Source organism: Podarcis cretensis (assembly GCF_951804945.1).
Source record: "Podarcis cretensis genome assembly, chromosome: 5".
NCBI classification, from domain to species: Eukaryota; Metazoa; Chordata; class Lepidosauria; order Squamata; family Lacertidae; genus Podarcis; species Podarcis cretensis.
Window position 1 is genome coordinate 71,952,204 of NC_137174.1, and position 72,089 is coordinate 72,024,292.

Genomic DNA, 72,089 nt, shown 5'->3' on the forward strand with positions numbered 1-72,089 from the left:
AGTGATCTGACCACAAGATGGTGCTATAACCTTTTAAATAAAAAAAAAACCCAAACCTCTGCAATTCAGTCTCTGAAAACAAGTTATTCAAAATATTCTGACAACAGACTGTGCCTTGCTAAAAAAAAAAGAAAACTTTCTTTTTTTTAATAAATTTTTATTAAAGTTTCAACAAATTTTATAGTAACACAAAAAGCAAAACATCACAACAACAATACAAACAAACAATACACAACAAAAATCAAACAAAATTAAAAGGTTCAATTCTTGGTTTCATGTAGCTTTCTTTCCGGACTTCCTCACATCTCCCTTTTCTGTTTTCAAATTTCCAATTTAGTTTCAGCAGATTTTTCCCCTATTTTAACCAGATTAATATGTCTTAATTTCTTTTAAAGTTAACCATTCCTGCTGCTAACCCATCTTTTTATCTTCCATCCTTAGGTTAACTAAACTGTGATTCTCTTATTTGTTACTAATGAAACATCTTTGCACATTCCTTCAGCTTTGTCACTAATGCCACATTGTCTCAATATCCTGCATCATATTAACATTCATACAGTTTACAATGTTTTTGCAGATAATCTTTGAATTTCTTCCATTCTTCTTCTATTTGTTCTTCTCCTGTGTCTCGGATTCTGCCAGTCATTTCTGCTAGGTCCATATAGTCCATCAATTGCATCTGCCATTCTTCCAGAGTGGGCAAATCTTGTGTCTTCCAATACTTTGAGATGAGTATTCTTGCTGCTGTTGTTGCGTACATAAAAAAAAGTTCTATCCTTCTTTAACACCTTCTGATCGACAATGCCCAGAAGGAAGGCCTCTGGTTTCTTCAAGAAGGTATACCTAAATACCTTTTTCAACTCATTATATATCATTTCCCAGAATGCCTTTACCCTTGGGCACGTCCACCAGAGGTGAAAGAATGTTCCCTCAGTTTCCTTACATTTCCAACATTTATTATCGGGTAAATGGTATATCTTTGCAAGCTTGACTGGTGTCATGTACCACCTATAAATCATTTTCATAATATTTTCTTTCAAGGCATTACATGCCGTAAATTTCATACCAGTGATCCATAACCGTTCCCAGTCCGCAAACATAATATTATAACCAATGTCTTGTGCCCACTTAATCATAGCTGATTTAACCATTTCATCCTGAGTATTCCATTTTAACAGCAAGTTATACATTCTTGACAATGTCTTAGTTTTAGGTTCTAACAATTCCGTTTCTAGTTTCGATTTTTCCACCTGGAAACCTAGTTTCTTGTCCATGTTAAAAGCCTCTCTAATTTGGTAATAATGTAGCCAATCTCGCATTCTATCTTTTAGCTTCTCGAAGCTCTGCAATTTCCATGTGTTTCCTTCCTGTTTTAATATCTCCCAATATTTCGGCCATTTGGCCTCCATATTGAGCTTTTTCAGAGCCTTAGCCTCCATAGGTGACAACCACCTTGGGGTCTTATTTTCTAGCAAGTCTTTATATCTTATCCAGACATTAAAAACTGCTTTCCTGACAATATGGTTCTTAAATACTTTATGAACTCTTACCTTGTCGTACCACAAGTATGCATGCCATCCAAACGCATTATTAAACCCTTCCAGGTCTAGAATGTCAGTGTTTTCAAGAAGTAGCCAGTCCTTAATCCAGCAGAAAGCTGCTGATTCATAGTAAAGCTTCATGTCTGGCAGGGCAAACCCCCCTCTTTCTTTAGCATCGTTTAATATTTTAAATTTTATTCTGGGATTTTTGCCCTGCCAGACAAATTTAGAAATATCTCGCTGCCACCTCTTGAAACAATCCATTCTGTCCACAATCTGCAAAGTCTGAAACAAAAACAGACTTCCGGAGGCGGCGCGAACGGCAATGGCTGCCCTTTCCTAGTCAGGGAAGGGAAGCTCCGCCGAAAAAGGGTCTCCCGCTGCGGCGAAGCGGGGACCCCCTTTGGAAAACCACAGGCAGCAGAAGCCTGTGGTCTTGGGGTCCGGCGGGCGCCAGGAGCAGCCCCCAAAACGTTGAAGGAACCCCGTAAGGGGCTCCGGATCGCGGAGGGGGTTGCGGCGCTGAGGATCGTTCCGCAATCGGCGGAGTGAAGCCGCGTTGCTGCTGCCGGTGAGCGCTGTCCTTTCTTCCTAAACTACAGATTCGGAAAACAACAACCCGTGAGTAAACGGACTTTAAAAAAGTTACGGGACTTTAAGTACTTAATTTGGCTGAAAGCGGAGTGACGAAAAATAGGAAGTCCGTCTTCCGCTGTCATTGAATCATTAAGCAAAGAGCCGGAGGAGTGGAGGCAAAGAGTGAACTTTTAATCTAACTGATCTGGACATCCGTGGAAATTATTTTTTAAGCTGAATAAGGACTTTAAGTAATTGATTATATGACTTTTATGTGGACTTTGATACCTTTCTTCTGTTTTGGATTATAATTAAAGCAAGAATCCCAGGTGCTGGAACTGCCTGAGTAATTGAGTAGCCAGTTTGCAGGGCTGGATACTTTTGAACTTAAACTTTGAAACAATCTGAGGGAGTTTGAACTGGTTACTTTGAAGCATCTTTTGGAACACCAGCAAGCACTGTCTGAAACACTGTGACTTTTTAAACACTAACTCTGCTAAAAATTATCTTATTGAAGGCTCTCGGACATTAAATGGGATTACAATATTTTTATTGAAATTGTCTTCTTTCCTAAAGACATTTTAAGTTCCCCCTAGAGGATTTGGGATTAATAGCAGTGACATTGTTTTACTTTCCCTTTCCCGGCCTCCTGTTTGACTATTACCATCTGGGCCGTTGCTTTTCTCATGGGAACAACTCAGCTTGACCTTGAATTTTAGATAACTCTGGAATGAGTGGCGCAAGAAGAAAGGGACTGAGAACCAGACAAACAACTTTAACCGCAGTCTCCCAGGCACGCAGATCATCTGTGCCTACTGTGCTTACTTTGCCTACTCTGACTTCTGAGAAAGAAGCTGCTTCTCTGCCACGGGCAGAAACTGAGGAATTTCAATTGGAAGAGATGGCCTCAGGAGAAATCAGTTCTACTTTAGAGAAAATTCTTGAAAAACTGGAATCTTTGGATAAAAAAGTGGAATCTTTGGATAAAAAAGCTGATCAGCAAACAGCTAAAATTGAACAAAATACTGAATGTTTAAATAGACTAACTGGACAAGTTGCACAAAATGTGCAAGCAATTGGAGAACTGAAGGAGACTGCAGGTGAAAATCGGAAATTGGCTGGAGATACTAGCCAAAGATTGGGAAATTTAGAGAAAGAGGTAAGACCACTCAGCAAACAAGTAGGTGAACATCAGACCTATCTTTCTATGATAGAACTACAGAATAGACAGACTAATTTAAGGATAAGGTCGATACCAGAGGTGGAAGAAGGCAACTTAGCTGAGTTCTTGACTAAAGAATTTTCCAAGTTTTGGAACCTAGAGGAAAAAGACTTTAAAATTACATCAGCCTTCAGACTTGGAAGACTTATAAAGAGAGAGAAGCCCAGAGATTGTTTAATAATACTGAGATCAAAGGAGGAAAGGGACAAGATTTTGGGTTTACATTACGGAAAGTCACTGGACATTCTGGACAGAAGAATCGAAATTTTTAAGGATATTCCTAAACAACTGTTGGACCTTAGATCTGATTATTTGGAACTAACAAGATTGTTAAGGAGCAACACGATTATCTTCAGGTGGGATTTTCCTCAAGGATTATCCTTTACTTTTAGAGGGAAGAAGATTAAAATCAGATCACTGGAAGATAGAGACAAATTTCTGACTGCACACGGAGAGGACCTTCAAAAAGGACTGGAACTACCCTCGGGGCCTGTAGTACCAGAGGTGCCCGCACCCTCGGATTCTGAAGACCCAGCGAACAAGGTACTACCCCTAGAAAAATAACCAGACTTATCCAGGATGTCTCTGCAACTTTTGAGCTGGAATATAAATGGCTGTAACATTCCGGAAAAAAGAAGGAAAATTTTTCATATATTGAAAAAGGAACAATTGGACATTATTTGCTTACAAGAAACACATGTGACTAGGCTCCACCGGAAAGTACTAATAAATAAAAGACTTGGTCAGGAATTTATATCTTCAGACAAAGTAAAGAAGAGAGGCGTGGTGATATATGCAAAAGAGAGCCTGTCACCTAAATTCTTATTTAAAGATGAATATGGAAGAATTTTGGCAATTGAAATACAACATCAAGGAGAAAAGATTCTGATATTAGGAATTTATGCACCAAATGAAGGGAAGTCGGAATTTTTCAAGAAGTTGCATGAGACCATGCTGGAATATCTGGATTATGACAACATCATCATGATGGGAGACATGAACGGGGTCGTATCAACTAACATGGATAAGTCACAAAGCCAGAATGTCACTAAAGATGGCAGACTACCAAAGACTTTTTTTGAACTGACTGACAATATGGACTGGATTGACATTTGGAGAATGAAGAACCCCTTGGGAAAAGAAGGAACATTCTTCTCTGAAGCTCAGCTGACTTGGACAAGAATCGACCAAATATGGATAACTAGAGGTCTGGCACCGAAGGTCAGAAAGGTGGAAATCTGCCCAAAAACCTGCTCCGACCATAATGCACTGAAAATGGATATGATACTATTACCAACTGGTTCCTTTAGATGGAAGATGAATGACAATCTGTTTAGAGATCAGGAGATTACTAAGAAGGCCCAGAAAGCATTGAAGGATTACTTTGAGATAAATATGAACACTGCGGTGGAAAAAAGAATTATTTGGGATGCAAGTAAAGCTGTGATGAGGGGGTTCTTGATACAACAGAATGCGGCAAGGAAGAGGATACAAAATGACAGAAAAAATAAGATTTTGGAGAAAATAAAAGAATTGGAGAAGAAGTTAAGATCAAACCCGAAGTCTCTGCCGATCTTGAGAGAAATCAAACTCTATCAAGCACAGTATTCTAAACTGATAAATCAGGAAATAGAGTGGAAGATTAAATTAATGAAACAAAAAACTTTTGAATCGGCAAACAAATGTGGGAAACTGCTAGCTTGGCAGTTGAAGAAGAGACAAAAATTGAATACAGTTACAAATTTGGAAATTGAAGGAAGAAACATTCAGAACCCCACGGAGATTAGAAAGTGCTTCCAGAAATACTTCAAAAAATTATATACTCAAGGGCCGCAGAATGAGGACGAGATAAAACAATTTTTGGAGAAAAATGGACTTAAAAGGCTGTCACAAGAAAATAGATCTCTCCTGAACAGTAAAATAACATGTCAAGAAATTGAACAAGCCATTCAAAACATGAAACCGGGCAAATCTCCAGGGCCAGACGGGCTAACCTCCAAGTATTATAAGATATTAAAAGACCATTTGATTCAACCACTGATGGAGGTCAGCAATGAAATTATGGAGGGGAGGAGGGCGCCGGAATCGTGGAAGGAAGCTTTCATCACATTGATACCAAAATCGGAAGCTGAAAAGACGCAACTTAAGAACTACCGTCCCATCTCCCTTTTAAATGTGGATTACAAAATTTTTGCAGATGTTTTGGCAAGTAGATTTAAAAAAGTTTTAAATGAAGTAATTCATAAAGACCAGGCAGGCTTTCTCCCAGGTAGACACATGTTCGCTAATACAAGGAACATTATTGACATTTTGGAACTGTTGCAAACTGATATAAATACAAAAGCAGTGTTAATCTTTATAGATGCGGAGAAGGCCTTTGATAATATCTCTTGGAAATTTATGAAGGGAAATTTAAAAGAAATGGGAGTGGGTAGGGGTTTTGAGAATGGGATTGATGCAATATATTCAGAACAAAAGGCTAAATTGATAGTAAATAATGTGGTTACTGAAGAGTTTAAAATTGAAAAAGGAACACGACAAGGCTGCCCGATTTCCCCTTTGTTATTTATATCAGTTCTGGAGGTGCTCTTGAATATGATTAGAGGGGACCGGTTGGTGGAAGGGATTCAGGTCGGAGCGAAACAATATAAACTTAAAGCTTTTGCAGATGACCTAGTTTTGACCCTGCAGGAGCCAGAATCTAGTACAAAAAGAGTATTACAACTGATCCAAGATTTTGGTCGGGTGGCAGGATTTAAACTAAATAAACAGAAAACTAAGGTGTTGGGGAAAAATCTGACAGATGTAGAGTCGGAACAGTTTCAGAGAGAAACGGAACTAACTGTGGTTAAAAAAGTAAAGTACCTAGGGGTAAACATAACAGCAAAAAATCTGAGTCTATTTAAGGATAATTACGAAAAATGTTGGTCTGAAATTAAGAGAGATTTGGATAGTTGGACAAAATTGAAGCTTTCTCTGTTAGGCCGAATTGCTGCTGTTAAGATGAATGTATTGCCAAAGATGTTGTTTTTGTTTCAAACATTGCAGATTGTGGACAAGACAGAGTGTTTCCGGAAGTGGCAGAGAGATATATCTAGATTTGTCTGGCAGGGCAAAAAGCCCAGAATTAAGTTTAAGATACTAACTGACGCGAAAGAAAGAGGGGGCTTTGCCCTGCCGGACTTAAAGTTGTATTATGAAGCCGCAGCCTTTTGCTGGCTAAAAGACTGGCTACTTCTCGAAGACACTGACGTATTGGATTTGGAAGGGTTTAACAATGCTTTTGGTTGGCATGCATATCTATGGTACGATAAGGTTAAGATCAATAAGGTCTTCAAGAACCATATTGTCAGGAAAGCAGTTTTTAATGTCTGGACAAAATACAAAGACTTACTGGAAAACAAAACTCCGAGGTGGCTTTCACCTCTGGAAGCTAAGGCCCGAAAAAGACCCAATATGGAGGCCAAATGGCCAAAATATTGGGAAATATTAGAAAAAGATGGAGACAATTGGAAATTGCAGAGTTTGGAGAAAATGAAGGATAAAGTGCGAGACTGGTTACACTACGCTCAGATTAAAGAAGTTTTTAAAAATGACAAAAAGCTAGGGTTCCAGGTGGAGAAATCGAAGTTGGAAACAGAACTGTTAGAGCCTAAGACTAAGGTATTATCAAGAATGTATAACTTGCTGCTGAAATGGAATACACAAGACGAAATGGTTAAATCGGTTATGATAAAGTGGGCTCAGGATATTGGGCATAATATCATGTTTGAGGACTGGGAAAGGTTGTGGACCACTGGGCTGAACTTCACTGCATGTAATGCTCTGAAGGAAAATGTAATGAAAATGATATATAGATGGTACATGACCCCAGTTAAACTTGCCAAAATATACCATTTGTCTGATAATAAATGTTGGAAATGTAAAGAACATGAAGGAACATTCTTTCACCTCTGGTGGACTTGCCCTAGAGTGAAGGCCTTTTGGGAAATGATATATAATGAGTTGAAAAAGGTATTTAAGTATACCTTTACTAAGAAACCAGAGGCCTTCCTTCTGGGCATTGTCGGCCAGAAGGTGTTAAAGAAGGACCGAACATTTTTTATGTATGCAACAACGGCAGCAAGGATACTCATCGCCAAGAGCTGGAAAACTCAAGATCTACCCACACTGGAAGAGTGGCAGATGCAACTGATGGACTATATGCAACTGGCCGAGATGACTGGCAGAATCCGAGACCTGGGAGAAGAGAGGGTTGAAGAAGACTGGAAGAAATTCAAGATTTATCTACAAAAGTATTGTAATTTGGTTGAAGGCTAAGAAGGATGCTAGATCATAAATAATTGCCTACCATTTAATTAGATTTGAAATTGATGATAAGTGAGATTGAGGGAAATACAAAATTTGTGGAGAATAGATCAAATTAATTGAACAAAATCTAAGATTATAATCAAGATGATAAATTGCTGGGAAAAATTTATAACGATGTAAGTGGGAGTGGGAGACGTGAGGGAGTCCAAAGAAGTTCTGGAAAATGTGTTATGATTCATGTTATATTGTTTATTATTTTTGCATTTTGTATTTTAAAAAAATCTTAATAAATATTTATATAAAAAAAAAACAACAACATTTTCGGCAAAACATTCATCTTTATAGCGGCAATTCGGCCCAACAAGGAGAGTTTCAAGTTTGACCATGTTTCTAAATCTTTCTTTACCTCTGACCAACATTTTTCATAATTGTCCTTAAATAAATTCAGGTTTTTAGCTGTCATATTTATCCCTAGGTATTTCACTTTCTTCACCACATTTAAATCTGTCTCTTTCTGAAGCTTTTCTATTTCCATTGAAGTCATATTTTTCTCCAATACTTTAGTTTTTTGTTTATTTAATTTGAATCCTGCTCCCTGACCAAACTCCTGAATCAGTTCTAAGACTCTTTTCGTACTAGATTCTGGCTCCTGTAACGTTAAGACCAAGTCATCTGCAAAGTTTATATTGTTTAGCTCCGACCTGAACCCCTTTAATCAACTGGTCCCTCCTAATCAGATTCAGGAGCACTTCCAGGACCGAAATAAATAGCAATGGAGAGATAGGGCACCCCTGTCGCGTTCCTTTTTCAATTTTAATCTCTTCTGACACCACATTGTTAACTATCAATTTTGCTTTTTGTTCCGAATATATTGCTTCTATGCTATTTTCGAACCCTCGTCCCACACCCATTCCCTCAAGATTTTTTTTCATAAAACTCCAAGAAATGTTGTCAAAGGCCTTCTCCGCATCAATAAAAATTAACACTGCTTTTGTATTTATATTCGTCTGCAATAACTCTAATATGTCAATGATGTTTCTTGTATTGTCAAACAGATGCCTGCCAGGGAGAAAGCCTGCTTGGTCCTTATGTATTACTTCATTTAACACTCTTTTCAGTCTATTTGCCAAAATGTCTGCAAAGATTTTATAATCCACATTTAACAGGGATATGGGACGGTAGTTTTTAAGTTGTGTCTTTTCAGCTTCGGATTTTGGTATAAGCGTGATGAAAGCTTCTTTCCACGAATCTGGTGCCTTCTTCCCCTCCATTATCTCATTACACACCTCCTTTAGTGGTTGAATTAAATAGTCTTTCAACATCTTGTAGTATTTGGAGGTTAACCCGTCTGGCCCTGGAGATTTGCCCAATTGCATATTCCGAATAGCACCTTCAATCTCCTGTTCTGTTATTTCATAATTCAATATCATCTTATTTTCTTGAGATAGCTCTTGTAATCCGTTAGTCTTTAAAAATTGGTCTATGTAAAACTCTTTTCGCGGCCCCTGCATGTAAAGTTGTTTAAAATATCTCTGGAAACACTTTCTAATCTCTTCAGGTTTCTGTATATTTCTCCCCTCTATCTCAAGGTTGGTTACCGTATTCAACTTCTGTCTTTTTTTCAGCTGCCATGCTAGCAACTTTCCACATTTATTTGCCGATTCAAAAGTTTTCTGCTTCATTTGTTTAATTTTCCATTCAACTTCTTTATTTACTAATTTCATGTATTGTACTTGGTAGAGTTTAATTTCTCTCGAAATCTCCTGCGACTTGGGTTTCGATCTTAACCTTTTTTCCCCTTCTTTTATTTTTTCCAAAATTTTGTCTTTTTTCTCATTTTGGGTTCTCCTCTTTATTGCATTCTGCTGTATCAGAAACCCCCTCATAACTGCTTTACTTGCGTCCCAGATTATTCTTTTTTCCACTGTAGTGTTCAAATTAACTTCAAAGTAATCCTTCAAGTTTTTTTGGGCCTTCTTAACAATCTCTTGATCTCTTAATAAGGTGTCATTCATCCTCCATCTAAAGGAACCAGTTGTAGTTAATCTCATTTCCATCTTGACGGCGTTGTGGTCGGAGAAAACTTTCAAAGTAGAGCACAATTTTGTAGGTTTAAATATTACATAGTAGAGATAAGCTTGCATACTAACAATACGTACACCAAACGAGACTAGAACTGAATGGGCCCTGATGCTCATAAACTACATTACCCCTCATGCAGACTCCTGCTGAACCAAATACTAAGGTGGGGAATAGCAGGATCAGGCAGGTGCTTCATTTGGGGTGAACGCTGTACAAAACCTCTTGCAGATTGGTTTTCCACTTCCACATTTCTTACTTGAGCGGAATGCTTAATAATTGAGTTTACAGGAATAAGGAGCAGCTATATTAATCTTCCTGACCAAAGCTAGAACATTTTTCTTTTTAAAACTAGACCACTTAGTTGTCCAAAAGCTGAGCAAGCTCTCAAACACACATGGCCTAGTAGTTTCAGAGACAAAGGCATGAATGTCTTAAGCAAAACCAGACATTACAAAATGATGTGATTAAAACAACAGCGTTCGGCTGAGAAATATGGGTTCTAATATTCACTTGACTATAGGCCATGCAGATATTGTCTGAACGCGTCAGATGATTTTTGACGAGTCATTTTCAGTCTCAGTTTCCTATCTACAAAGTGGAACCTTCGCTCCTATGGTGTCACGGAGGTTCAAACTGAAGATTGTTAAGCAATTCTTGAAAATTTAGATGGCATCTTTATGTTCCCCTCTGCAATTCCTTCTGAAAAAAGCAGGGGAACAATGTATTTGCTCTTAGAACCAAGCATATGTTGGCTGTGTGGAGACATCTCTTCACTTCAACTGCTAGAGTTTCCATCTGTGGTCCTTCAGGAAACAACCATTTCTCAAAGGCTCTTCCATTTTGGTTAGTATTTGGGAGCAGAGGCTTAAAGCAGGCACTATTTTATGACCTTCTCCTCAGGGTGGGGTTGTATATTAAAAAAAAACTTTAGCTAAGCCCTAGTATAAAACAGAAGTTTACACATAAGCCTAGTTCAGCTGAAATAATGGTTTCTTGCTACGTGAATGAGCATCAGGCTTCTGAACTCCTGCCTTCCTCCTCTTTAGCCCCCAATGAGATTGGAAACTTTTGGTATTTTTATTTTAGATAAAAATCATAGCTCCATGGTGTCTGACCTCTGGGAACTGTGCCTTGTTTAAAAGTATGGTTGGCAAGAACAAGCCAGGATCAAACTGCAGTTTCAGGCTTGTTCTTGCTAGCCACAGGGACTGTTTCTTTAAGCATCTGCTTGTCATTTCTCCTCTGGCAGGCAGAATAATCTGGGATGACTCCTATCTAACAAATGGGACAGTGGTAAATCCAACACCAGCTTTTTAGGCACATTAGAGCATGTTAAAACACAATCCAGTTTATCCCTACCTTTTCCGGAATGGAGGAAGAAAAGCATATATAGTATAGCAAACTATAGTAATCAAGTGGTATCTTTTGTAAAATTACAGATTCTGTTCTGTTCTGCAAGTACTTTATTGCCCCCCCCCCCCCCCCGCTGGAATGGATAATCCATTCTTCAGCTTCCCAGGTTAATATTCCTTTTTTAAGAAATAAGAATTTTTATTAAAGCTTTTTCATAGTGCAGTAAGATAAAATAAACTAAATAAAAACAAAAACACATGAGAGAAAGAAAACAGAAAATGCAGAATCCTCTCTCAAAGGTAGCTCTTAATCCTTAAAGTGTTGAACCCTCTCAAGCTCTCTTTTGGGTACTTTCTTTTCTTTTTCTGGTCTCTCACCCTTCCCTGCTTCTCACTCAGGGTCCTTCCGCAACCATCCACCACTAGGTTAATATCCCAAATGTGCAGCTGAGAGAGGGGTATAACTTACAAGTTCTCGTTACCACATGGCAAATTTGCTAATTAAAGCTGTATACCTACTGGCCCAATGTTTTGGGGAAAGTGGGAAGCAGTCCTAAGAAGTATAAATGAATAATAACAGCAAAAGTGGTAACTGGGCTAATTCCAAAACAAGCATGAAAATGGTAACATGTAGTTGTAAGTTTTCAACTTGTGTTGAAAGTCAACATGCGTCAAATATAGCACAGGTTATTTTTTCCAAAACAAGAAGGAACATTTATTGCTGATCGTATGGAGAATGTACGTAGAGTTTCTCTTTCCCCTTTACATACAAGATAAAAACCACTGGCCTTCTCAGATACATTCTCACCACAGTAACTGATATGGGAAACAACTTCCATTTAACTGAACAGAGATTAACCTTCATGAGAATAACATCACTGAGAAGTAAAGAGAAAATGCCTGATCTCAACCGGGGCAGCTAAAATTCACCAAGCTGGTGGAAAAATATGCGGACTTCTCTGCAGAGTATTCAAAACCCAACAGACTCAAGGGATGGCATAGCTCATCTCGTTCTTATTTGTACACACAACCAAAACACATATGGAAAAAGGTTTACCCAAAGGAGGTGGCTGTGTTCAGTTAACAATTTCTTCTGTATTTAATTATGGTGCCACACCAGTCGTAGACACTTTTTAATGAACTTCTCTTAACGTACAATTATCTTGTCCCTGCATTACCTCCGGGAATGATATTTTAGGATACCTGCATACATAGTACAGTCTGGAACATTTCAGAATATTGAGTAAACGAAGGTCAGTCTTTGCTGGAGCTGTTTACCGCATACCAGAGCACAGCAAAATCCCATCGGTCCATTGAATTCAAACTTGTGTTTCCTTCCACTTGGCAGCCGACCTTTTACATGCAACTCACGAATCATCTCTGCCAACATCACTCTGATACTACACTGCTTTCATCTGTTCTTAATGACTTTTATTTTTTTTCCTTTGTACAAAAAAATATAAAATTTAAATCCATAGAAAGTGTATACTAGCAATGACAAGTTTAACATTACACCAATGCAAAGGCGTTAACTGGGACATTAGTTGTTTTAAGTCTCAGCAGTGCATGCACAATATAAAATAAAAATGGCTAAAGCTTTGAAATTCTTACGGCAATGCCTCATCAAACCACTCGGTGGATGGCAATAGTAGCAGGAGGGCATTTATGTACAAAGCAAACAGAAATCAAAGTTGCTCCTTTAGTTCCAACTCTGGTTAAGACTTAAAATCACAATACAAAATACTCAATACCTCACCCCCACCCCCACCCCAAATTTCAAAAGTTATTAGCACAGGGAACTAATCAGTAGTTTTAAGAATCTTGTTTTGAAAAGGCATTTTGTTTTTCCACAACACTCCCCAGCTACTTAAAACTCCTTTTCAAAACCTAGTTGGACCAACCACACTTAAATGCTAGTTCATAGCCAAATAATAATGTACAAAAATATTCAACGGAAGAAGGGCATTCATTTTAAAATTTGCTTCAGAAGGAGAATCTCCCACATTCAAGGTTTGTTGACTTGTCCCATGAACAAAACTGCACCTGTGGAACAAGAAAAGGTTATTGCAGATATTGGATTGATTCACAATTCACCTGTTTTGTAACAAAACAAAATCCTCCAGATGGTTCAGCATTCAATACAATCTGGGCAAGAATGCTTACCATTAAGCAGCAAGCTTGAATGTATTAATGACTATTAGGTGGAACCCAATTTTAGTCTGTGATCCTAAAAGATAAAGGCTCAGTTTTAAGGTCATTTTGATTCTGATGCATAGTTTTAATAGGAAATGTCATCAAATATTGCACTTCCTTCTAAAAGGAAACAGTACTTCTGCTTTTAAACTGTGATTCTCACAAGTCCATGGATTCAACTTCTCAGAGGCGAGAGTTGGTATATGAAAATGTAAATTTAATACTTTAATTAATTGGTACCGTTAAATGCCAGACAATATGTAAGAATTCTTTAAAAATCAGACATTCATACATGTGATACAGAGTTTTGAAAATGATAAAACTTGTGGTAGAAACCACTATTCTGCTTTTATTGTGCAAAGATACTTTGCTGCCTGTTTCTAAAACCTGACAAGGACTCCCTTTTAATTTAGTAATTTACACTAAGGAACAGGATCTGGTAAAACTGAAGAGCTTTAAATCCCCTAATTTCACTCAAGTATCAGAAAATCAATGGGAGTTAAAAAAAATGTTCAACATTTTGCAGTACAGTGCAATTTTACTTCAGCAGACACTGTCAATGATTCCCAAGAACAGAGAGGAAGAGAGCAAGGCATGCACTCTGGACTTGAGCTCCTAGTTAGCCAGTTCACAAAAGCCACTTTATATACTTGTGTATGTGGGTTATCAGAGAGTGGCTCTGTTCATCAGTTTGCATCTGCTGCTGGGGGGGTGGGGTGGGGAGAGCAAGAAAAGCACATAAAGATCCTTCTAGTGTGAATGTGTGCAGCTCTGGGGTCTGCGGCTGGTGTTGCTCAATGCCAGGTTGGCACTGAGTAAGACCTCCCAAACCCATGATCTGGACGAGGAGGCCGATCTGGTCTGTATCACAGAGACCTGGGTGGGTGGAGTGGGTGTATTTTTGGCCTTGGGCAAGAGGTGGTTTTGCAAAGGCACTGGGCACCATGCTGCAGGGGGCACCTTACAACACGGCTGTACAACAAAGTGCTAGGGACCAGAGGACACACTGAATTTTAGCGATGCACAGGGCACCGCTGAAATTTGAGAGCCTGAGGTCTGCCACTGTTGGGACAGACTGGGGATTAGGCCCTTCTTCATGTGCCTCCTCGACAAAGAGGTTCAGAGGGTTGGCAACATTAGAACAGGCTTTTTCTGCAGTGGCTCCCTGCTTGAGGAATGGTCTACCCAGGGAGGTTTGCCTGGTGCCTTCATTGCATATCTTTAGGCCACAGGGGAAAACAATTCTCTAAAAGTTCCATGGCCTTTTTAAAATGTGGGAGGGGGGGTTATTGGTTTGTTTGCTTTATTATGTATTTTGTGTTCTCATTTTGTAGTTTTATGTTTTGAACCGCCCTGTGATCTTCAGATGAAGGGTAATACGCAAATCAATCAATCAATCAATCAATCAATCAGTATGTGTACTATTTGTTTTCCAAACTTCGGCCACCAGTCAAACTTAATCTTTTCATATTGAGAACTAACAAAAATTATTGAATTAATTTAAATGTATATTGTTAGATGCTTGTTAATAGGTGACTTTATACAATTCTGCTGATACATATGTGATAAAGCATATGTTTCTTTATCTGTCTTTTTATCGTTTTAACTCAGTTTATTATACACACCACCAAGGTAAGATTCTCATGGCATATAAATGTATAAAATAAAACAAACTAAGGCAGACAGGCTTACTTGATAACAGCTGCATTTGGCCCTTCCTTCAACTATCACCTAGTGGCAGCCATTACAACAGGCTACCTAAATTATTTCTACCCTAGCTGTTTCTTATAAGAACTATAACTTTTAAGACCTGGTCTCTGGGATTGCTTTTCTCTTTCTTCCTTGTAATTCTTTTTCCTTGTGTGTCATGTTTATCTGCAGTGCAGAGACTGAATTGTGGCTGAATTTTTGTTAAGACGCCCTGGGACCCTTTTCGGCTAGAGTAGGATAAAAAAGTACTTAAAACAAATAAATCTACTTTTTGAAACGTCGTGCCTGCAGCAGGAAGACTTCTCTGCTTGTGGGAAATTGGGGATTTGCATCACAAGGGGAGCTTCCAGAAGATGAAACAGGCTCCCTGCTTTAAACAGCTGCCCTCGAATTCATAGAGGGTGACAGGGATCGGGCTTATCCCTACACCCACTTGTGTGGTGCTCCCCTGCCCCCAAGGCTAGTGCTAGAAAATGCAAGATTTTATTTATTTAAAGCACCATCAAGACTTCCAGGGCAAGGTACAAAAATCAGAAGCAAGACAGTATTCCCTGAGGTCTCTTATTGCCTGAATTGGGCCACTGAATTTTAACAAGGAAAACAAACAAACATCCAGAACCTCAATCCCAGAGTATTTCATTCCCAACTCCCTGCTTTAAAAAGCCCCTTCTTATGAAGTTATATACAGAGGGCTTGTCCTGAATTAATAACTGAATGCTTCCTAGGTATTGCTAAGCGTAGCTGCCTCCAGAGAATACAAAGGGCCTGCAAATCACCTCCCTGCGTGAGAGAAGGTGGATGTACGAAGTGTGCTGGTTTTCAGTTGTGATCCGTTATTCAAAAGATCTAACCCACCAGGTACAGCTTTAGTAAAAAAAAAAAAAATCACTTATGCATCTGATGTCTGCTACCAGGAGCAACACTTCCTACAAGATTCCACTGAAATCAGCCTGCCGCTTCTGTATGGCATCTTTAAAATATTTAGCACATGCCAGAAGATTTTGTTCTTAGCCTGCTTTGATGCTGGGTGGTAGTGGAGGAGACAATGAGATGACTGAAATGTTGCATATATAGAGAGTGTGCGTGTGTGTTTGTGTTAAGATGTCCTGGTCCCTCAAGTCCCCTTGTGAGTCATTTTTGCGCAGAGCTGGGGGTGAGGGAGGTGAGAAGGTGTTTTTCCTAAGCAGCTAGCTCATACTGAGCCTAGAATATCAATTAGAAGAAAAACAGGGTTTCGAAGTGGAGCAAAGAGAGGAGATGTGTGTTTTGACAACCGGCCAGTGCTCCTCTTCGGAATCGCATAATGTGCCTTTGATGTCCTGAGCTGCCTGTGTCTGGGAACTCATGCCAGGAGTCCTCTTCCTCCACAGTGTTGGCACTTTTTACCTCCAGCATGCACCATTTATGGAGATGAGCTAATAAATATGCCAGTGGAACAGAGGGGCCTGTTAGTCCCTGGCAACAACCCCTCGAGTGTTGAAATCCTGCGCAGCTGCAAGCTGCTGCATTGCCTCCAAGAGAAGAAATCTCTTATGCACAGTATAAGGAGGGAGGAGGTTAAGGACCAAATTTTGTAAGGCAAGAAAGCATGTAAGAGGTGTCTGTTTTTAGCTGTGGGCTTCTGTCTCCTGAGGAAGGCTGTTTGCATTTAATTCAGTGAAAGTCAATATTACTTACCTGTAGGATTGTGCCGTATGAAGAATACAAATGGCCTGTCTACCACAAACCAAGGTGGGGATGACCTGGCTATTAAAATTGCAGCTTGGACAAACAGAAACAGGGGAAAAATAGTCACTCGATGGTTCTAAACTTATTTTTACATTTTATTTAGCAAGATTTATAAACTGCTTAATCAACAAAAAAAAACCCCTCTAAGTGGCTTATATAAATAATACCCATTAAAAGTAAACATTAAAAGCAAGTTAACATCATTCCCCCCCCAAAAAAAATATATAAATAAAAACAGCAATTGCAAAACAACCTACCCAATCAAATAACCTCTTAAAATTACGTATCTGGGCAGGTGTGCCTAAACAGAAGCAAGGTTTAAAAACAGGTTCTGAAAAGTTCCTGCCTAGTATTATTGTATTTTGAATACTTTTGTAAGACACTTTGTATTTTTCATTTTTGCATCACCTTTAGACCTTTTTGTAGGAACTAGTGAACATTTTTCTAAATAGATAGCAATATACCAGTACTTCCTAAATTGAATAATTTAATCTATTTACCTTTTAAGCAGTTCAGGGTGGGGGCAACAGAAAGGCATCAGTCTGAGACTTAAAATGCCATATTCCTAAACTATAATTAGATTTGCACAAATTATTCTATAATTTGGAAATGCTGAAGTCCAGTAGCTACTGAGAGTCACATTGCTCTGGTGAGTGTATGAACGCCCCTGCTTTAAGCTATATTTATTTAGAAAAATTCTACATTACTTTCTGAAAAAAAGAAAAGAAAAATCTCCAAGTGAAGAATTTTGCCTTGCAGAGTGACATAACTGGGGAAGGGGTTCGCTCAGGGGCAGAGCGTCTGCTTTGAGTGCAGAAGGTCTCAGATTCAATCTCCCACTTCTCCAGGGCTGGGAAAGACATTCTGAATGCTGGAGAGCTGCTGCCAGTCAGTGTGGACAAAACTGACCTAGATGGACCATTGGTCTGCCTTCCTAAGTTCCTATTAGGCTTGGGGGGTGTGGGGGAATGCACAAGTGCTTTCTGAAAGTCTGTTAAATGATTGTTCTGGCTTGGCAATGCCATTTCAGCTATACTTTAAAATTAATGAAATTACGATTTTATTTTTATTTTTAAAAAACCCTAAAATTTCTATATGCATTAATGATGATTATGGGGAAGCAGTGAAATGCTTACTTGTTGCTGCAGATGCTTTGGTTCCATCTTCGCTCACTTCAATCTTTGCTTTTTGCAAGATCTGAGATACATGAATGTTTCCTGTTCCTGTTAAGGGTCAAACACAGAACATATGTGCCATAAATATTATGTATACACACCCCCATGCTACATTCCAGGGAGCAGCCAACCCTTTTTGTAATACATAAACATAAGGAGAAGTCAATCTGCTTCTGTATGCTGTTATTAAGATATGCCATTTTCCCCCACCTGCTAAAAAAATTGTACCAGGTAATCACTTGGCATGAAAAAAATGACACTAAGAGATCACAATACAGTGTTTGATAATTTAATATCAGTGAGAAGTGGGATAAAATTCAAACCAACCAAATTATTTCCACAAATCCCTAGTCCTAAAACTCACAGACAAGAGAATGAGAGGGTAACTCACTTGTTATTTTTGCAAAATTTGCCTTTGACTGATCAAACATATCTCGAATGCCAAGCTCCTGCAAAGGTTCCTTTAAGTCTGTTTCTGCCTCCGCAGTAAACCTGGTGGGAGCAACAGAAAAGCATCAGCCTGAGACTGAAATTAAGTCCAATTGCGAAAAGATTTTTCAATAGGGGTGACATAAATATGTGTGAGATCAAGTGGGGGGAACAGAACCTACTTGGGTAAAATAACCTGCACTCTCTTCTGCACCATAGTTGTCATCCAGCTCTGTATCGTTTTTGTGCTAATGTGAGGAATAATAGCAGACAAAGGAGTTGTGCTTTCCGTGGGCAGAGCAATCAGCATACTGATACTTTCACCGTGGTATGGCAATTCAATGATATTGTACCACAAGTCATTAGGAGTACTTGTTGTGCCTGAAAGAAACAGAGCAAGTAAAAGAAAAGGGATGTTGGGGGGGGGGGGAATCCAAGACAAGAAAACCTTCAGTCTGTATTGCAAGACTGTCTCAGTAATAAGGAGCTGTTGAAACAAATTGGATCAGCTTGTCCTCAGCCTGTTCCCTGAAGGAGAGTTAGGGATCTACAAGGAAGTTGCTGGCAAAGAAAGGCAGAAAAAAGGACATTTTTTTGCCCCAGAACTTCCTTGTGAATATCCCAACTTGCCCCTTTCATTTCATCTGCAGCTGCTGTCCTGCCCTGCAGGTCACTTCTTCCCCTCCCTAATCACTCTGCAGGTGAAGAGACCATGATGAAGCCAGCACACCCACAAACATTTCAGGTTGGAGGGGAGCCTCACTTCTTCCTTCTCCCTTTTGGCCCCATTGGCCATCAGAATGTCTCTTCCCGTGCTCATGGGAGAAACACAAAAGCCATCTCCTGGTATGTCCCACGGAGGACCTTATGGACTTCAAATAAAAACATCTTGGAGATCCCGGGCCACAGGGAGGTTAGGCTGGCCTCAACCAGAGCCAGGGCTTTTTTGGCCATAGTCCCAATCTGGTGGAACGCTCTGTCACAAGAGACTAGGGCTCTGCGGGACGTGACATCTTTCCGCAGGGCCTGCAAGACAGAGTTGTTCCACCAGGCCTTTGGCCAAGGCACAGTCTGACCCCTTCCTTCTGTAATCCTCATAGAACTCTAGCCCAATGGTTGCCTTAATTTGATTCTGAACTGATTTTAGAATGTATTTCAGTCAATTGACTGTGATTTTATGTAAACTGTGCTATTTTTACTGTTGTTAGCCGCTCTGAGCCCAACTCTGGCTGGGGAGGGTGGGATATAAATAAAAAATTATTATTCTTATTCTTATGTTCATCCCGATGCCAAGGAGTTTGTTCATACCTTTCAGGCTAGGCTGAAGGAAAGCAAGTAGCAACAGGCAGCTGCCCAGACTTCCAGCTCTGACTGTCTGAAGACTCTGCCTGTGCAATGTTTTCTGCTACTACAGATTTTCAGACAGCACACCTGCACAAGCTGGTTCATGGAAATTTCAGGGGTTCTGTGGAGTGACAGGGAATCATTATGACATCCCCCCCAATGTTTTTAGCAAATGATCCTGATACAGGTCTGACTAAACAAAACTTATGATTAAGTTTGATTCTAATGCACACTGGTGAATACCAACTATTCCATGTCTAGACAAGGCATATAATTCCGATCCTGGCCTGACTGTACTGGCTGCCAATTAGTTTCTGGGTCTAATTCAAAGTGCTGGTGTTGACCTATAAAGCCTTACATGGCTCAGTACCTGAAGGACCTGAACTGACCCGGCCCCTCCACTTGTCTTCTGAGGCCCTTCCCTATCTCCCCTCCCTGAGAGGTTTGGAAGGTGACAACGCAAGAACAGGCCTTTTCTGTGATGGCTCCCCATTTGTGGAATGCTCTCCCCAAAGAGGTTCGCCTGGCACCATCATTAAATGTCTTTAGGCGCTGGATAAAAGCATTCCTCTTTACTCAGGCCTTCAGCCATTAAATAATCTATGGCCTGTTAAATGTGTGTGGGGAGGGGACTGTTCTTATGATTAGTTTATTATTATTCTAACTATTATTATGCTCTGTAAATTATGTTCTTAATGTTTATATAAACACCCTCACACACAGTAAAAAAGGTAAAGGGACCCCTGACCATTAGGTCCAGTCGTGACCGACTCTGGGGTTGCGGCACTCATCTCGCTTTATTGGCCGAGGGAGCCGGCGTACAGCTTCCAGGTCATATGGCCAGCATGACTAAGAGGCCAATGAAATGCACAGGTAAGAATCACTACAGTGGTACCTCGGGTTACAAATGCTTCAGTTTACAGACTCTGCTAACTCAGAAATAGTACCTTGGGTTAAGAACTTTGCTTCAGGATGAGAACAGAAATCACACAGCGGCAGCGCAGCGGCAGCGGTAGGCCCCATCAGCTAAAGTGGTACCTCAGGTTAAGAACAGTTTCAGGTTAAGAACAGACCTTCAGAACAAATTAAGTTCTTAACCCGAGGTACCAATGTATTTCTCTTTCCCCGCTCCACCAGCATTGCCCTAATCCCACCTCCTTCCTCAGGTTGGTGAAGCCTCCTTTAAAGAATGTTATAGAAATTGTGGTGCCACGACTAAACTTTTTAAAATGCATAACCCACCCTTTTCACCACTGCATATCCCAGGGTGGGGTACCTGAATATCATTGCATATGAAGGCATGCTACTGATAGTTAATTGTTTCTCAATGCTTCTGCAATAGATTAAAGCTGTAAGGAAATAGACACACAGAAACAAAAAAAGGGGCTTTCCCTATCTTCTCATGCCATGTTTGAAACTGGGGGAAAGACATCCCCAAACCGGCCAAGCATCATACCAACTACATAACTTCTAAACACGAGCCATGAATCTGGTATTATGAGGACATCAAGAAAACAGTCAGGAAATACAGCAAATGCATTGCTTGCCCCAAATATTCAAGCATTTTGCAGCTTTAAGTATGTCTGTCTTTGAGCCTTTTTGAGCCCCTTTTTGTTTGCTTTGTACTTCTGCAAACCTTGGAGCTTCCCTGAAGATGCTGATACCTTCTGTTTCAGAGCCCTGCTTTCACTGTAAAGCTGCCACAACAACTTAAAGCACTTTTGTTCAGGCAAGCCTGCCCAGACCCACAGATATGGGTGTGTTTTAACCTTTTTACAGTTAATTTTAATTATCTTTAAATATTGTGATCTGTTTTATTGATAATTTTAATATTGCTGCAAGCAGCTTAGAGGTTTTACAAGCATCAAGTGATATATAAATGTTGTTATCATTTCTACTTAATAAAAGTAACAGCACCTGAATTCACTATTAGTATAGGTGACACTGGGGACGCAGGTGGCGCTGTGGGTTAAAGCCTCAGCGCCTAGGACTTGCCGATCGAAAGGTCGGCGGTTCGAATCCCTGCGGCGGGGTGCGCTCCCGCTGCTCGGTCCCAGCGCCTGCCAACCTAGCAGTTCGAAAGCACCTCCGGGTGCAAGTAGATAAATAGGGACCGCTTACCAGCGGGAAGGTAAATGGCGTTTCCGTGTGCGGCTCTGGCTCGCCAGAGCAGCGATGTCACGCTGGCCACGTGACCCGGAAGTGACTCCGGACAGCGCTGGCCCCTGGCCTCTTAAGTGAGATGGGCGCACAACCCCAGAGTCTGTCAAGACTGGCCCATACGGGCAGGGGTACCTTTACCTTTACCTATAGGTGACACGAGCTATCTCAGTGACAGCAGAACAATAATGAACATGGCATTCTTTGGAAGAAGGAAGTTTGCTACCTAAAGGTACCAAAATCTAGCAGTGTCTTCAGCAGATTCTTTATATACAAGCTGAATTTCCATGCCAAGTGAGGCTAGAGCAGACCAAACACAGAACAGATGGCCTTCCTTTTGCCACCTTGCACCCGCAAATATTACACTGGATAAGAAACGGTCCTAAAAATGGAACTGCTCTCTTGGGATAAGAATTAATGTTAATACTGTAAGAAGCTTTCAACTGGCCAAACGATATTGTGTAAATATTAAGTTTTTAAAACTATCATCAAAGAGACTCTTGACTCTCTTGCAGGACATCCATATGAGAAATCAGGTGGCTTAGCTAAACAACAAAAATACAATGTTGGAAAAACTACAGCAAATTATTATTGTGTGCACAATGTTTTCCAGTTGGTATTACAGAGTTTCAGTAAAAAGCTTCTATTCTCAAATGCTGCATATGCTATAAGGAGAATGGGGTATCTTCAACAAAAATATGAAAAGCTTTTTAACGTTTAAGGACTCCTGTTATCCCTTTTAAAGTTACTTTCATTGTTCTTTACATTCAACATTTAAATAAGCATCCTGCTAGTAATAAAGTAAGGTTCAACTGGCAACTTCAAAATATTACAATAATAGTTTTATTAGCAATAGGGTGCCTCTTTCAGAAATCTTGAAATATCAAACATCCCGTTACAGATTTGCAGTATTGCAAATAGCAATAGTCTGTTGTGAAATGCAGAATCTTTGTAAGCTAGTATTTGTATTAGAGTTGCCAAGTTTAATTAATCAAAATGAACAAGCTAATGAAGACTTTCCAAAGTGGGCTGGAATCCTAATTCACTTACTAGGGAGTCAGCCCATTGAACCCAATAGGAGTTGCTTCCAAGCAAACATGCACAATATTGCACTATAAGTGCTTGGCCCCCAATTAACTGGTGCAATTTTTAAAAGCTGTTCTCACTTCCCACCCCCTCCATTTTTATTCAGAGTCTCACTTTGATGCATGTGTTGAGGTATGAACGTTTAATTATGAATTATGGAGCTAAAACCTGTTAATCCAGCTTGGGTTTCTTTAAGGGGATGAGAGTACTAATGCTTATTAGGAAGACCATATGCTATCTATCAACACAAAATGTTTCAACAGAAGATAGGAGCTTTTAGTGCTGGATTTCTGCCAAGAATGAAAGGACACCTGACCACATCTCAATGGAAGAGGGAATTCTGAAAGGGATAAAGTAGCACAGGATTGGGAACTCTGTGGCCTCCCAGTTGTTGACTTACAACTCCCATCTTCCCAGACTACTGACCATGCTAGTTGGGGCTAATGGGAGCTGGAATCCAGCATCATCTGCAAGGCCACTGGTTCTGCATTCTTTGAAAACATTTCATTTTGTTCAAACACTCCCTATGCTACATTGGAACTGAGTTTGGAAATGTTACAAGATTTAAAATGCTCATGCTGAATCACTTCTTTCTCAGCAGGCAGAGACTTACATTAGCTGCCTCCTCCAAGACAACTGAAATCATCATGAGGGAATCAGCAAGAATCTGAGCTAATCAAAGTGTTACTGGCCAAGAAATGGCAACTACATAGCCAAGCTTAGGATAAAAAGGGGGCCGTTGATAGCATCAATACTAGTGGGTGCACAAACCAAAGAAACAATGACATTTCCACACACTCCAATTCCCATCAACCCCAGGAAGAACTGCCCAAAGCCAGGGATGATGGAACTTGTAGTTCTACAACATCTGGAGGGCCACAGGTTCCCTATCTGTCGTGCAGAGCCATACCAGCAAAAGCATTGCTGTTCTCATGCTTTGTACCTTCCAGAAACAACATCACCACAAAATTTAGCATGTACTCTGGGATGGTTTTATACATGTTGAGTTTCTCCAGTTTTTATGCCTTGCCTTCCTCAGAAACTGGGGGAAAGCAGGCATCCTGCTGCTTTAAGGATGAAATCCACTCTAGAGCAAAAAAACAGTCCAGCAAAGAAAAAAAATTATTGAACATACCACATCGGAACACTGACAACTGAGCCAGCATAGGCACTTGGTAAGTCTTTCCATCAGCTCCGTTAAATGTTCGCTTTTTTGTGTTTTCTGGCTGGAAACGTGATTTCCATAGTCCCTTAAAGTATACCGCATTTACCAGCACCAATCTGGTCAGCTCACTATCAAGAGAATCTGGAGATACGATGCCGTCTATCATACCTGAAAAGCACAAAAGAAAACCCTATACTTTACGAGCAGAAAAAGAAGCTTATTAATCATAAAAGCTGAAAGGGAGGGGGGGCAATTCAATACCAAGTTACATTAAATAAAAGCTACAAGGAGACCAAGAGACCAAGAGAATGCACAGAAGACCCATGCTGGAGTTCAGCTGTGATTTAGTAAAGCACAAGAAAGATTGATAGAGGGTCTAGAGCTCCCAACCCCTGGAACTAGCCCTGGGTTGCTGCCAAACCTTCTTCAAATCTTCTCAATACACTTGGAGGTTTGCCTGGATCAAACCCATTGAAATCCATCTTGTACTAAAGTAGCCTTCCCCAAGCTGGTGCCCTCTCATATGTGGTTGGGAGTTATGATCCAAAACATCTGGAGGGCACCAAGTTGGGGAAAGGTGTTCTAAGGGACACCCTACCCCCTTGTTCAAAGACCTTGCTGTCCTTCTGTACACATGTGTGCCAGTCTCATGATCAGCATGCATCTTGAGGCATCTTGAAGCTCCCGGGCACCAACCCCCCCCCCCAAAAATTCAAGATTTCTGGCATTTATGCAGAAATATTCCTCTAAATTCCAGGGGCAAATCAGTCCATGGGCTTTTTTGTTAGTGTTTTGGGGTTTTTTTTTTTAAGTAATATAAATCAGTAAGCAATTTACTAAACACTACGAGTTTACAAACAAGAAATCAATGGGCTTCAATAACGTTCAGCTTTCTCCCTGGCCCAAATACTACCCACTTTATTTGCCATTGGTGCTTTTTCTTTGAGATCTCATCGTAAAAAGAACAAAGAACAATCAAAGGAGTGGATATAAAGAAAAGCACAAGGAAGGAAAGGAACTTTCCATCAATACAGGGACAGAAGAGAATTTTTTGAGGAGATTGTGTTCTTGGCAAAACAGTGAGATAAGCAAGTATCAAGGAAATTGCCACTACCTGTGTGCTCACACAGAAGATAATGTAGTCAAGAGGATGTTACAAGTTTAGTGAAAAAGATTTGATATTAATCGCCATTTTGTAGTTTGATTTACACTTTATATGTTTAAAAGAACAGCCTATACTCGCAGGCAGGGTGTACAAAATCAATCCAAATGCTTCAGATGTTTAAAGCTCAGTTTTTCAAAGAATTTGGAAAGAAATGTTAAGCTGAAGAGGAAGAGACCAGTTGCAGCAGGGACTAGAGACTCCAGAAAGGGATACTGCCAAATCCAAGACACAGGTTTTGGCATTGGGTTGGCTTGTTGGAGGGGAGGTTGCAAGCCTCTGCCTGCCTCTCCTAGGGAAAGGGGCATCCCATTAAAAGAATACTGGAACCGGAAATGCTTTTTCCAGACACCAAGTGGGATCTAGGGCCACAGCACTCCTCAAAAGGTGGCAACCCTATGGGGGCAAACCTATTTGATTTAAGTCATAGGTCCTCCCTGCCTCTGGATAGACCCCTACCATAATACTTCCAGCTGGCAGGATGGATGTTCTATGGTTACACCCAGTGTCTATGCCAAACCTCTTAACATGTGTAATCAAGAAAGTTGTGGCCTTATTTGACCCCAAACACTGTGTTCTACCTGCTTTGTTCTCTAAGTCAGGGGTGCTGGGGACCAGGGACGCAAAGGGATATTGCCCAATCCAAGACTCTTTTATTACTATTCTATTCCATCAGTGTGCTTTACATTATAACCAAATCAAAGCAGAGCAGTTCCTTCTCCAAGTAGCTTACGGTCTATATGTTAGCAGTAGTGAATAAGAGTGGGAAGAGAGATAAATCTAACAACCAGAGCAGAAACAAGACAAACGGTATAACAAGGGGGGGTGGAGAGAAAAGTTAGCTCTTGGTATCACATACCCTTGGTCTCATTTCTGACCCACTGGTTGATAGTATCAGATGCAGTGTTCTGGTCCTCGAAGTTCACACTCTTAACATTGCACTGAAAGACTTCATTGTTTCTTGAAACAAAAGGCACTTCCAGCTTCAAGCCACTTTTTGCAAAGACAGCATTTGCAATTGACACAAGATCTTTATTCTTCTTTGAGACTATGGCTTTGTTTATCTTCTTCAGTACTTTGCCAACCCCTGATTGAAAAACAAGCAAGAATCTTTAGTAAAAAAATAATAAATGCTTAAAATATCCTCTTCAAAATAAGCAGTGGTAAGCACACAAACAGGTTGAGAAGCCACCTAAAACTGTGATCTGGGGCATGTTCACTCAGAAGCAAGTTCCAATTATTCCAGTGGAATTTACTTCCAAATGCGTTTGGATTCCAGAGCCAAGCAAACCTTAGGCATTATGGAACATGCCCAACACACAGCCCCATTTTCGAAGTTCAAGCAATGTACCAAGACAACAGATCGATCAAATGCACTTAACAGATGAACTGCAAGAGAGATAAAGCAGCCTTGAGAAAGGTACCCACTGTTGGTGGGCATGAATATAATCACAGAGCTACACTTGGATTGCAATATTGCCGTTTTACCCATTGTGCACCCTCAGAGCAAATTCTGAGCACTGCCACCAATTTATTTAAGCAGTTCACTGTGGGGAAATGATAGAAGTAGGCTGTGACTTGCTGCTAGCTTTCCTGTTTGCTAAACCATGTTTACTAAAGACATACTCTAGGGCCTATAGTTCCATGAGAGGAATTGCTTTGCCTACCATGAAGGTGTCATGCTGTTTGGCGTTCCAATGCAAAGTAGTTAGGGGAAAGTACTTAAACTTTTGTGTAGGGAGTTCTGTCACCAGAATGGTTCGAATATAATCAGGAAAAAAATATCAGCGGACCAAAATGCTTGCAGATGATTTAAATAGATCTATTAGGTATAAAATTCTTGGTATTCAAGATTACTCCACAAAAGAATTCTTGTCTCCAGGGTTTGGAGAAGGACTCAGCAATATGTGATTTCCATTTCCCGAAAGAAAAAAATAAGTCATGGTGCAATAGTGTACTTGCTAGTACATTACAGTATTCTTGTTTCAGTAGGCATAGGGAAATGTTCCATTATAATTATAATTATTAATATTTTTGGGGAGGAAGGTATTGATAGAGTGAGTTATGTTTACGGTGGTACTACCATTCTGAAATGTGCTTGTAAATCATACTGGCACTTGCAAAACACCCAGGGAGCCAACAAGGTCTAGTGAGCTCCTGTCAAGGGAGGGTTACTGGCTAGGAATGCAACCCTGATGCCTGCCAGTGTCAGGAATGCAGCCTGACAAAAGCAAGATCCTGAGCAGAAAAGCAGAACTTTGGAAAGTTTGATACCACAATAGTACTGTGGATTTAATTTATCACTAAATGCATGGATATTTTAGTCAACATCTGGAGGCAGGAATGAAAAGCTGTCAGTCCCACATAAAGGGGCATTTTATTCTTCCCCTACAAGCCTGTCAATGATACTCAACTCTGTTTTCTTTGGAACCACGAGGACAGTCCTTGTTGAACTTACTGTGTTTAGCATCAATGCTTCACACTGTGCCCAAAGATGCCTTCGGGTATTAGAGATACTGCTTCACTGTCACTTATTTAATACACACTAGACCAAGATAACTGGCTAGTGTTCTCAAACACAGTATCTACTGTTCTTGCTATCAGTCCCACTTTGTATCAGTGACTAAAATAAATTCTCACCTATACCGCAATTTCCCATAAGAACACAAAGACCCCAAAGCCCACAACAACAGATCAAAACAACTGACCATTTACGCTGTATCTCATCACGGTTGTTAGCTGTTTCTTTGTCTTGCCATCGGCTCCAAGTTGAAGGATTCCAAGTACTGATGCAATTCCATGCGGGGAAACCACAACATTCTCCTTCGGCCTGCTTTTGACCAGCTGATTGAAAACTTGGATCCCAATGTCTGAGCCCAGTTCCTCAAGAGACAGAGGACTCGGCGGGAAGCAAAGGCACACAGAAATCAAGGCAGCAAAGAGGAGAGGAAGACGCCCGTTCATGATTCCTAACCCAAAACAACCTAGAGAGGGGGAAGCAAAGTTAAGGACCGAGCAGAAGAAGCAGGTCAGTTCTTTATAGCACTTATTTGCAGGTACTGTCCCCATTGGTTGAAAGTCATATGCCTTTATGTATCCCTAGCCTTTCACAAGAAAAAAAAACTTTGACTACTGTTATATGATAAAGAGTCTAGAAGGAATAAAAAACAGGATTGATGACAAGCTTAAGTCATCAGTTCAGGATCTGAAGTCAGAAAAGGTATTTAGGGTTGCATTTTAAAGCACATGAAGTGCTTTTATATCAGGAGTAACCACTACAGTGTCTTCCAATGTTAGACTTTAACTCCCAGTGTCCCTGGTCATTGGTCATGCTGACTGAGACTACCCACGCTGGCTACAACTGTCTTATTGGTTATATATGTGATTTTGCACTATGTACAGGAAATACTCCAGTCACTCTATAGTGACTGAAAATCATGCTCAGACTGCTAACCTAGACATGTATATTAAATCAAATCCTAACTATGGCTTATAAACTTGTTGTAAAGGTAACGGTTAAGGACCCCTGACAGTTAAGTCCAGTTGCGGAATGCTCTGGGGTTGTGGCACTCATCTCGCTTTACTGGCCAAGGGCCGACGTTTGTCCGCAGACAGTTTTTCTGGGTCATGTGGCCAGCGTGACTAAGCCGCTTCTGGCGAAACCAGAGCAGTGCACAGAAACGCTATTTACCTTCCCACCGGAGCGGTACCTATTTATCTACTTGCACTTTGATGTGCTTTCGAACTGCTAGGTTGGCAGGAGCTGGGACCGAGCAACAGGAACTCATCGTGGAGCTCAACCCATCGTGGGGATTCGAACCACCAACCTTCTGATCGGCAAGCCCTAGGCTCAGTAGCCCAAATATCAGAATCTTACTCTTATTTGGCTCTATAAAGAGTTGGTAAGCTACTGGGCTTTATACCCTGCTGATTTGATTGCATTAGAAACTTAAGTATTACCATTACCAAAAATTAAAAAATATTCCTTCTACATTCTGGGCTTGTGGCAGACATGATTGTATTCTTGAATCCACCATGCTCCTCTCCTAAGCTTTTCTTAGGAGTTGGTTCTATGTCCTGTAAGGAAGCGATAGAGATGTGCCCTGGTCAGCTATAAAAGTCCATTATCTTCCACTCAATGCTTTCTTCTTGCTACTACTTGAGCATAGAGAAGGTTTCTGTTCTCTTCGTAAAATCTCCCTAATCCCACCCCCTTCCATCTTGAAATGCTTGAAATGAGTTAACTGCCTTGGATTCAAGAGAAAATGACCCCGTGATCCAGACTCCTACCTCTCCATATATGAAATGAAGCACAGATAGCCTTCAAAATTTGCACTCATCCAAATTTTGCAATGCAATTCCCCAACCAGTGTTTACAAAAATGCATAATGTATGGCAAAGTGTGCATCAAAAAGAAAATATTAATGAAAAAACCACAGAAAAATCAGTTGAACTAAGGAAAACTGCTTGCAAAAATATGTATACCAATCAAGCCTGCATTTCAAAATGTGTTTATTCGGACAAATTTGCACAAAACTGATGAATAATTTCCATGATGATTTTTTTATATGTAAAAAAGCAAATTGTTGCACATTGTAGAGAAGTGGACTGAAGACTGGAAAATTAGACAGTGAGAGAACCAGAAGTGATATAACCTTCCATCCCTACTCTGTAAACTATAAAAAGCTGCCTTCTTCATTGAATATGCCAGAATATCCTAGACATGAAGTTGAGCGGCTCTTCTAGGTTAATATGCAGCAACAGAAGAAGAACTGAGAGTGAGTAAGAATGAATGGATTTTTTAAAACCCAAAACAAACCCCAATTATTGGTAACAGGTTTAACACTGCTCAGATTTTCCAAAAGTAGTGGCTGAACTTGTGGCTTCACTGGCACAGTGTCATCAAAACAGACTATTTGCTGACAAGCTAGCAAGTCCCAGGTGTCCTTCACACCTAGCTGCAGTTGTGTGGGAGCTGCTTTTCTGTATTGCGATATCATGCTGACTACATGGGAAAATACCAAGCTGTCCCTACCACATGGTTGCGTCATTCACACACAACATTCCGCTATGTGAGATCACATCACAGAAAAACAAGTGAGTGTATGCATGTGTGTGTGTGTTGTGAGAGAACCTCAAAATTCAAGTAAAAATTATCTCTCTGAACCATATGAAAATGCTTCTACACGTCAGAAGCTGCTGCTGCCACAGAATGCAAGAAATCATGCCTGGAACCAGATTCTTCTTTCCTATTTTAATTTTAGGCACACTGCATTCTTCTGCAACAAGAGTGGAGAACCTGTGGCTCTCAATATGCTGTTGGTTTCTTAGGTCCCACTAGTCCCTGCTAGCATGACCTGATGGGAGTTTAAGTCAAACAGCATCTGGAAGGCCATAGGGTGATCTCCTGTGAACTACAACTTTAATATTTCAAATTTTGGTGTTTTTTGTTTTTACTGAAGTCAATTTTTGCAACCTTTCACTGAACACTTAAAACTGCACAGCTTCCATCTACTTCAGGACATTTTAACATTTTTCATTCACGTACTTATCACCCTGTCTCCACCCCCCCCCCCAAAATAATGAGTTTCAGCTTGTTCTGAATTCAGATGATATGGGTTAAAGGGATTGTACAGAACCAAAAGGATTTCCACCCTCCAATATCAAGCATATAAGTTTGCCTCTACAATATGTAACTTGTTATACTATAAATGTCCTCTTCTTTGGCGATCACTTGTAGCCAAGTAAGACTGTCTTCCATAAACACTGTTTTAACAATGAGTCCATAAGTGACTGTGGAGGCCAATTCTGGATCCACACGTCCTTCCACAGTGGGGACATTGGTTTCTGGGCAGAAGTTGATCACGGTGTGGATTTGCCAAGCGTGCCTTCCTCTTAGAACGTTTCTCCCTTGCATCCTGAGTTTGAGTGTCTTCAAAGCCCACGACACCTTTGATAAAGGCTGTTCTCCCATTGGAGCGCTCGCAGGCAAGTGTTTCCCAATTGTTGGTGTTTATACTACATTTTTTAAAATTTGCCTTAAGACAGTCTTTAAATCTCTTTTGTTGACCACCAGCAGTACTTTGTAGAAAGTTTAGGGTTGGTTGGGTGGGTGAGAGACAGTTTTACTTATAACTAGCAAATAAACATTTATTCCACTTTATGAGATGTGAGTTAAGCAAGTAACAGTGAAATGGGCTAACATGCAGACATAACTGTCAACTGTACTCTGTTCTGTTTGAATAATGCCTCGATTTATTGCTAAACTACTGTTTACTGCACAGAGAAAACTTCCAGCTTCCTAATTATAGCTTAGGAAAGTTTTACAAGTACCCTTCTCACTTTTTAAATGTTCTATTAAGATGAGATTTGAAACTGCCATCCACATGGAAAAGCCATTGGGAAAGGTGGGGTAGTGTTCTCTTCTCAAGAGCCAAATAAATTGTAGCAATCAATGAAAATATTCACCTGCACACCTGGTCACTAGAAGCAGAACAAAGAGCAAAAAAAGCAACATTTATCTTATCATGAAAGGAGTACCAAACACATTCAATATGACTGTAGTGTGCCCATTATAAAGAAAGCTAGTCTTATATTAGCCTTCCTGGAACAGACTTTATTGGCTAGATTAGATTCATGTGAAATTATCGAGGGCACATATTTCCAGAAATAAAGAGAAATGAACCATTCATAAGCTTTCAGCAGAGGGCTTAAGTCAGAGGCCACGACATTGGCATGGATCCTATGTTGCTCCTCCATTCTAGGAGGCGGGTGATTTCTTCCAATTTCTCTTCCCTCTTCAGCTATCTATATCCCATACTGTTTCTAAAGTTCTCCCAAGCTCCAGGATTAAGTCTGGCCATTGTCCATGGAGGCTGGAGTTCAGCAACACCTGGCGAGCCAAATATTCCACACACCTGCTCTAAATGTTGTGGACTACAACCTGACAATTGGCCATGCTAGCTGAAGCTGATGGAAGTTGTAATAAAAAACAAACAAACTGGCTATCCCTACTCTAAAGAGCTGCTGTCATTCCAAGGTATTTCACAGCCCTGCTACCAGAGGTACTTTTAAATGGAATTACATGATATTACATACAACACATTCCACATGCACTACCATATGCTTTATCACCAAACAACAGCTCATCTATTGAAATAATCTGGTGTCATCTACAAGCCTGAGTACTTCACTGATCCACAGTCAAGATGGCAAACAAATTAAATTGCAACATTGCCAATACAGACCATTTAGGGAACTCCCATGATAACCTTCCTCTCTTTTTTTATTAAAGAGTTAAAGCAGGCATCCCCAAACTCGGCCCTCCAGATGTTTTGGAACTACAACTCCCATCATCTCTAGCTAACAGGACCAGAGGTCAGGGATGATGGGAATTGTAGTCCCCAAACATCTGGAGGGCCGAGTTTGGGTATGCCCGAGTTAAAGCTACCTGTTTACCCTCAAGTTTCCTCAAAATAGTTACAAATTGAAAAGAGGAAATGTGGCCTTTCCTCTAACCCCATGAAACAGAGTTAGCACCATGTTTGCGCTCTCTCTCTCTCTCTCCTACCAACACTGGAAGATATAACACCAGAATAATCCCAGACAGGAGAGATAATGTCTGTGTAATTGAAGCAATATGCCTGAGAAACGGAAAGGAGAAACCATGGGTGGCCAACCATTCCCATAATAAATAATTGCAAGACTAAAAAATGATAGTGATAATATCCATTTTAGAGCTTTGTTGGGGCTAAAAAATAATGCACGCCACAAAGATTTCAGACTTTACCCCTGAGAAATAAACATGAATACAAGTGTCACATGACTATGTCAGTGCTGCTAAGACAATTTTGCAGCAAGAAAAAAGGTAAGTCTGCTCTCACTGCCTACAGAAAATTAAAAAAGCAGAAATACAATCTTCTTCTCTTGAAAGATAAAAGTTTCAGACAAGCACTAGACTTCATAAGCATAATTTGTGGCATCATCTGTGGGGCACAATCCTGCCACGAGGGTGTAGTTAAACTGTAGACCAAGAACCCAGGAAAGAATTTCAGTGAGAATGCTAGGAAGAATTTGGAAATCTCACATTAAGCAGCTTTCCATAAGAGGGAGTCAAAGTCATGCTTGATGGCAAATGTAAAGGTTCCATCAGCTATAAATTAAGGAAGGAGGAAAGTTTCTGAAGGCCAGTGCAAACACCTTTCATAAAAACAGAGGAAGAGCTAATCCCAGAAAGGCCAACTGCACCCTCACCCAGAATTCCCCTAACCAGTAACAAGAGGAAGCAGAGGAGAACACTTTCCTCCACACTGTTCAGGTTGGAGCTGCACATATAGCTTCTCTGCCTCTATAGTGCTACATGGTTTATGGTTGGAGCTGCCAAAATAGGTGAGGAGGGGATATATAATCCCTCCCTGTGTTATAATGCTCAGGCTTGCACCGTATTCCCAAAACCAGCACTTCCTTACCTACAATGATTAATTTAGGGGAGAAAGGCGGCTTCAAAATAGTTGCATACAGAATGCTGAACTGGTCAACTGTTAAACCAAATGCAACAACACCTCCTTCTGTTCCTCCAAAGTCTCTCCAATTCAGCAATACCACACACATGCTAGATTCATCCTCCTCCTCGGTGTCAGATCAAAACTTCAATGGTCTACTTGTAGCATACTGCAATTCTTGTATAATGCCTAGTCGAGGGGTAGCAGACATGTTGCCTTCTAGATGTGGTGGGCTCCCTCAGCTCCAGCCAGAATGCCCAGGGATCAGGGATGATGGGAGTTGCAGTCCAAAGTATCTGGAGGGCTCCACATTGGCTAACCTATCAGGTTATTATAAGCATCATAGAAAGTCTTCATCTGACCATTTGTCCTCCTGCAGCATCTGTTAACCTGCAAAGCACCAAAATTTTTGTACAAGCTGCCCTGCGGCTCCTTGAATCAGAAAGTTATTTGGGCACAGGAGAATCTACTCTGAGACACATTGAGAAGTGAGGAAGACGAACTGATAACTAATAAGAGCCTATCCCAAAATAGCTCAAGAACAAAATGGAAAAGTGGTCACAGCAGCCACACAGTGGCAGGAGCCATTGTGGCTACGAGATCAAGCACTAGTGGTGAAAACTGCTCTGCTGGTGGATGCAACTCTGTTCAATAAACATTATTATAGTGGATTTAATTTCAGATATATAGACTTTGCTTGACTAGAAATGCAAATCTAAAGCTTCAGCTAGATGAGTGGTTACTGAAAATTTCACAACAAAGTAGAGACACAATGCACACCACATTTTTAGTACTCTCTCATTATTGTAATTGAAAAAAGTTATACTAAAAATATACATAGCTCTTCCTGTGGTTTCTGAACTGTCCCTTTCATTACTACTTCCCCAAAACATCATTTTTACTAGAGCCTTTTAGTTTTATATGCCTGTTTTGCACCACAAAACTTATTCATGACACATTATTTTCCCCAGAAATCCATTAGACAAAATGTTTCTTAACTATTGTTCTAATTATTCATGTATCATATATTGTTTTTAAGGTTCTTTTTTTAAACAAAAATATTTTAAACTTTGAGGGTTTTGCCCAGAAAATCTGACTAGAAATATAAATTAAATGCAGCTACTTGGTAGTCAACTTTTCAGATTCCTATTCTACTCCCCCCCCCACTCCCCCCCCCCCCCGCACTGTATTAAAGTTACTGGATAGGTGAAATAGAAAAAGGTGAAAAACCTCAAGCCTGCAAAAAGCTAGAAGGAAAAAATTATTATTGATATTTTATTTTAACTGAAACAGAAATCCAAGCAATAACTGCACAATTTACAAAAATACATGAAATTATAAATTAATTTTAAATAGCAATAATTACTATGATAATCCATAATAATGTCAGCAAATAAAAAATAAAGAGAAAAAGAAGAAATGAGCCAATATAAATTAGTGAATATCATATAATTGAAAGAAGGGAGCTATTAAAGAACCCACTTTATTTATATATCTATTAATAATAATAATAAATTTTTATTTATACCCCACTCTCCCCGGCCAGGGCCAGGCTCAGAGTGGCTAACACCATTTATTGTATAAATTACAATAAAACGTAATGGGGGGAAAAACAGTTAATTAAAATACGGCTTAAAATACAGCTTAAAATGCAGCCTCATTTTAGTAGTAGCCCATAAATCAAGACCATAAAGGGAGGAAACATCGGATATTCACCCGAGCCAGCTATCCATGCTGGTCCTACATGGGCCACCAAAAAAGCCAAGGGAAAATTTATATACCAAATCCCATATAAGGGGTCAGAGTGAGTCTAAGCCAAAGACCAGGCGGAACAGCTCTGTCTTGCAGGCCCTGCGGAAAGATGTCAAATCCCGCATGGTCCTTCATAAAAGAGAATCATATTCACATATTCTCACAAAATTGCAAAAGGATTTTAACTAATCCTATGCCCCTTCTGTTTGCTATCCCAAAGTTCTTTAAATATTCTTGCTCAAATATATTTTGTTTTCCCCTTGTTCAATGCAAAGCATCTAGATGTTTTTTCTTAAAGTTGCCCTTCACAATATTGTTTATATTTGATGCTACTTCAGACCAACAATTTTTAGCCTCGGGGCAGAATGAGACTCATACCATTTACCCTTAACTTTTTGGGAGTGGTAGTAGTCCAGATGCAAAACCATTCAAATTATAAACAAAATATATTTTGCATGCAAATAACTATTTCAATAGCTTTCATTCTATTGAAATTATTCTTATTCTATTTGCAATAAGAGAGTAAGTGACAGAAATATTTTGACATTTAAGACATTAACACAGATTTCAGTCTTTGCTCCACATGTATTGACAAATTATACATCAGGATACAGTATTGTTATTTTATCTAAACAACAATAGATACTCAAAACAGAGAACAAAGTAGATGCACTCCTCTAGCTAGCTTAGACAGCAGAGGGCGCTCTTATATGCAGATGAATTCACTAAACATTCAGAGCATGAACCTTTCTAAATACATAAATGTATTTTTCCTCCTTGATGGAGGACACGAAATAAGTAATATTTGTCTCCAACTAAAGTGAGTTTATTCAAAATATGTTTGAAGCCCTCATTTATTATGTATAACTAAGCTGTCAAAACCGACAGTTCTACTGTCAACTTAAAGATACAAGGTTGGGAAGGCTATGTGAAAACAAAACAAATTTTTTTTTATCTCTTCCGCCAGTGTATGCAAACCTTGACAGTAAGAAGGTGTAATTACTCAGTAAAGTACATTAGCAGTCATCAGAAGAAAGCTAAGGAATCTGTATTGAAGAGGCTTATGATTTAGCACCAGTCATCACCATGTCTACTACTACTATAGAAAAATAAGCTTTGAAGAAACACTTCTCCTTTGAAGTTGCACATTACATTATTCCACCATTTGGAAATATAAAAATCTGCATTAATGCTGCTGCCATTAGTGGGAGTCTTACCTACTAATTTATATATTAAAAATATAGCTATGATCCATAAAATGCTCAATAATTACTCATCATTGAAGGACGCAGTCAGGATGTCTAGAACACATGTGAAAGCTTGTTTAAGTATCTCTCTAGATAGGCCAAATGGTGTTATGACACCCTTCTTCAACCTGGTGCCCCTGCAGATGTTTTAATCAGAGGTAGCCAATACGGTACCCTCCAGATGTTTTGGAGTATGAGGAGGGATGTATGAGGAGGGAGACCACCCATGTCCATGTCCAAAATGTTGGCTCCCAATTGAAAAACCCAAATTCCACTGGTAAGAAGAAAGTTATTTGAAACACCAATCTAGAATGTTTCCTTCAGCACACTCATTTGACATACTGATGATCCTATCAAACGTTACGTAAAGAGAACTAAAGCCTTACAGTTGTGTTCTTGAGAAACATGCAGTGATGACAATATTTTGATGCATTGCGAAATATGTGTTGGTTACTAACTGCTACTAGGTCGAAAACAACCTTTAATTTCTTCAAATGTGTTCCTTCACCATGATGTTTTCTTTTATTGTCCCTTATCTTGTGAAATACAGTGTTTTACAAGGCAACAATACACTAAAAGGATTGATGATGCAGAATTAACTGTTCCTAAAACACCCATATTAATTTATGTGATGCCATATTGTTTATCTGCTCACTACCTGTGAAAAGGCACTGAATGTTATCAAAGATGCAACGAACATAAACATCCCTGTTCAGAAAAAAGCAGCAAGCTATTAAAAGCATGCCAAAACTTAAGAATTAGAACACAAATGCTTACAACAATAAATTGTCGTGTAAATAAAGAGCTAATCCAGCCCATATCTTCAAGAGAAGATCCAGTATTGTTATTATTATTATTAAAATTTTAAGTAGGATACATTTTTAATCCTGAAAGTACACCACCGTTCCAATTTGCACAGGTCCCATCTCAAATTACTTCGGTTTCCAAAATGTTCACACAGACCTGTGAGGTTAGCAAGTGAATGCAAGACAAATTGTCAGCTATAGTTATACTTGGAACAAAATGCAAGAACTGTGTTAAAATAGCTTCTACTGAAATTCAGTGAATAAGGAAGCTCAAACCTCTCTCAGGGCCAAAATATGCACACCCCCAGAAAACTATCTATAAACCAATACTACTGTTTATTTTGTGCCTATTATTTATTCCATTGCGAGTCTTGGATGCGCTCTTAATTGTTCAGGTGGACTCTAAAACTGTTTTGGAGAAAGAAATGTTGCCTTTCTAGAGCATGTACTTTGTGGCTGACCTAATTCTTCATTTCAAGCAGTTACTCAAAGGATGTTGTCGGCAATTGCTCGTTAAGAGAGCCAAACGCCTTGCCAAGCTTTAACTAGAAAAGACATTCCACTTCCATGAATGAGTGGACAAAAGGTTCATCCCATTTCCGACTGACTGTTTAGGTTCCCACCACCAGAAAAGCCCTTCCTTTCAATTCAGGTAGGATGGCTCAAGAAGATGATGACAAAAATACAGTTCCAGCCTTTATTAAAGAATGTTACACCCAACCAACAATGACATGTTAGTTACACTTTGCCTCCATGGCTGGAGGTTAGTAATGATTCTGCATATCACTTGTTGGAAACCATAGGAGGGGAGAGTGCTTTTGGGCTCAGATCCTGCGGGCGAGTTTCCCATAAGCATTTGGCTGACGACTGTGAGAAGAGGGTGCTGGGTTGATGGACTGTATGGAGTGGACGGAAGTGTCTGGCAGAGCCCGAGACCGGGGAGAGGAGATGGTGGAAGAAGATTGGAAGATTTAAAGTCTATATATAGAAATATTCTAAAATTAATGAGTGACAGGAAAATGTTGGAATGAATTTTTATGGCCTTAGTAGAAATGCTATAAGGAGTTAAGCTTAAATAAGTATACTAATTTTAATGGAAATAAGATTAAAAATAGGTTAAGATATTTATATGATAGAAAATGGAGAAAGATGGAAAGGAATTGCTGAAACAATTAATGGAAGTGGAATACAAAGAGGGAGGTGAGAGGAGGTCAGTGATATAAGGGAATGAAAGTTAGAATATGGAAAAGGTATGATGTATGTTTTTAAATTGTTTTTGTTTTGTTTTGTTCATTGTGTTAGATAATGTGTTAAGGTTGTGTTTTGTATGGTTTACATACTGTATTGTATTGTGTTATTTTTTCTTGATCTTCTTGTTTTTTCCCCCTCTCTTGTCTCTTTTTCCTTTTTAAAAAGTAATAAATATTATTTTTAAAAAAAAAGAGAGAAGAGGATGCTGGACTAGATGGGTCATTGGCCTGATCCAGCAGCTTCTTATGATGTTCTTAGGGCATGTGTAATGCTCCTGCCCACCCAGCAGTTCGAAAGCACTCTTGAGTGCAAGTAGATAAATAGGTACCGCTTTATAGCGGGAAGGTAAACAGCGTTTCCGTGTGCTGCGCTGGTGCTGGCTCGCCAGAGCAGCTTCGTCACGCTAGCCACGTGACCCGGAAGTGTCTCCGGACAGCGCTGGCCCCCGGCCTCTTAAGTGAGATGGGCGCACAACCCTAGAGTCGGACACGACTGGCCCGTATGGGCAGGGGTACCTTTACCTTTAATGCTGCTGTGCCCTCAAAATGTAGTTTTAGAGCATTACATGCTAGATGACCTACAGTTCTTAGTTGCAGTGCAGTTAACTATTCTGATACTATACCCTATTCTCATAATCTACTGCTTGACTAATATCTTCCAGCAAGCTCTTTAAAAACCAATACAGTCAAGTGGACTACACTGTACTTTAGACTTCAGATACCAGTACAACAGCCATGTCCTCTGTCCTATTATAAATCTATTTGGGGGTAAAAGCAAGTCCTGAACACATGGGTCTTGGATAGAAACTACCAATTTTGAAAAACGTATCTTTCTAACAAATAATGTGTTCCTCCCATCTTTTTTTTTTTTTTAAGTGTCCACACAAGTTATTACTGGGCATGTCGAGCATCTTTGCACATAGGAGGGCTAGAAATGAGGCAAAATTGCCCTTTTGATTCTGTGGAGACATTCAACACCAAATGGAAATTCTTATACAAATAAATATTCTTTGGCTTCAAGCTCAAGATTCCACTTCCAAAAATAAAAGTATGCAAGAGCATCAAAAGCTGTCTGTCTGCTATGTGAATAGCTTGTAAGCTATTTATAATTTGCTTTGGTACAAAAAGACACTACAGAGATTTAGGCAGAATCCACACACACACACACACAGACCAGTATTTCACAGAATATATTTTGAATTGGGCTCTTACCAACTGAGGCCATGAGATGCACTGTACTGTCTAATTTTAAACAAATTCTTGTCTAGTTTTAAGCAAATTAAGTTTCACAGTTATTTCACAAGCGTCCCCATAGTTCAAGAAAAATGTCTCTCTTTCAAACCCAGACACACAGAGAGAGTGGGAGAAAACAAAAGATAAGAAAATTATCAACTCCGGTCTGAACATCTCTTTAATGTTCTCATTTTCCATTTCAATTCAGGGATTTGCTCTACGCTAAATATTTCTTAGATATTCCCTATACAAGCGTAACTTCATTAAATTCAGTTGTGCTGTTACCACTTTTACACTCACCAGCAAGAGAAGAAAAGCTAGAGGTCCTTCAAAAGCCTCCCTGTGGTGACCATTACCTTACAGAGGCAGACAAGGACATCTGTCTGTGTTGCAGATCGTTTCTACCCTATGGGCAACATATCCAGCCCCAGACTAAGATGTAAGGACTGAGACGCCCACTTTTTATTATAGTCACCTGTTCTCTTTATGGCACTCCTTTGATGCCCTATACCACATTTGTAAATTACCATTCAACCATAGCACATAAAAATCTCATCCCGATAAGAATGAGGTCTTTTGAACAGCCTAGGAAGAAAAGAAGCTCCTGCTACAAGTATTGGCGGGAATGTGAGCTAATGAAGTTTTCGTAGGGGCTAGTAACTTGACCGGACATGTTTCCAAGGGTGGCCTGACCGCACAAAATTCGGGGTAAAGGGTAAGCAGAAAAGTACCCGAAGGGGGAATCTCAGATACACTCATTCCTTCTTCTGGAGATGGAAATCGGAGAACTAAATTGGGAAGCTCCCCCCAAAACACCCCCCCCCGATATACCGCATAGTTGTGGGCTTTGGGAATTTACAAGTATTCATTTACTACGCACATGACAGATTTAGAGGAAGGAGAGGGGCCAAAAGAGCCCTTGTGAATTCAGCTCAATAAATCGCACAGGGGGGCTTTTGCAAACCCAGCAGTTATTTATTTCTGGCTGCCCAGCCGCCGCCGCCCCCCGTCCCACAAACTCAACCCCTCGTTAGAATTCAATCCGAAAAAGAGGAACCTTAATGGAAATGTTCATATATATGTGTGTGTGTGTCTCCCTGAACTGCCATAGGGTAATAAAGAGTTAGTCATGAAGTTGATAAGCAGCCGAGAAAGAAAGGGAAAGTACACAGGCCGGGGGGGGGGAGCAGGATGAGAGGGGTCGCCAAAATAAACCCTCATTTTTGGAAGCTGGGGCTGGGGAGGGGGGGCAAAGAAATCCCACTGAAAGGGAAGGGAAAGGGCGGGCCAGGCGGAGACCACAGGGAGGAAAGCGCGACCCCCAGGAGCTCTCACCTCTCTCGCCCTCGCTGGAGAAGCGCCTCTCCGGGGGAATAAGAGCGGCGGCGGCGGCGGCGGCGGCTGAGTTTCCTCTCTGCTGCTCCTCCCGCTCAGCTCAGCGACTAAGCCGAGCGGCCGCCCCGACTCCCGCATTTATCCCGCCCGCCGGCGAGAGAGCGCAGAAGCGGCCGGGCGGCGCCCACTCGGCTTTCCCCCTCCCACTGGGGCCGCCGCCGCCGCCGCCGCCGCCGCCGCTTGTCTCCTCAGCAGCGGCCGCCTCCTCCTCCTCCGCCTCGCCCAGCTCCCGCCCTTCCTCGAAAGACCACGCCGCGAGGAGGCCTCGCCTCCCGGCCTGAGGCGCCACCTCCCTCCCTCAAGTCCAGAAGCGCCTCTCCTGCCAAGAGCGTCCAAGGCGCTCGAGAGGAAAAAAAAAAAAGGGAGCACCGAGGAGAACAACGATGGGACTCGATGTGTAAACACGGGTTTGGAGCGAGTCAAGCAGAACCTGGGTCCCGCCAGAACCCGCTTAGAAGTGTTGTTTGTTTCTTTGTTATGGCGTGGTGTTTTTTGCATCGCCAGCCTCATCATTAGAGTTTTATAACGAGGTTTGTTTTAAAAACTTGAGTTCCTTTCACAGTCGCTCATTAGTAAGGGGGATAAAAGCGAGGGGGAAAAAATAACAAAGCAACTCATTTCTGTTATTACAATGGAATTTCATCACGAGTTTTCTAGCCCGCCTGTCTCTCAAGTAGCCCCTGCAAGAAAATGTTGCAGCATGGAGTGCTTGCTGAGGAAGCCAAGCTGCCAAATTCTGGGATATGCCATTGTCCCTTCCCCAGTTTTCTGCTTTCCAGCAGCTCAGACAACACTCTGTGTCCAATTGGTTCTGAGGGGGAATCCTTCCTAAAGATTTATCGAACTTTGGGAAACCTTTGAGCCTTCTTTCAGCCTAAGTTGGATACTTCCTTTTTGAAGCATAGATGGTGCCATTTTGGTTAAATAGGAATTCCCACTGGCCAAATACATTCACTATTAGTATACAGTCATACCTTGTGTTATGTTTGCTTCATGTTACGTTTTTTTCAGGTTGCATCCCGCGGCGACCCGGAAGTACTGGAAAGGGTTACTTCCGGGTTTCACTGCTCGCGCATGCGCAGTAGTGCTAAATCACACTTCGCACATGCGCACAAGCACCAAATCACGCCACGCACCTGTGCAGATACGGTGCTTCAGGTTGCGGGCTTTTCACGTTGTGAACGGGACTCTGGAACGGATCCCATTCGCAACCAGAGGTACCACTGTACAGGGCAGGGGTGAGGAATATCTGTCAGCAAGACAGCTGCATTCCTTTCTGAACAGCTTTTCAAGGGCCACATGCTGGGGGGTGGGTTGGGGGAGGGTGTCGCAGAAGCAAAAGCAACAGATGTAACTTTTACCTTTGCATGGTATGCTAATTACTACACACTCACAAACATGGGCATAGCCAAGTGGGGTCAGGGGGGCAGCTGCCTCCCCCAAATCAAGTAAATCAATAAAAATACTTAACTGAGGTTCTGCCCTCCCTAACATGAAGCCTGCGCCCCAACATAAATCCTGGCTACGCCCATGCTCACATAAACCCTCTATCCTCCATCTAGACAGTGCACTCTGAGGAAACCCTACCGAGACTCATCAACCATTTTGCCCAAGCCTGCAGGGAATTTGGCCCACATCAGCCTGTCAAAAACCAACATCCTGGATCAGGATGACGCCAACCCTCCATGCATCACCTTTGGTGACCACATTCTTGAGGTGTCAGATGATTTTTGTCAATCTGAGTTCCATCAAAACCAGCAACCAGTGCATATTTATCTATGTACTGTACTTATATGCACTCCTTTCTGCCAATTCCCCATGATTTATAATCCAAAATGTAAAACAAGCCGAAAACAGCAGAATTCAGTCTGTTGTGGCCTCTTCAGGAGCCAATATGATGAGCTTAGGCTCCTCTCTTGCTTTCTTCTCGGGATGCAAAATTATATGAGATACGTTATACTGAAAGACAGTGACTGGTGTGAAGTAATTCAACAAGCATCATAACAGCAATAGTTGAACCCAGATCATGGGATAAGTAGACAAGTTTGGTCAGTGAGTAGTTAAAAGTCATTATTTCAAAGTGGAACAAAGTAAGCAGTGGGATTTCCTCAAGCTCCCTAGGGGCTGATGCCAGCTAGTCAGTAAAGTATAATCAGATAGCCAAAGTTTGGATTAGGCTGTAGAGCTGATATGGGGTTTAACATTGGCTTATTTTTGTCAGCTTTGTGCATTGCGTGCCAGAAATATTTTTCCTGTTATTACCACATGTATCCTTGGCAACACAAACAAATGAACACCTTTCACACTTGATGGAAAGCAACATTTTACAGTTTGAATGATCTTAAAGTGACAAATGGGATTTTGCAGAAATATATGATCTTTCCTTTTCTTACTAGTCATAGTGCTAGGTTTTCTGTAGGAAACAATCAAGAGTGTTTTTGCTTTTAACTATTCCCCCTGCCCCCATATCACACTTAAGATACTCATATGCCTACTCTCTTGAATGCCAAGCATTCAAGTTCACACCTTTTCAGTAGCTATAACCATGGGTACTGTCATAAGAGAAATCTGAAGAAGTGTGCATGCACACGAAAGCCCATACCAATAACAAACTTAGTTGGTCTCTAAGGTGCTACTGGAAGGAAATTTTTTATTTTGTTTCGACTACGGCAGATCAACACGGCTACCTACCTATAAGAGAAATCTAATTAGTGGTTTATTAACCAAGTCCTGATTCTTCTTCAAATACAGATTCAGTAAAGCAAGCTCTGGAGACTTCATGATCTGATGATGAGTAATTTTACTTATCTCATTAAACACTAGTTTCCCAAAATTTGTCACCTTCGGGCATATCCACCAGAAGTGTGTATAAGTACCCCTGTCTCCACACATTTGCTAGCACAAGGCAATTTCTCACATATGCTGTAGTCCCCCTGCTGGACCCGTAACCTGTTGCTGAGGTAATTTATATAGTGTGACTTTGGAGAGGGTTTAGTCTGTAGACCTGAGTCCAGCAAGGGTTAAAATCTAATTGAGGATCCCGTTGTAGAAGTAGTCCAACCCGCTTCAATGTAGATCTTTATTCGTTACCTCCAGCCACATTCTCAGCATTTTCCCCGCCTGCCACTTTTCTCTAACTAAAGGGTTCTTAACCTTTTTAGTCCAGTGGGCACATTTCAGGTTTTGAAAGAGTGTACTGGAAGCACAAAATAGCTGCTATGGGGCAGGGTGGGGCTTAACACAAAAAATGGCTGCCATGGGAAGCATGCGGTAACACAAAATAAGAGAGAGTGCTGCCCCTGACAACTTTATAGTTAACATAGGAAGTCAGTTATGTCCTGCTGGTCCTGCTTGGGGAAATCACATCTTACTGATCACACACACACACACACACACTTGCTGTTGCTGTCTAATGGCAACAGGGTGAAGTGGCCACACCACACTCATTCCACAGAAATCTCATAGAAGGTGCCTGTACATGTTGCCCCATAATTTACATTCTAGGAGGGCTAGAGACTTGCTTTAAAAAGAAGCGAAAGTTCAGACTCTGGGGTGCATCTACCCAGATGCACCAGTAGAAGCTTTCATGCGTACCATGGCACAAACAAGTGCCAGGTTGGCAGCTCCTGCTCTAACTCCTTTCATCTTAACTACTGGGGCACACTTCTTAAACGCAGACTTAAAAATAATGGAATACAACAGGTAGAGCCTAGGAGGATCAGATTGCCTGTTGCCATGTAGTCTTATGAGTTCAATTTCACTTAGCAAGAAGCAACCATCTATAGCCCTATTAAGCAATCACAGTTTCCCAGGTGAATGAGCATTTGAGCAGGATTGCGTGTGTATCCATTATAAGTTAATGATTACAAATTAAAGGAAAATACATTGGATCACTGCTTTTGTTCATTGTGCTGAGTAAAATGATTTCAGGAGAGTTTTCCTGTGTAAAGGTGATACCGTACAGGCTGGGATTATAAATGCAAAGGCCAGCACAGTTAAGTTCACTTGTGTAGAGTTCCCCATCTGTCACAAGACTGTACTCAATTTAATTCTGTTCTCTTTATTTAGGATTTATTTTCTTCATATTGTACTGAAAGTAATGGGCCTTGTTTACATATGCTAACAAATGTGATTGAAAAACTGAAACATAGCAGTTATTTACAAAAAATAATTTCAGCAGGTCTTCTCTGAGCAAAGTTAGCTTCATGAGCTTGTCTTACCAGTTTGGTGCAGAATCCCCAAGAATGAGATGGAGAATTTTGTACTAGACAAAAAAAAAATTGGTCAAAGAGCATATAAGCTCTCAAGGCCTGCATTTCCAGTCACCGACAGAATTTTAGTAGACATTTTCAAGAGATAATTTAATACCCAGCAAGTTGTAAATAACTTCCTGCATGAAATTGCATTTTATTGAGTATAAATATGGATTGGATAGTAATTTACTGTGACGTACCGGAGAAATGTAGAGCTGATTCTTTTGTACTGGAAGTAGAGTCAATCAAACCCAATTGTACAGGAACAACTGAAAAATGAAAAACCACAGGGAGATTTGTCCTGATGTGGGAGTTGGGAACATGTTGAAAGAATTGTTTCAGAATGTTTAGTTACCTGCTGTTAGACAATGACTAATTGGCAGTGTGAAACTCTGCTGATTCTTTTGAGATGACATTATTATTTATCAGCTTACTTTGAGTGAAGCAATATTGCAACATTTAAGCCAGTAAATTGGTTGTATGTTCTTAATTGTGTGTTCACCTATAAGGGTTAGGAAGATAGTTGAGCCTGACACCTTTACATGCAAAGCATACCACTTAACTATCAAGGAGTCAGGAGTTGGCATGGATAGCCAACCACCAATGCTCATGTCCTGCCAGACGCTCTACTGCAGGAGCACCAAATTGACTTTACTGATACATTTGCACTATGCCAACCTTTCCACTGGTTCGCCCTCCCCCTTTCTTTCCCGGGAAGTACTGTAGCAGAGACTAAGCTGTTGGTAGTTCAGATGAGTATTCTGACCCATCACACCATCTGACCATGAACTATTGATAACATAAAGGTAAAGGGACCCCAGACCATTAGGTCCAGTCACAGACGACTCTGGGGTTGCGGCGTTCATCTCGCTTTATTGGCTGAGGGAGCAGGCGTACAGCTTCCGGGTCATGTGGCCAGCATGACTAAGCCGCTTCTGGTGAACCAGAACAGCGCACAGAAACACAGTTTACCTTCCCGCCAGAGCAGTACCTATTTATCTACTTGCACTTTTGTGCTTGCGAACCGCTAGGCTGTCAGGAGCTGGGACCCAGCAACGGGAGCTCACCCCGTTGCGGGGATTTGAACCGCCGACCTTCTGATCAGCAAGCCCTAGGCTTTGTGGTTTAACCCACAGTGCCACCCACGTCCCTATGATAACATACTTAATTGTATTATAATAACCACTCCACTTTTTAGATGCCTCTGTACTGAACCATTCTGTATGTTGATAGCATGATCAAAACTAGTTAAACGTAGGAATGGTGAGAACCAAATTAAGGTAGAAGGACTCCTGGACGGTTAAGTCCAGTCAAAGGCAACTATGGCATTTGTCCACAGACAGCTTTCTGGGTCATGTGGCCAGCATGACTAAACTGCTACTGGCACACGGAGGTCTGTGACGAGTGCCAGAGCACACGGAAACACTGTTTACCTTCCTGCCACAGTGGTACCTATTTATCTACTTGCACTGGTATGCTTTTGAATGCTAGGTTGGCAGAAGCTGAGACAGAGCAGTGGAAGCTCACTCCATCGTGCAGATTTGAACTGCCAACCTTCCGATATGGAACATCCCTTAATAGATTCTCCCATGTTGTTGCTTTTAAAGTGTAACTAGAAGGCACAAGGGCTCCCTGATTCCAACCAGGTACATTATGCTGTGGATGTGGGGGATTTAAGCCTTTTCCCAGCACTAGTTTATCAGTTAAAATCTCACACACATAAACACACTAACCTGCATCAGTTGATCTTGGGAACAACCCTGGTACCACAAACAGATAAGATACTTTGCTCAAAGAAAATTAAAAGACCGCTATTCCTAATCTCACAATTTCCATTGCAGAGACTGGAACAATGAACTATTCTTCTCAAAACAGGAATACAAAAGTAACAAAAGGAAAAGACAAAAAAAGGAAGCAAAAGAAAAGAAAACAAGGGTTTGGAAGTACATGCGTTAAAATTAACAGCACCCTTGGAAAACAGGAGCCATCAAGAAAACAACTGTGTTTTTATTCTTTCCAGCAAGAACTGCAAATGTGTAACATCTTTTTCTTGCTTTCCCTTTTTTCTTTTCTTCAAAAATGTTTTCTTAAATATTGAGCCAGCATTAGAATGATTCACTGCACTGAGGAAAAACAAGATAAAGGATCAATGTTACTAAATGTTGGAAGCTTAGGTGCACAAAGAGAAACAATACTGTCCTGGGAAACGATGGAATCCCTGATCTTTTTACAATGATGTACAGAAACTCAGGAGTTATGGCACATGCTGAGCAAAAAGCAATGAGATTTTTTTATCTGAGTTGCATTGGAATATTAATAGTTTTGGAGAAAAGCAAGGCCTTTAAAGAACTGTGATGGTAACAATCATTTAGCTTAAGCAAGCAGAAATAAGAACGTAATCAACATTAAAAAAAACATTAGGCATTGGTTTAAGAATATAAAAAATAAGTGATGATGAACCTCAGCTATATATGACTTCCCCACAAATGACGGATGTTTCTGAGCTTGAAAAGGAAAAAGAAAAGGGTTATGATTTGGAAATTCAGGGCAGCATCTAATGCACTTGTATTAGATTTATGCTTGTGCAGTGGAAATTCTCACCCTTCCCCAAATCTGCTACGGAGGGCTGGGAAAAACCTCAGAACAGATTTAGCGGGTCCACGGGTTATAGGGAGGAGAAGGGAGAAGTTCCATTGCACAAGTATAAATCCCTTCATTAACAAATTCACTTACTTAATTCACTACCAGACTTTTAGAAGACATCTGAAGGCAGCCCTGTTTAGGGAAGTTTTTAATGTTTGATGTATTACGGTATTTTAATATTTTGTTGGAAGCCGCCCAGAGTGGCTTGGGAAGCCCAGCCAGATGGGCGGGGTATAAATAATAAATTATTATTATTATTATTATTATTATTATTATTATTATTATTGCTGCTGCATTGGATTCAACCCTCAGAATGCAATAACTAACAAAATAAATAACTGATAAATAATTGTCAAAGGGGGTATTAATGAGGCAATGAAGCACAATATACAGCCTCTGTTTCCCAAACGCCAACCTCATCTACTGTCCAGAATAGACTTGGTATACCCTGTTCATGCAGACGAGGCTCTGACAACCAAAGCACTGTGGGAGAACTGTTTCAACTAGGTCTAAGGAAATGTTGTCCCATAGTAAAAGCTAGTGCCCTTTTATCCTTAAAGCTACATTTAACTTTCTCCATTAACTCAGAACACCACATCATTAAGTGCCTTGTCTAACTTCTTTTTTTCTTAATGGGTCTGCTAAAATTCAGTGCTGTTTTTTTAGATGTGGATGACATCAACAATACTCTGGCCTTGTATCTCCTGGGAACTATGATGGTACGCAAAGCTAGGAGAAAAGGGCAGACTGACCAACCAGAGGAGGAAGAAAGATGTGGTCGTGGTGAAGGTTGCAGAGAACCATCACTGCAGACTGAATAAGTGGAATTTGTTGTTGTTTAGTCGTTTAGTCGTGTCCGACTCTTTGTGGCCCCCTGGACCAGAGCATGCCAGGCACTCCTGTCTTCCACTGCCTCCCGCAGTTTGGTCAAACTCATGCTGGTAGCTTCAAGAACACTGTCCAACCATTTCGCCCTGTGTCGTCCCCTTCTCCTTGTGCCCTCCATCTTTCCCAACATCAGGGTTTTTTCAGGGAGTCTTCTCTTCTCATGAGGTGGCCAAAATATTGGAGCCTCAGCTTCAGGATCTGTCCTTCCAGTGAGTACTCGGGGCTGATTTCCTTAAGAATGGATCGGTTTGATCTTCTTGCAGCCTATGGGACTTTCAAGAGTCTCCTCAAGAAACCATAAAAACTCTGCAGAAAACTTTTGTGGACAGTGGGTGGTTTTTATTTCTTTCCCAAATTTGCTTGCTCTCTTCTATATAAAATCAAGGGCAAAGAAGCCCCCCCCCCAAGTGGTATGAAAGACATAATAATAATTTCCCATAGTTAGGGATGAACAGATCAGTCTGTTTCTGGTTCATGTCGATTTTGCATGTGATCATAAGTCCCAATTCATTTCTGCATTAATCTGTACTACAAAAATATATCTAAAGACTATTTTATTACATCGTTTATCGTATTTCTAAACTTATTTTATAAGAACTCATTCTGTGGCCAACTGAGCGCTGTTTAGACAGCACAACTGTACCTACCATGTGACAATAAAGGCAGCAAAGGAATCCTACCTTACTGCTTCTATTACATTCTCAAGTCATCATCCAGCAGAGCTTTTCTAGGTTATCTGGGACCTGATACAAGTTACAAGAAAGGAGATTCTGACTAATCATCAGGAATAACTTTATAACAGTAAGAGCTGTTTGACAGTGGAACAGACTCCCTCGGGAGGTTGTGGACTCTCCTTCACTGGAAGTTTTTAAGCAGAGGTAGGATGGCCATCTGTCATGGATGCTTTATTTGACATTCCTGCATTGCAAGGGGTTGGACTAGATGACCCACCCAACTCTGCAATTCTTTGTTTCTACGTATGACACTTGGGATTTTTTATCAACCATTTTTATTGCCATGTAAGTCAATAAAAATTATTGACAGCCTCAGTCCAGTATACCTGAAGGAGCGTCTCCGCCTCCATCGTTCTGCCCAGACACTGAGGTCCAGCGCCAAGGGCCTTCTGGCAGTTCCCTCACTGCAAGAAGCCAAGTTGCAGGGAACCAGGCAGAGGGCCTTCTCGATGGTGGCACCTGACCTGTGGAATGCCCTCCCACCAGATGTCAAAGAGAAAAATAACTACCAAATTTTTAGAAGACATCTGAAGGCAGCCCTGTTTAGGGAAGCTTTTAATGTTTAATAGGTTATTGTATTTTAGTGTTTTGTTGGAAGCCGCCCAGAGTGGCTGGGGAAACCCAGCCAGATGGGTGGGGTATAAATAATAAATTATTATTATTATTATTATTATTATTATTATTATTATTATTATTATTATTAGTTGGGTCCCCCCATATTGTACACCACCTTATATATTTTATGAAAGTGTAGTTTATAAACATTGAAAGAGAGAAAGAAAGAAAGAAAGAAAGAAAGAAAGAATAACTAATAGTAGATTACCTTGCTGAGTTTTTGTGTAATTTGAGGCAGCTTGACAATTATGACAACGTTCCAGTCTGTTGCGATGATAGATAGATGGTTGATGAATAGATAGCTAGATAGATTTTCCCCAAAGTAAACTACAGGGATGTATTTTTTTCCTAGAGGAGCATGCAGGGCATATAAATGACACCCCAAAGTGCAGCATCTGGAAGAAGCCAGGTATATTATTCATTCTGTAGGCAGCACAGTTCAAACATCACAGAAGGGTGCTCCAAATGTTTGGCCAGCCTCCAAGTGATTGCAATTAAGCCCCCACTTCCTGTCCCCCTCTCCGAGCATTGCTCTAATTATACATTCCAAATGGCAATCTGCAGGTGATGTGTGAAGCAACCCAAACGACACATTAGAGTCATTATATTTTTATTCTTACACAAGGAACACTGTCCCAGAGCATCAAGAGGATGCTGTAGTTGGCTATCTGCCTGTTATTTGAGCAGCTGCAGAAGTGCATCCTGAATGGCAATTAAGTGACATGGAGCATCACTCTCCTTTTCGTGAGTCGCTCCACCAGCCAGCAGCAAAACGCGAGCTCTTAGCATTTCTCAAAGTCAATATATGTCCAAAGGATACGATTATCACGTTAAAAGTGAATTCAGCCCATGTTACTAGAAATTCCCATATTTCGAGGTCAAGCATCATTCTGCAAGGCATGCAGAAGACAAACTAGGGATTGGTCTGTAACAGTTTTAAGCAGAAAACCCAGAGATTTTCAGCATTTGTCATTCAAATGTCAGCAGAGCAACCACATTACCCAGAAACAACAGGAATCTAATCAGTTTTGTGATGTCTCTTTTGGGCAACCGATTCCTCAGCCACCTTTATTTAATCTATTCTGAAGACAAGGCTTTCATATTCTCCGCAGCACGTAAGCTCCCAGTTTTCCATAGATACACGATTTCTCAGGTGTGGAATGGCAGGTTGGAAATAGTTTTAAGGTCCATTCCAATCTGGCTCTTGCCTCAATGTGTTTTAATAACTTCTGCAGAGAAATGATGACAAATGAGTGCATGCAAAGGAACCATCTTGCCCGCTCTACAAGCAGTATGGGAGTGTCTGTGCCCCAAGATAATGTATAAACCAACCCTGCATTTTTTTTTAAACAAAAAAGTTAGTGTTTTATGGGAGGGAGGTCCTTAAACCCTAGAAATTAATAAATGGTAGGATTTTAATTATTTGGAGTGTAGAAGGGAAGACAAGCCGGGTGGTTGAGACTGAAACAGGAAAGGGGAACTGGAATGAAATATACTCAAAGTCGAGAGTGGATTTCATGCTCTTTATTCAGCTCATAGTGGTGAGGAGGAATGGAAGTTTCCCCAGAATGTCTATTTTATATACATTATTTACACAATGGGCTCCACGTGATTGGCTAATTCCGGGATTCTCCTATAGGCCAATCAGGTTGCGGATTCACTTCCACCTGGAGCTGGATTGGGTGGCTCCTGTGAACCAATCAGACTGCTGCATTCTGGATCCTATTGTTCTAGGACCAATCAGACTGCTGCATTCTGAATCCTATTCAACTCAGTACATAACATGGAACAATAGGTGTCAGAGGATCAAAAGCTAGGAGCATAAGAGAAGGTGAAGGAGCCATGTGAAGAGGCACAGCATATGTTTTCCTCACTCTGAATTCGTTGCAGGGCTCCTGCGATACCTACAGCTTCTTTTCAAAGCCCCCATTCTTAGACAGTAGATCCAATCTCATCAAGGGCATTGGCGTGTGATATCAGGACGTTGTGTAACATCACGTTGGGCCCCCTCAATTGTCCAGAGAAGCTGGTGCCTCTGAATCTCACAATGAGCAGAAGGAAGCTTCTTCAGGGTGGGGTCTTCTGCAGGGAAGAGCTTTCTATCTGTAGCTCTGATGGCCAGAAGGTCCATCCTCTGCCCTCACAATATCACCATGAGTGGATGGACTTAGATCAGCTATCCTTATAGCCTTTCTTCATTTTGTCCCTCAAAAGCATCCCTGTGTGCTTTTCAAGAACTGCTGCATACATTCAAAGGTCATCAAACAGCAAGTGGCAGAGAGCAGGGCAATGAAGATAGCACTCCATCTACGTTAAAATTTTGTTGACATCCCAGTGTTCATCTGCCAGCAAGCATTTGATGCCTTTAATGACATAAAAGGAGCTGTGCTGGATCATACCAAATATGTATTCTACTGCAGCATCTGATCCTACAGTGGCTGTTCAGCTGCCCAAGGTAAGCCCTTAAGCGGGATATGAGCACAACAGCCCTCTCCTGCTTGTCTTTCTTTCTTTCTTTCTTAAATAGTTTTTATTAATTTTCCAATAAAAAACATCCAATTAACATATCAAATCATAATCCAATAAAAAAAATAAGACCAAATTGTCATCCAAATTATAACTATTAATATTTCAGGGCTTCCCATGGCCTGGACTTGAAGCATATCTCCAAATCTCAGTCCTGCCATCTTTTTCTTTTTAATTACTGATTTTCTTCAGATAAACAAAACATACAGCATAACAAACAAGGCACACATAACAAAACTTGACTGTAAGCTTAGTTCCTGCTTGTAAATGCACAGAAAGAAGGCAAAACCAAAACAATCATGGAAAAGATGTAGAAATAGTGATATGGAATGCCAACCAAGTTAATGTATAGATTTTAAGCTGAAGGCCAAAAATGTTTCGGTATAATACCAGTCTGTAATAGATGATGGAGATCTGGAGAAAGAACTGCTCCCTGTTACTGCAAAACATATTCGACAAATGAAAACCATATAACCGAGAATGGTATTTTAGATTAAACCCCCTCTAAGTTGTCAGTTACACTCTGTAATTCCTTCTGCAAACAGTAACTGCCATAACTTATTCCCTTTAGAGTACAATGGGAATGATATCTCCAATGCTGGGCCATTTGTAGTGTAGCTGCTGTTACTAGGTGGATGATTAGATCCTTATATAACACATTGTGCATGGTTTCTGGAAAGAGTGATAGCAATGTCAGACCTGGGTCTGGAAGAATAATTTATTGCAGTATTGGAAGACATAGTTTGAAAAAGCCTTTCCTCAAAAATCATAGAATCACACAATCAGAGAATTGTGGAGTTGGACTCCAAGGCTAGTCCAGCCCCTTGCAAAGCAGGAATCTCAACTAAAGCATTCATGACAGATGGCCATCCAGCCTCTGCTTAAAAACCTCAAATGAAGGAAAGCCCACAACCTCCTGAGCGATTCCATTTCCACTGTCAAACAGCTCTTATTGTTAGAAAGTTATTCCTGATGTTTAGTCGGAATCTCCTTTCTTCTAACTTGAAGCCATTGGTTCAAGTTTTACCCTCCAGAGCAGGACAAAACAAGCTCACTTGTACAACTGGGCATTGCCACCATCCCTTACATCCTCTCTGACAAGTAGCTGGTAAATTCTCATTAAAGCTTTGTTGTTGTTGTTTAGTCATTTAGTCGTGTCCGACTCTTCGTGACCCCCATGGACCAGAGCACGCCAGGCACTTCTGTCTTCGAGAACACTGTCCAACCATCTCATCCTCTGTTACCCCCTTCTCCTTGTGCCCTCAATCTTTCCCAACATCAGGGTCTTTACCAGGGAGTCTTCTCTTCTCATGAGATGGCCAAAGTATTGGAGTCTCAGCTTCAGGATCTGTCCTTCCAGTGAGCACTCAGGGCTGATTTCCTTAAGAATGGATACGTTTGATCTTCTTGCAGTCCATGGGACTCTCAAGAGTCTCCTCCAGCACCATAATTCAAAAGCATCAATTCTTCGTCGATCAGCCTTCTTTACGGTCCAGCTCTCACTTCCATACATCACTACTGAGAAAACCATAGCTTTAACTATACGGACATTTGTTGGCAAGGTGATGTCTCTGCTTTTTTTGTTTGTCAGTGTACCTCCTTCCTCACTCCCATGTCATGACTGTTAAGTTGTGGGTGAACATATCAGACGACACAGAGATTCTTCAAACAGCTCTTGTTTATTCACAGGCCCAGAACAGAACTGGGCTGAAGGGTTCAGCCAACCTGCTTATATAGAGCTCAACTACAAAGCAACAGTAACAACTTTCTGTAACTATCCAATCACTGGACGTCACTTTCAATTCCTTATTTGCATATGTGGACCTGTGAAAACTATCTACAGTATCTCCCTGCTGGCCCTGGGTGATAACTTCAGTACATAACAGTAACCGCTGGTGTTGTGTAACCTGCCTTCTCGTTGGCTTCCTCACCCTGACTTCATGGCCTGTTCCCTGCCATGTAGGCCTTTTTTCCACCTTGCCTGGCAGACGGGGCCCTGACTGACTCCAGCTACAGAAGCTGAGGCTGTTGAAGAGGCCAGAGACCATCTTGGCAGTCTCTTAATGCAGATTCAGGTCACTGAGCCTGAGCTTTCACAGCTATCTCCTGCCATGAACCACCATTGGCAGAATTGGCTGCAACAACATCAGCAGATACGTTCTGTGCTGAATATACGGTAATATTTTATTCTCTTGCTCATTGTGCTGTTTTAAATGTGCATTTTATGTTTGACTTCCTTTAGCAATGTTTTCTTCTGAAATCTTTAAGATTATTTTTTTGGTTAACTTTGCTCATTAAATGTGCATTTTGTAGTTGCCCTCCTTTGAAATGTCTTATTTTGAAAACTTTTAAAGATAATATTTTTGTTTCCTGTTAATTATGCTGCTTTGAATGTATACTTATTATTTGCTTTTTTTCCCTGTATTGTTCTATTTTGGATGGTTTCATTTGGTGCTTTAATGTTGGTTGTAACCGCTTTGAGATTTTTTTCTTTAAAATATAAAGCGGTATAAAAATAAATAAATAAATAAATAATAGCATGACACTACAAATCCTCCATGCATGAAGACAACCTTACATTTTTATGTATATAGGAACACACTGTTCTTAAAACTTGAGAGATTTTTATTGGAAGCAATGTTCTAGTAAAATAAGATTTGCTGTAATTTCACTGCGGTTGTCAAAATGTGTCTGTATAATATATTTTTCTGCATTCTTTTATGAATAATTCCCTTAAAAAGAATCAGTCTCTTTCAAATTAAAAACACAGCATGCAGCAGACATATAGTATATAGAGAGAAACATTGTTCCTCTATCTTGGACCTTATTATATTACAGTGAAATGTTCTGAAAGGAAACATTTCAAGAATAGGGCTTAATATCTTTCTCCTTATTACAGTCTCAGAGAACAGGAAATCGTTTTTTTTCTTTGCTTCCAGCAAACCAAAGATATATTTTAAACTCTGTGGAAACTACAATATTTTCTGAAACTTATCACAATTATCCAGCATAGACGCAGCAGGCTTCCATTTTCCTCCTATAAGGTCTGTTCTCATTTGGGGAAGAAAAAATGACTTGCATGAACCTGCTGAATTTTACATGACCCAAGAGTCAGCTTTTGCTCAAAATACACAGCTAATGAACAGAGTTACTTGTCCAGTTTATATTGCATAATGCTTCTTCCACTTAAAATATCTCAAAGATAGCTGTGGCCTAGAACACTCCTCCCCAGTGAGGTCCACCTGGAGCCTTCACTGAGATCTTCTTGGGGCCAGGTAAATGCTTACCTTTCACCCCAGGCATTTGATGGACTAGATGTTTTTGCTGTTAGTATGCTGACAAAGCTTCCTGCAGCTGGTGTGTGTGTGTGTGTGTGTGTGTGTGTGTGTGTTGTATCTTTTTATGAACTGCATGTGTTTTGTATGAATGTGTTGATACCTCAAGTACCTCAAGTTAAGTACTTAATTCATTTCAGAGGTCCGTACTTAACCTGAAACTGTTCTTAACCTGAAGCACCACTTTAGCTAATGGGGCCTCCTGCTGCTGCCACCGGAGTACGATTTCTGTTCTCATCCTGAAGCAAAGTTCTTAACCTGAAGCCCTATTTCTGGGTTAGCAGAGTCTGTAACCTGAAGCGTATATAACCTGAAGCGTATGTAACCCGAGGTACCACTGTAATGCACTTATGTTTGCATTTTTAAATATGTTGTGCATTGCTTTGAGATCTCTCTGTAACAAGTGACTCTGGCATAATACAGGTAACTCACAACTTACACACATTTAACTTGTGCACATTCAGCCTTACGCACTTGGCTATTAAAAATATATATATTACGAAGGTGGCGGGCATATGGGGGAGGAGAACTTTGACAATCTCACCCACTATTGCACCTAGTGTGTTGAGACAATGCACCATTTTGGCTTAATGCACTATCCCTGGAACGTAAACCTTGGGTAAATTGAAAGTTGCCTGTAATAATATTAATAATATTAATAAAAATAATACTAGCCCCACTTCCTGCCATCTACCTGTGATTTTTCTCTGATTAAATTAAAAGGTTTTAGTATCCCATAGTCCCGCTCTAACTTTGATCATCTTCCTATATACTACCATTCTCAAGACTTTTGAAAAAATAGCCACTGCAGCCCCATTTTGGATTTTACTAATAGTTAACATGTGAGAAAGGGACGCGGGTGGCGCTGTGGGTTAAACCACAGAGCCTAGGACTTGCTGATCAGAAGGTCGGTGGTTCGAATCCCCACGACGGGGTAAGCTCCCGTTGCTCGGTCCCTGCTCCTGCCAACCTAGCAGTTCGAAAGCACGTCAAAGTGCAAATAGATAAATAGGTACCGCTCCGGTGGGAAGCTCTGGTTTGCCAGAAGCGGCTTAGTCATGCTGGCCACATGACCCGGAAGCTGTACGCTGGCTCCCTCGGCCAATAAAGCGAGATGAGCGCCGCAACCCCAGAGTCGTCTGCGACTGGACCTAATGGTCCCTTTACCTTTACCTTTAACATGTGAGAAGGCAGTGGGACAGCATTGAACAGCCCCTCCCCATTGGCACATCTAGCTCAGTAATATCTGACTGGCAGTGGCTCCCCAAGGCTTCAGATAGGAAATGTTTCCTAATTCTACCTGGAGATGCTGGGGATTGAACGAGGAACCTTTTGCATACAATGCAGCTGTTCTGCTACTGAGCTATAGACGTTCATTTAAAAACACATTAGCGTTCAATGACTAATTTATTTTGCATTGTTTCAATCTGAATAATTCCTTGTCAACTGCTAGCATTCAGTTGGATAACCAATGAATCAGGCGTTTGTTTGTTTCTTCCCAATCCCCATTCAGTTCCCCATACTGCCTCTTTGCCTTGTCTTTGATACAACCTTTGTGATTTCAAAATTTCCCTAAAAGGCCATCAAAGACAATTGAAACCAATTTCGTGGTAAATGCACCATGTAGTCCATTTATGTTGTTCTGTTGCACATGAACAAAGTGGTGCTTGTTTAACTTTGTAGGTGAGAAAGATTCTGGATATCAGAACAACAATGTTGGTAAATATAGCTGAAATTAGAGGAAACAGTGGAGAGGAAGTTCACCCAGTCTTCCCCCCAACCTGGTGTGGCTAGCACTGTTGGCTGTTGCCATCCAAAACAGCTGGAAGCAACCATGTTGGGGAAGGATGTGTCAGACAATTGCCAACAGGCAAAATCTCCCTTCTGGTGTGAAGCCAAATCTCTATGCACATCTTGAGCATTGGGGTGCCTAGCAACACCCTGTTATTATTGTGGGTTTGTAATCAGTTTGAAGCAATTCTGTTTTGAGGAAGAAATACTGACTAATGTTCCATAATGGCCAATGATCTCCCTGCAATAGCAGTTAGTGGTTGAACTTGCACAACAATCGCCTGCAATGTCAGAGCCATTTTGAAGGAACAAACTGATGGAAATGCCTCTGGGTTTATGGGAGGTAACAACAGAAGTGGAGTTTTTTCAGTGCTGCTTCCAGTCTGCAAAGGAAGAAAACCAAGGGGAAATGTGCCCGAAGGCTGAGTTGCAAGGGACTACAATGGTATGTATATATGTACAGTGGTGCCTCGGGTTACAGACGCTTCAGGTTACAGACGCTTCAGGTTACAGACGCTTCAGGTTACAGACTCCGCTAACCCAGAAATAGTACCTCGGGTTAAGAACTTTGCTTCAGGATGAGAACAGAAATCATGCAGTGGTAGCAGCAGGAGGCCCCATTAGCTAAAGTGGTGCTTCAGGTTAAGAACAGTTTCAGGTTAAGAACGGACCTCCGGAACGAATTAAGTTCTTAACCCGAGGTACCACTGTATTCATTTCATGCATTTCTAACCTGCACTTCACCATAAGATCTCAGCGCAGTGTACAATACAAATCACAATTCCCAAAACATGCAGGACACTAAATCAAGCCCAAAATATTTTTAAAATACAGTATAAATTACAACCGTAAAAACCACAGAATGGGCAGCTTACTTCCACTTAAAAATTCTATTATTCTGTAAATGCTTGTGTAAGCAACTTTGCCTTTTCCTGGCACCCAAATGAAAACGTGACTCATGACATTGCAAAACGTGATGGGGCAAGGAATGTCATACTACTCATACCAGGTTCCCAAAATGCATTTAAGTGACATGTATGCATTTTTAAAAATCCAGTGATGTTTTAAATGATCACAAAAGAGGCATTTTGTCAGAGTTTATAATGCTGGATTTGTAATCTTTGTTGCCAATGCCCAAATCATAAAAGTATCAGGGTGTCCATCACTAAAGTTAGAAATTTAAATATTGCATCCGTTAATCCATTCTACTCCAATATTGCATTAATCTGAGCTTTTTTTTAAGTCCAGAGAAAATAGGCATTACATCCCAATATACACATTTCTAAACATGTTTTATCCTAAAAATATTCATTTTGGACTTTTAATGAGCTAAAAAATGTATTGCAAAATTCAGGGAAGTGCAGAATTTATAAGGACAGATATGTTCCAATTTGTGTATTAGTCCAGGTGGTGTGAACTGGCTCATTTCACGTAAAAATGCAGACCAAATGAAAATTTCCTTCCTCCCTACTCATCATTAAACAGGAATAATTTCTCCATTCTCAGTCAGGGCTGAGAAGAACAGGAAGTGAAAAACATTATAGGTAACAATGGATTTTCAAAAAGCAAATGAAAGCACACTTGGGTGTTCCACTTTGGATATTTTCCAAAATAACTACAGATCTACAAATCTATTTATTCTGTCAATAAAAGATAAAAGTGAAATAACTTGTTGAAAGCATCCAGCAGGAAAATAGCTCTTCTACCTATCCTTTGAAAACTACTGTAACAATTGTATTTTTCATCCAATTTCTCCTCAGGCACTTAGGCAATCACTCAAACACACCAAGGAGAGTCTCGAAACATTTCTTTGCTATGCTCTGCAGTTAGCTTAAGTGTTGTTGTTGTTAAATGTTGGCATCCATCTGTCTTGGGAGACAATGAAGGAGTGCGTCTTTGGGGGTCAAGTAAAACTGCTGGAGAGTTGTGGTGCCCGCTGCGGCTGTAGAGACCGATACAGGACAGAAATGCTTCATTGCAGCTGGGGCACATGAAGGTGTCTGGTTGTGCTGCTACAGGTGCACAATGGTGTTTCTTCTCTCCGCACTCCTGCTAGCGATCATTTCTCCTCTGGTCATTGCTGTGGATGCAACAAGGATTAAAACTAGGCTGCAGCAACGCAGACAATCAGCATCTGGCCCTTCTGGGCGTAGTCGGCCAATTGGTGCCAAAGAAGGATAGAACTTTCTTTATGTACGCTACAGCAGCAGCAAGAATACTCATTGCAAAGCATTGGAAGACACAAGATCTACCTACCTTGGAAGAATGGCAGATGCAAGTAATGGACTGTATGGAATTGGCTGAAATGACCGGCAGAATCCGAGACCAGGGAGAAGAGTTGGCGGAAGAAGATTGGAAGAAATTTAAAATCTATCTACAGAAACACTGTAAAATTATTGAATGTTAATGACGTTGGAATGAAATGAAGTGGTTCTAGCAATAAGGTAAAATAAGAATATGCAAGAAGGGATTGATATTAGATGAAAATTTGAAGTTAGAATATGTGAGGATAAATAATTAAGGGTAAATTAAGAGGGTATGAATTTGCTGAACAATTTTTTAAATGGAATACAAAAAAGGGAGGTGTGAGGAAGTCACGAAAATAAGTAAATGATTGTAAGATTTTATAAAGAGGGATTTTTATTTTTTATTTTTTATTTTTATTTTTTATTTTTATGTTAAATTTGGGGTTTTTTTTGTATTTTTCCTTTGTGTGTTATTATTCTGTAACTCTTTTTTGTTAAAAATCTAATAAATATTATTTTTAAAAAATTAAAAAAAATGCTGTGGATGCATGACCTGACTGTCTGTCTCCAGGCACTGCGGTCATCTGCAGGGCATTCCCACAAGGGTGCCAACTTGAATAAAATATGGCAGGGGCAGCAGATAAGCCTTGCACCACATAATCAATCACATGAAGCGATGCACACACACCATTTGAATGGCAATGCCCATTAATTGGGGTGGGGGGGATGGGCTGGCCACCTCAAATATTTTACTGGGGGAGCAAAGCCACCTTGGCTCCTATGGATTCCCAGGAGGGGGAAACGTGGCGGTTGAGGTCAAGGTGGCGGCAGTTCCTCTGCCACTGCCATCGCTGCAGCATCAACGTCCCCCTTCTCCGCTTCTCCATGGCCAGCGCTGAGCGACGGAAGGCCATGCCGACAAAATGGAAATGCACCCCCGAACGGAGTACATTCGTATGCCAAAAAAATATGCAACCCAGAACACTTATTTCCGGGTTTGAAGTGTTCGTAATCCAAAAAGTTCGTTAACAAGGCTGTTCGTAACCTGAGCTACCACTGTATGTTAACTACTGGAGTCCAACAACGGGGGGGGGGGGGGGCAGTAGAGGGGTTGAGCTCTTCATTGTGAGGGGTGGGGCTTGATGCCAAGGATTAGACCTTTTGCCCATGAAAAATGCACTCTACCAATGACCTTTCCCCCAAGTGTGTATATTTGCATTTTTCCATCTGCTTCTCTGAGGCAAGGAATAAGTTTCTTAGGCTTAGCTTCCTGCTCTATTAAAAGTCTTCCAGCCCCCAGTGCCTTGGTTTTGCACTTCGTCATGGCAGTTAAGATGTTAGCCTCTAAGGAAATCCAGGTTCAGTCGAGGCTGTGGCTTGCTTCCAGCTCACTTTGAGCAGCAACGGCAAATCTAAGCAGCAAAATGAATATACAAGAGACCTAATTATTCCGGGGTGGTGGTGGGGAGAGAGACTTTGAAATTACCTCCTCTCGCAGTGTTCTTTGATGACAAGATTGGGAACAAAGTTGTTATGCGCCCTTCGTTTCCATGTTCATCTGCCGGTGCATGATACGCCATTATCACTCATGTAAAGATCATTAGCTTCAATTCTTCTGGAGACAGCAGTGCTGAAGTACTTGTAGCTGACCTCTCCAAGATTCCGATCTGCCTTGGGGTCTTCTACATACACATGTACTGCAAAGCTTTAAAGTGCCTTTTGAATTAAGAAAACCGAGCTGTGCTTAAAAAAAAAAACACACCAGAAATAGAACTATAAAAAGAAAGGAAAAAACGAGGTCAGCACAAGAAAAAGAAGGAATAAGGAAGACTGTGAACAGCAGCTGAAGGAGGAGAAAGAGGCACATGAAGTTGTGGTGAGATCTTCGCACAGAGCCTTTCAGGATAATTTTCCGGGGCCAAATGCATAATATGAAGGCACATTCAGGAAGAGTGTGCTGGAACAGGAAGCATTTACAAGCCTCAGGTGCCTGCAGGGTTGATGAATATGGATAAAGAGCCTATTTCAGAGTACAAGGCCAGCTCTGATAAGCCACATTTCTCAAGGACAGAATATAAAACAAGGCTTTGCCTACCAGCCTTCATGAGCTTTGGAACAGGTGTTTTCTGAAGTGACCCATTCCCCCCCACCCAACTTAAACATCTTAAATAATGCTTGGAGCCCAACAGGAAGCCAGCAAAGTTGGCCCAAACAGGGCTGGATTCAACTAAATAGCTAGGCTCTAACAAGAACCAATGCAGTGACTTCTGCTAGCTCAAGGGGCTTTCTCTCCCTATGCATCCCCTGCACTCCTCAAATCAGCTCAGGTGTTTGGGGCGAGGGCAGGAGAACCCCCAGAGCAGCACACTGGGAAGGAGGGGAGAGATTGTTCCATCCAGCAAGCAGAAACCTTGGCTCGATGTTGAATCCCACCCTGAGACTGCATTTATACCTCCTCACGTCCTTATGGAGGCTCAACAGAGCACCCCTTGTCAGCCATAGCTTTCCATCAAGGCAGCTGCACATAAGCTGCATTGCAGTAAGTGATGGTTCTAGTTACGTAAGGTTTGAATTATGGGAACCAGGAAAGAGTGAACTTTGCATTGGTGCAGAAGGACCCAAGAGTTCAGGAGCAGAATTCTGTCAAGGAGTGCTTCCAGACATAGGGCCAGCCAGTATTGTGTAGCATAGGGATGGGGAATCAGAGAATCAGAAAGCTGGAAGAGACCACAATGGCCATCTAGTCCAACCCCTGCAATGCATGAATCTTTTGCCTGAACCCATGACTCTGAAATTAAGAGTCTCATAATCAACCAGCTGAACTATACATGGAAACTGTGGCCCTTCAGATGTTTGGCTGCCTAGGGCTGATAGGAGCTGGAGTCTAACAGCACCTGGAGTGCCATGGGTTCCCTACTCCTTGTATAATGAATGAAGCATTGAGTGAAGAAGACCTGCTTTCAGATCCAAGACTTACAGCCTTATTTTATACACATTTTAAAGCATTGGTGACAGAATAAGTACTCATCGTCTGCAACCTTTGCTTTCAAGTTGCTTCGCTGATACAAATCCTGCTTACGTCTGTGGTCATGTTGTGCGGATGCCTGATGATCGTCTTCCAAAGCAACTACTCTATTCCGAACTTAAAAATGGAAAGTGTAATGCTGGTGGTCAACAAAAGAGGTTTAAAGACTGTCTCAAGGCAAATTAAAACAATGTAGTACAAACACTGACAACTGGGAAACACTGGCCTGCGAGCGCTCCAGCTGGAAAACAGCCTTTATCAAAGGTGTCATGGGCTTTGAAGACACTCAAACTCAGGACGCAAGGGAGAAACGTGCTAAGAGGAAGGCACACTTGGCAAATCCACACCGTGATCAACTCCCGCCTGGAAATCAATGTCCCCACTGTGGAAGGATGTGTGGATCCAGAATTGGCCTTCACAGTCACTTACAGACTCATTGTTAAAACAGTGTTTATGGAAGACAATCTTACTCGGCTACGAGTGATCGCCAAAGAAGAAGAAGACCACCTCTGTGGGGTAAAAGACTGTTGCTTTTAGCTTATTGAATACAGACTTGGAATAGGAATCCAATGGTTTCCATGGCAACCCTGAGGGAAAGCCAAATAAGTGGTTTATGCAGAGTGTTGACTTTCTAAGTGAGGTTCGGTATGTAAATGTTAACTGCTGTTTGTTAAACTGTTGTGATATGCTCCCGCGAAGGACTTCTTAATTAGATCTATCAGTCCTTGTTTCAAACACCTTGTATGAAATACACTTATCGGAGCCTGATCCTGCACATATTTACTCAGAGATACATTTAAGAGATTGGTGGGACTTGCTTCTGAGGAAGCATGCCCAGAATGCAGCCCCATAAGAGGAGCTCTGCTGGGTCAGACCAAAAAGTCACCTCTAGTCCCACCTTCCATTTCCCACAGGGGCCCATCCAGACTGCCCCAGGAAGGCAGCACAGTATGCTCCTACCCTACAACAACTGAAAATATACCTCTGAACTTGGGAGTGTGAGACCTCATGTGACTACAACAGCCCAAACAGATGGCTTGTGGGAACCTCAAGGTTTGCAGAAGTAATTTTTAGAAAGAAACCACCACCTAAGGGTTGGTAGTGCAAAAACAGCCCAATGAAGATGAATGAGCATTCTTAATGGTCACAGTCTGCTGAGTTCTGTTAAAGCGGGGTGGGTGGGATGGAAGAGAGTATCCTGGAAAGGACATGACTGGCTGGCCGGGTTCCTGAGCAGTAGTACTTGGTGCTATGAACTTTTGTTCGAGGTTCCACTTGTTCCAACCCAAAGGATGGGAGAAACTGCAAAAACCTTCCCATGGAGGACTGAGCATGCTGACCAACTATTGGTAAAGGGAAAGAAATAAAACCTCTGGCAAAAAAAAAATTAAAAAAATTAAGGCAAAGAAGAAATCACTTTTGTTCATATACAAAACTCGCAAACTGTATTTTTTGGTTTGGGGATTTAAAAGTGAAAGCTTCTTCTTCTTCTTCTTCTTCTTCTTCTTCTTCTTCTTCTTCTTCTTCTTCTTCTTCTTTGGGTGCCATATTTCAAAAAGTAAAAAACCAGGACCGCCCCCCAAAGTGATTTTTCAATTGACTTGCCTAAGATCAAGGACACTGAGCCCAGACGTCAAGAAATCCCAGTACATATGGCAGCCCTATTGTTATTTTTACATGATCCTTGGTTTGTTTACATCTCTGTGGTTCTCTTGGCTTGCAGTATGCAAAACATAGCCTCTTCCAAGAGAATGTCTAAAGCCTTAATCCCATCCTTAAGGCAAAAGTCATTAAAAGAAAAAAACTAACATGTTTGCAATTTGCAAAACAAGATAGTTCTTATGCCAAAGTAGACTGCATCATCTTATTGCTATAACCTTTGCACTTCCTTCCTTCCTTCTGCCACCCCGATATGAGTCAGAGCACTTTTAACAACTTCTCTGAATAACCCAATACTGCAATTTGATCCCTGTAGGCAACTTAATACATCCGCATGGTGTATACACCCACATGCCCCGCAATTCAGTCTTTGTCCTTTTAACTAAGAGCTGGAGAAAGGGCCTCACCCATTTGCCATCTGGCACGGAGCCCTCTCTCCTTTGCTCTCTTAATTGCCCATCACCCAGGCAATTTCCTCCACACAGAAAGCTAACATGTCTTATTTTGCTTTTAACACTTTGCTAGGATTATAGGTGTTTGGCACCTACAAACTCATGAGAGATTTCAGGGAGAAGAGTAGCAAAACCTGCAAGTCAGTCCTAAAGTTAGCTGCACCAGAAAAATCGGTGAGATAAATGTTTACTAAGCCAGCTACCTGTAGATACATACATACATTCATGCATACATATCTGCTCAGTGCCATTGCAACTATAGCCTGATTTCTGGGCAGTTCATGAGTTTTGCTGCCCTTGCAGTTGCCTTGTTAGCCCTGAAAGGACAAGTTGACAGGTGCCAACATTATTCACTCGAGCAAACAGCATGAAGGTGAGATGCTGTGAAACAAAACTGAAATTGCTCCAGGCGTGCAGATGCTTGTCAGCATGTTACAGGGTGAAAGAGAAGCACTGTCCCTTTTCTTTCTTGCCAAACCATTTTCTTGTCCTGAAAAGCCCATTAAACTCCAGATTACAACATTTGCTTGCTGTTTGGCTGCCTAGTTCACTGTGCATAAGGGTTAACCAAAGAAAGCTTTTGGATAAAATATTAGAACAGGAACTGCTTGCCTGGGAACTGAATGCAGCCCTCCAGCCCTCTCTGAGAACCGTCCCTCAGCCACTGGCCACCCCCCTCACAGGAGGCCTCAAGCCCCAGTGTTTTGCCTGGCTGGAATGTATCCCTGCTCTGATAATGCCTCCTTCTTGCCCGGATGGAGGATAGAGAAGAGCATAGATAGAAACTAGCTTATCGTACAAAGTTTGAATTCATGGTTTATCATTCTACCCATTTCAGCCTCTGGCACTATTCGCCACTGGCATGTGGTCCTCAGAACATTGTCCCAAAAGTAACATGCTCCTCAAGCTGAAAACGTTTCTGTTCAGATAGCTGTCAGTCAGCAGAGCATGAGACTCTTAATCTCAGAGTTGGGGGTTCAAGCCCCACATTGGACAAAAGATTCCTGCATTGTGGGGTGGGGGGTGGACTAGACCCTCATGGACCCTTCCAGCTTTACAATTCTATGATTCCATTATCTGTAGATTAGTATATTCTGATATCTTTCGCTGGTGCCATGTAGTGTAGGTTCTGCGGTTTGTTTATTATTTTTAGGCACCTTCAACTTTACTAAGCACTCTGCACAAATTGAAAATAACCCTGTCCTTGTATGTCCCTTCACAATTTAAAAGATGCAACACAAGAGGAAAAGGGGTGGGGAACAAAGAGGAAAATAAGCAAACAGGCACCAGTTTAAAACTACATAGTTCTTATAACCAGCAGGTTGAATAGGAACAGATGAGAGAAGAGGAAACAAATGGTAGCTGGTCCTTCACGTGTGGTATGATGGGCTCTGGTCCCTGTAGCTGTAGCAGCAGCTGGAGTAAGTCAGTCCAGGCCAGGTGGATATTACCCAGCAATTGCAGCATTTAGGATGGCCAACAGTGGGAATGAGTTTGGCTTTGCCTAGGAAGCAAAAGATTGGCTGCGAGATAAACGGATGGATAGTTCTGTCTCAGAGGAGTATAGGATTGTAACTCAGGGGAATTTGCCTCCCTTGCTTCGCTCTTAGGTTACTTCTAGGCCACTTGTTTCCTGCACATTCATTCTGATAGCATGGCATCAAACATATGATCTAATCTATACCATGGGTAGGCAAACTAAGGCCTGGGGACCGGAGCCGACCCAATCGCCTTCTAAATCTGGGATGTGGACGGTCCACGAATCAGCGTGTTTTTACATGAGTAGAATGTGTGCTTTTATTTAAAATGCATCTCTGGGTTATTTGTGGGGCATAGGAATTCGTTCATTTCCCCCCTCAAAAAATATAGTCTGGCCCCCCATAAGGTCTGAGGGACAGTGGGCCGGCCCCCTGCTGAAAAGGTTTGCTGACCCCTGTTATACTTTCCAGTGTATTTCCTCCTCCCTTTCTTTACTGCAAAAAGTCCAGTTTTTGGGAAGGGAGCAGGTTCACTGCCCAAGCCCTTCAAACCAACTTTAATTGTGCAACCTGAATTTGCTGGTATGTGATTGAATTGTACCCAGAAATAGCAACGGCTTTTCTTTCTCTTTCTTTCCCTGTGTCTCATGTGCCCTCTATTGAGGGTGAGACACAGGTTCAGGCATCCTTTCCTATTAGTTTTAACAAGTGGTTGACGATCTCTTTGATGTCAAGATGATCCCAGAGGGAAGGGGAGTAAGACTCCATAAGTGCATTAATAGATTCACCACCTTGGGTGTTACTCAGAACTATATAGGGGAAAAGGTAAAGGACCCCTGGGCAGTTAACTAAACTCAGTCAAAGGCAACTATGTGGTTGTGGTGCTCATCTCGCTTTCAGGCCAAGGGAGCCGCCATTTGGTCACAGACAGCTTTCTGGGTCATGTGGCCAGCATGACTAAACCACTTCTGGCGCAATGGGACACCGTGACGGAAGCCAGAGCACACAGAAAACCATTTACCTTCCTGTCACAGCGGTACCTATTTATCTATTACACTGGCATGCTTTCAAACTGCTATGTTGGCAGGAGCTGGGACAGAGCAACAGGAGCTCACCCCGTCGTGTGGATTTGAACCACCGACCTTCTGATTGGCAAGCCCTAGGCTCAGTAGTTTAGACCACAGCGCCACACATTATACAGAGCAGGCCCTCAGAATAGCATTCCATTTTTATCATCTAGAAACAGTCAGCATGTTTAAGCTGATGACAGTTACTTTGCAGTAAGCTAATGAACATATTAGCATCCAATTACAAAACTGAACCTACCATGGTGACAAAATTAAATTTAAACAATTAAACCAAGGGTGGCTAACTTGTTATCAACCCCCCCCCCCCCCCACACACGTATGCTGGCTGGGTCTGATAGAGTGCAACAACATTTGGAGTTCCAAGGGTACCTGCCTTGATTTTGGCTATCCAACGTACAGGGAAGTAAGCACCACTGAATACAATGAGACTTAATTCTGAGTCAACATAAACAGGACTGTACAGTCAATTTCTCATTCCCCTCCCCCATGCATAGCTTTGTTTTGTGAATCCGCAAGCTGATTGGCCTACAGGTGAATCTCAGAATTAGCCAATCATGTGCGGCCCATTGTGTAAATAATGTATATAAAGCAGACATTCTGGGGGAACATTCATTCCTCCTCACCACTATGAGCTGACTAAAGAGCATGAAATCCACTTCTGAGTATATTTCACCCTGCAATTAATATTTCTGTGTGAGACATTCTCCCTAGATGCACATTTGTTTTTCTCCTACAGTTCAGCAATATTATCAATATTGATTCTCAGCGAAGCATTTTCTGGGGAGACACAGCTGAAGCTGTTTTTGACTTCAAATTAACTGAACTTTGCGAGAACATAATCACCCACATAGCAAACAAGTATCCATCTGCTCCTGTGGTAATTAGTTCAGTGTATTTTGTACATCATGAACATAACAGTGAATAACTTTCCTGGATCTGGCATGAACATAACCACCCCCCCCCCAAATATTTAGTAATACTAAGGGCTTCTGTCCCTGCTTGCATTGCTTGACAACTCGACCTACTCTTCCCTTAACCCAGGAGTTGCTTGCACTTCTTGAAGCGAGGGACCCTATATCTGCAACATGGCCCCCCTGTAAGGCCATTACATCCAGCATCTAAAATTATTTAACTGCATCACTTCTCATGCCCAAGTTAAGTATTGACTGAATTCCTTCCTCTTTCATGTTCACATAAATGGCCGGTTTTATGGGCTATATGAATTGGGCCTCATTTGACAGGTCCAGTAGCATCTGCTGGGCTTCTTTACACAGCACAAATTCTGGAGAATTCATGTGTTGGAGCAGCAACATTTTTGTTTTTTTAAAAGTGGCACATTCAAGGCTAGCATATTAACTGTATATCACACATTTTTATGCAAAACCACAAGGAAAATCTGTAGCATTTATAAATAATATAAGGGGTCGTCAATGTAATTAATGGGTATAACAATGCAATATATTACAGCATTAGAACATTAGAACACGCGTGAAATGGACTCATATTGTAGCACATGCAAAAGAGACTCACATCGTAGTCACACACAGAAACCCACTAAAAAGAGCAAGAATATAAATGTCCTTGTGAAGGTGAACCTAAGAAGAATGTAAAGTTGTTGATAAGAACTCCAGATTATGTATTGTTTCATTGCTTCATGTAAACCAATTTAGAAATAAGAAATTTCTCATTGCTGGCAGATGAAAATAACCCTCCAGCCACTTATGTGTGTCTTCCAGAAAAGGTGTTACCTGAAGAGAGTCACCCATAATTGGCTGGAAGTCCCTAAACAGGGCTTAAAAGGTGAAGGTAAAGGACCCCTGACAGTTAAGTCCAGTTGCAGACGACTCTGGGGTTGCGGCGCTCATCTCGCTTTACAGGCTGAGGGAGCTTGTGTTTGTCCGAAGACAGTTTTTCCGGGTCATGTGGCCAGCATGACTAAGCCGCTTCTGGAAACCAGAGCAGCACACAGAAACACTGTCTACCTTCCTGCCAGAGTGGTACCTATTTATCTACTTGAACTTTTTGGCGTGCTTTCGAACTGCTAGGTTGGCAGGAGCTAGGACTGAGTAATGGGAGCTCACCCCGTTGCGGGGATTCGAACTGCCGACATTCTGATCGGCAAGCCCAAGAGGCTCAGTGGTTTAGACCACAGTGCTACCCCAAAAGCTTCAACACTGAAATCAGTTCCAAAATTAAGAAAGTGGCACAGTTTGTCTGTGGTTCTTGTGGTATTTGGAAATGCTCTCCTACATAACTTTTCATGTATGCATCAGATGCATTCTCATCTAACTGAGAAGGTGTATATTGTCATAGGATTGATGGTCCAGATGATACCTGTGGGTTCCTTCCAGGCTTGTGATTCCATATCTGTGAGATTGAAATCTATAAGAGGGATCCTGCTGAACCAGTCAACCAGCTTTTCTTTTCTTTTTTCTCTTTGTTTACTGCCCTTAGCTGACCTCATCAGCATCTTAAAGAGTGAGCCCTGTTGCCATAGCAACAAATGGATGGGCCTTTTCCCACTTCACCTGGCTAGATGCCACATCATCCTAGGAAGGAGAAAAATGGGCCAAGGTCGTGTGTGTATGTGTGTGTGTGTGTGTGTGTGTGTGTGTGTTGTGGTAAGTGCCAGATTTATGTATAAGCTAAACAAGCTATAGCTTAGGGCTCACTCTCTTGCCCCCCCAAATCACTATTAATATACTTCTTCTTAATTGTATTTCGGTTCAACAATTACTTTGATAAAATACATATTTTGTTATGAGCAAATGGCTTCAGATACCTATTAGGTTCATAAATTACCATATGGCATACATTCAACACAAAAAACAGTGAAAATTTGTTGTTGACAAAGGACAGCTGGACATATAAAGGGCCCCATTACCTTCAGTAGCTTAGGGCCTCATCAAACCTAAATCCGGCCCTGGTTGCAGTAGTGGCTGTGTGAGATGGTTTGGGCTAGACTGGAAGCTGGAGAGAGAAGTTGGACTCTTGGCTGCATGGAATTCCAAAGCCAAGGATTTGGGGTTGATGCTACGAACCTAGTGGGGAGGCAAGATCTCTTGGAGTGGCAATGCACAAGTTGTCTGTATTTGTAAGTAAAACCATATATCTGAAAGGCGCCATGGTCTCCACTGACTTTCATGCCACGGAAACAAAAATCTGGGTCTATCTCCTGAGTACAGAGGGAGCAAACAAGCAAATTGTCAAATCCTTGTGCTCCATCTGAACTAGCTCTGCTCATCTTCTGCTCAGTTTATGTAGGATTCCAAGGAATTCAGCCATATATTTTGAAATTTATCTTCCATTCCTCTTTCTGTACTAACTCTTTGTTCCTGAGTTGCAAGACCTAAGAGGTCTTCCACCCACCGATCTACTAATCTTGCTGTTTCAGCTTCCAAGTTGATTGTCTGTATTGCTGCTTGGAAAAGGCTGTGGCTATGTGTTGGTGGCTTACGACAGCTCTTCTGTATAGTTCAGACCAAACACAGACCGGGCTCCAAATGGTATACAATAGCCTTGCAGGGACAGGAGGCGGGCAGGTGTGGAGGATTCCCTGGTCCTGAATGGGGTAACTGTGCCCCTGAAGGACCAGGTGCACAGCCTGGGAGTCATTTTGGACTCTCAGCTGTCCATAGAGGCACAGGTCAAATCTGTGTCCAGGGCAGCTGTTTACCAGCTCCATCTGGTACGCAGGCTGAGACCCTATCTGCCTGCGGACTGCCTCGCCAGAGTGGTGCATGCTCTGGTTATCTCCCGCTTGGATTACTGCAATGCGCTCTACCTGGGGCTACCTTTGAAGGTGACCCGGAAACTACAACTAATCCAGAATGTGTCAGCTAGACTGGTGACTGGGAGTGGCCACCAAGACCATATAACACCGGTCTTGAAAGACCTACATTGGCTCCCAGTACGTTTCCGAGCACAATTCAAAGT

At 41.2% G+C, this 72,089-nt stretch overlaps 1 protein-coding gene and 1 long non-coding RNA gene across 2 annotated transcripts; one reads left to right on the top strand and one right to left on the bottom strand.

The window, feature by feature from the left end:
* Positions 1-12,204: 12,204 nt before the first annotated feature.
* SERPINE2 (serpin family E member 2) lies at positions 12,205-41,505 on the bottom strand. The gene is made up of 9 exons (XM_079975910.1): positions 41,361-41,505; positions 27,945-28,220; positions 26,096-26,323; positions 24,045-24,242; positions 18,502-18,700; positions 18,282-18,382; positions 17,852-17,938; positions 16,665-16,748; positions 12,205-13,127 (listed from the first exon to the last, which is right to left on the bottom strand). The coding sequence occupies exons 2-9, from the start codon at positions 28,198-28,200 to the stop codon at positions 13,090-13,092; spliced, it is 1,191 nt and encodes a 396-aa protein (XP_079832036.1). The 5' UTR covers positions 28,201-28,220; positions 41,361-41,505; the 3' UTR covers positions 12,205-13,089.
* On the top strand, positions 18,708-23,990 carry LOC307216091. Its single transcript, XR_013838905.1, has 2 exons — positions 18,708-21,601; positions 21,977-23,990. It is a non-coding gene; the product is annotated as an uncharacterized lncRNA (long non-coding RNA).
* Positions 41,506-72,089: the final 30,584 nt, after the last annotated feature.

What these genes read in the sequence shown, in the direction of transcription:
- SERPINE2 (XM_079975910.1), bottom strand. Translation starts at nt 28,200, where the DNA reads ATGAACGGGCGTCTTCCTCTCCTCTTTGCTGCCTTGATTTCTGTGTGC. An exon ending in GTGCAGGTTATTTTACCCAA is followed by an intron (nt 18,383 to 18,501) that starts GTAGGTTCTGTT and finishes TGCTCCCACCAG; the next exon opens with GTTTACTGCGGAGGCAGAAA. An exon ending in CATACGGCACAATCCTACAG is followed by an intron (nt 13,128 to 16,664) that starts GTAAGTAATATT and finishes CTTGTTCCACAG; the next exon opens with GTGCAGTTTTGTTCATGGGA.